The sequence below is a fragment of the Ornithodoros turicata genome, chromosome 1 (assembly GCF_037126465.1).
Source record: "Ornithodoros turicata isolate Travis chromosome 1, ASM3712646v1, whole genome shotgun sequence".
Lineage (NCBI taxonomy): Eukaryota > Metazoa > Arthropoda > Arachnida > Ixodida > Argasidae > Ornithodoros > Ornithodoros turicata.
Window position 1 is genome coordinate 179,950,918 of NC_088201.1, and position 72,089 is coordinate 180,023,006.

Below are 72,089 nucleotides of genomic sequence, written 5' to 3' on the forward strand. Positions count from 1 at the left end.
TCTAATATGAGTGGTGACAATGATGAGTGATGACGATGAGAGATGACGGGAATGATCGAAGTGGCGATGACGATGCTGGACGTCGTGGTGGTGGGAATGTCCGAGGGCGCTGCTGGGGTCATAGTGAGTCCTTTGGGCCTGTCGCCTCAAAGAAGTCAACCACGTGACGTGAGGCCGCCCTGGAGTCGGCCGCGGTGTCCCAAGGGCCGAGAATGGTCGACAAGTTGAAGGGGCGGCAGCCAAGGGTGGCAAGCTGTGACTGCAGTGTACGCCTCTCGTTGACATAGGTCCGGCAGCGGAGGAGTATGTGCTCAACGTTGGCAAGTACGCCACACTCGTTGCACATAGGGCTAGCCTCACAGCCGAGCTGGTATCGATAGGAGTGAAGGCCACATTCAGACGTAGCCTGTGGATGAGTGACTTCAGAGGACGAGGAAGCTTTGCAGGCAGCCGGTATGACAGCGTTGGGTCTACATTTCCCAAAGAGGACATAGTTGGAATGTCGTGTTGCCACTGTAGGGTAGACCAGGAATCGGACAAATGCCTGAGGAGGGATCTTCTGTCTCCTCTCGAGAGTATAATGGGCATAGAAGGTCGTTGTTGGTGTGCAGCGGCAGCGTCGGCCTCGTGGTTCCCAGTTATTCCGCAATGCCGTGGAACCCACTGAAAGGCAACGTAGTGGGAGCGATCTTGTAGGGACTTCAGGGCGCACAGGATGTCTATCACCACTGAGGCAAGGGAACCGCGGATGCCCGTGTTTTTAATGCACAGGAGAGCTGCTTTGGAGTCTGTGTAAATTACCCAGTGCCGCGGTTCACAGTCTTCCGCATATGTCAAGAATAACAAGATAGCATAAAGTTCAGCGGATGTCGATGAGGTACGGTGAGATAGACGACACCCACGTGTAACAGACTCTGATGCAATGGCAAATGCAGAAGATGAAGTGTCCCTGGTCAACGATCCATCCGTGTATACAGCGGTACTGTTGCCGTATTGAGCCTCGATGAAGTCAAGGGTAAGTTGCCTAAGAATAAAATCAGGATAGTTCTTTTTGTTGTTCTTGAGGTCGGGGATGGAGACAGTGACAGGCGGCGATGGCAACGTCCATGGAGGCACTTTGGGTGCCGTCTGGTCGACTATGAATTTGGGGATATGAGGTCTGAATGATGTCACAGCAGTATGAACCGTCGCGTTCCGTCTAGCGTGAAGCTTGCGAATCAGAGTGTGACGGTTATGATGGGCACGTAGACGCAGATAGTGGCGTGCAGTTTCCCGAGTACGGAGAACCTCAATGGGGATGTCCCTGGCCTCAGCCACTACTAGACGGGTTTCAGCGCCTCGCGGGACCCCAAGACATACCCGAAGACTGCGCGATAGCATGGCTCGAATCCTTTGAATCAGTGTCTGAGGAAGTCCGTGCAGGACGGGAAGGCTGTACATCACTGAGCCACGAACCAGGGCATTGTGCAGCATGAGGAGATCCTTCTCGTCTCGCCCCCATCTCATACCTGCGAACTGACGTATCATGTTGACCGAGCGTTGGACTTTCTGTTCAATGACGTCTATGTGGCGCTTCCACGACAAATTCCATGATAGAGTCACGCCGAGGAACTTGTGATGTGTCACCTGCTCCAGTGGGCTTCCACCAATATACAGGCGATATCTATGCATGTCTTTGCGCGTGAATGCTAGAACTGCGCTTTTGTCTACGGATATCTCCATTCCTGCCTGGAGTAAGTAGAGGCGAATGGCATCTAACGTGCGCTGAAGACGCTGACGGAGTGCTGGACGGGAAGTGCCTGTAGTCCAAACACAGATGTCATCGGCATACAGGGACAAGTTGACTTTCCGCTGAATGCAGGTTCCAATGCCCGCCATAACGGCATTAAAGAGGAGCGGACTTAGGACGCTTCCTTGTGGTACCCCCTGAGAGATGGGGAATTGCTCTGTGTCGCCTTGTCTTGTCCGGACGAAAATACCTCGTTGACTGAGGAAATCGGCTATCCAAAGCAACGTTGTACGTGAGAGCGCAGCGCTGTATAGAGCATGTAAGATTGATGTATGGCTAACGGTGTCGTATGCTCTCTTAACATCAAGAAATACCGCCGCCGAGATCTTCCTGCCTCGTCGTGCGCTGTTCGCAAATTGGGGATACATCCCTATGAATTTGCTGATTATGGATTTATGTTGTGCGTGTTCATGACGGATAGTATGCTTTACAAACATGTAAGTGCTGAATCAAGTGTCTATCTTGATGTTTACTACGACTTGCTAGCAATTTTCAACTGTTTGGTGAATGGTAAGTATTCACACTCATACAAAGCACCTGAATAACTTTCACTTTCATATTTGCCACTTGTAATGTTTTCATATCTACCGTATTGTGATAAATTATTGCACATTCAAAAGCTGCTTTAACGACGGGAATTTCAACGTGACGTTTAATGGGGGGGAGGGGGGTCGAGGTAGCTTGCCGTTGTTGGCCGCACTCAAGTGGGCATCGTCACGACTATAGCCACAGAAGAAAAAAAAAGGAAAGGGGGAGAGGGGAGTTGACGATTTCAAAGTGATGCATAGGCAGGATGACCGATACTGATGGGACGGAGGCACACTGTAGATCAGAGGTGCACTAGAGTGGTCTTTCCGCGAGGCCCGTTTCTTGAAGAAAGCGCACGAGGCCGCGAGTTTTTGAAAGTAGTTCCGCATAAGAACTTTCGGGGAAAAGGACGTCCGTCAGTATGCCAGGCCTAGCGTGCGGAAGATGAGTGTCCCGCATAGTATGGTATGCACGGAATTCTGTCAGGATATGCGCGATAGTCTCCGGATGATTACAGTGACCGCAACTGGAGTCCTCCCTCGAGCCGATCTTGAACAGTTGCGAGTTCGTGAACGCAGATACCGTGCGTAATCGATGGAGCATTGTCTGGATAACACGGGGAAGATCTTTCTTGGGAAGAGAGGGTCGGTGATTCTGCATGATGTCCTGTATGCCAGGATGACGCACCTCAACTAGCTGTTTGACGACCATGTGCCTGTCAGTGTCGGCCGGAACTGGTAAGGACGGGCTGCAGCTGTGGTGTGCTGAGGATGCTAGCTGGTGCGCTCGTTCGTTGTCTCTGATGCCGACATGAGACGGTATCCATAGGAGAGTAAGCTCACCTCCGGCTAGCCTATGCTGCACGACCTCCTTATACAGCGGGCTAGGATGCTACCACACATGGGGTTCATCACGTTGTAGAGGGCACTTCTGGAGTCCGTAAGCAAAACGGCCTTAGTTATTCCCGTGACTTGAACCGCAGCAGCTGCGTGTAACAAGGCAAGGAGTTCGGCCTCTTAGATGAGATAGGGTAACAAACTGATTTCCCTTGCCAGGCCATGTTCATTGACGGGATGTAGTACGCACTGGTATAGCGCTCGCAGAACGGTGGTCAATGGAGCCATCCGTGACCACCAGAGTATGCGTGTGATAGACGTCGCTTAACAGGTTCTCAGCCGCCATCCTGGCCACCAGGGGGCTGGACTCGCTCTCCTTCCGTAGGCCCGGGATGTGAAGCGTTGTTGCGGGCACGAACTCCCGTCATGGCGGCGTAGGTGGACTTGCTGGGAGTCGAGGAAGACCCCCCCCCCCCCTGTTGGCTAGAGAGCTGGTGGCACTAGCCAGGCGTCCAAGGGATGTGTGTGTTCTTTGTTCGAGGTCTGTGAAGCGGGAATGCTTGTTGATAGATTACGACGCATTATCCAGAAACTGGAGTCCTTTGAGCTCAGAGTGGACACTGACAGGCTTTTCCTTAGCTTCCAGCTACGTTTGGGTGACGCTAGAAAAGGTTCGGAGACCAAGCGCAGTTCTTATTCCGGCGCGATGAAGGCGCTCAAGGGCCTGCCACTGTGTAGGCGCGAGGTCTACGTACGGCGCCAAGTAGAGAATACGTGACAAGATGAGGGCTTTGTGATGGGTGAGCAATGACCGCGCATTGCAGCCCCATGATTTACTGCTGATGCTGCGAAGCAGGTTGAGCGTTTTCTTTCCTTTGCAGATTGTCTCGTTCACTTGCTTAGACCAGCGTAATGCGCTATCGATGGTGACACCAAGATGTTTACATGACGCGCATCTTGGGATGGGAGTGTTGTTAATGCTGAGGCTTGGGAAGTCTTTGCCCACGTACTTTCCACAGGGAACGCGGAATATGCATTTTGACTTCTCTGGCGACGCTTCGAGCCCTCTCACAAGCAGCGCTGAGCCCGTTGAAGGCAATATCAGCTATGTCACGAACTTTCTGCTTGTCCGCTCCCACGATGCGGAGACAGATGTCGTCAGCGTAGATGGTGAGATGAAGGGCGTACGGTGTAGGGCGGATTCCTCGGTGAACCCCTGCCATAATTAGGTTGAACAGTATAGGTGATAGAACACTGCCTTGTGGGACTCCTCGCTCAAACTTCTTCACGGAGCTAATACACCCGCGGACTGAGACGTCAAATCTTCTGTTGGATAGAAAGTCACAGAGGTATCCCAGCAGGCGGCCAGTGACTCGAGCTGCTTCGAGAGCAGCGAAACATGCCGAGTGCGTTACCGAGTCGTATGCCTTCTTCACATCAATGAAGAAAGCGAGAGCAAACACATTGGACTGTCTCGCTTGCTTCAGGCTAGTAGCCACTTCAGCGATTGCGTCAGACGCGCTCCAGCCCTTCCGAAATGCTGTAATGTGATCTGGTAAGCAATTGCCTCGCTCCAGGACCCAAGCCAGCCTTCTCTGAATTATACGCTCCAATAATTTGCCAACGCAAGAGGTTAGAGCAATGGGGCGGTAGGAGGACAGTTGGTTCGGTGGCCTCCCCGGCTTTAGGACGTCGGGCGGCTCAAGACGAACGGCGTTCGAACTGTAAGCAGATACGAGGAGCTGCTACAATGCTGAGGCGCGCGTGACGGTGCTAATGAAATGTCGACTATCTCTGAAATTAAGACGTCGGCCTTCTCACATAAATGGGTAATAAGAGATTTCAACACGGTGCTGTCAGAATATAAAGGACTTCATGGAAAGTACCAACTTTCATTACCCAGGTTATTCCGGCACATCTTGGAAGTTACAGTTCTACCAGAAGGGAGACAACACGAGACAGGACGATGAAATGGCTAAGGGATACCTGCAGCATGTCACTTTCGTGTTGGAATGATGGAGTTCCTCTTCTCCTAAACGGTGGACAGCGCAATGCAAAAGCGAGTCCGAGAATTTTCGATGAGAGAGCCAACCTAGTGCTATGCAGAGTTCACAGACAAGGAACAGCGGTAGAGGATGCCTCGTCGTTGCTTTCACGCAATATGCTCACGATATTCTGTGACATTACTGTGCCCGGACATGTCTCTCACACTTTATTCCTAAATGCGGAAGTAGTTATGGCAAAGAGGCGCGACCTCAGAGGTGACTTGCCGTCGTGCGACCGAAAAGAATGGAAAGGCAGCAACAGCTCGTAATTCCTGCGCAGTTTAATCTCAATGTGCATAAAATCGTATCTTGTACTTAGCGCCTTAGTCAAATTACGTTTTTACGTCTTTACTGCGTTCGTGTCTGTGTGAGTTCCTCTTTCGATTGATACGAAACATCACAGGCTTTACTCGAGGCATGAAATGGTTGCTTACGCCATGAAAGATGAAAGATGGGAGTAACTGAAAAGGTTAGCCAGCTGTAGGGCTCGAACCCACATCTTCTGGATATCCGGTCCAAGGGCTCTACCAATTGAGCTAAGCTAACAGACATCCCCAGCGACTTATGAATCAATAATATTAATGAATCAATGTCCCCGTGATGGAGACTGCCATACACATTGAGCTCTACGAGTCATCTCGTCAGCAAAAGCCCCCTAAGCTGAACCGGAACGGCAAGAGGCACATTTGGAAAAGAAATTGGGTACGTCTTGTGCACATAAAATGTACGCATTATTTTACAGAAACTGCTTTATTGTAACATGTAAAAAAGAGATATCGCGATACACTTGGATGGAAAGCACCGTAATTCACAAAAAGAGAAACGAAACTACAAGGAAACGAAACTACACCAATTCTTCATCAGTAGACATGTTGGCATAAAAAAATCATATTATGATCCATACACATCATACTTGGGTTAACAATATTTGAGCATAACTCGTCATTCATATCTCATACCAAAGTGAAGTGACGAGGGAAGAAAGACTCCTAGTGCCATAGTACTAGCACCATAGTACCCTACGTTCAAGTTGGCCAAAGGAGCTCCTATTGGTACACTGCTCCCTGCTTGTGAATCTGCGTACGGTGACATACCTAATATTGCAGAAGCAGTCGATAGCTGTGTTGATACCTGCATTTTAGCTGCAACACAAGAAAGTATACTTGCAATAGTGAGAACACACTTGAGTGCTGCAGCTATTCTCCAATGCCACTTTTCGATTTCAGCAAGCATCAAATTTCCAGCAGTATCCAGGTTGGCCTAATATATCTCTACACCAATGAAGTCTAAACACAGGAAATGTCATTCCCGGCGCAACCGCAGTTGATCACCGCTGTTCCATGTCGTGTTCACCAAACGTTATCGAAAATCTACATATAGGTTCTTGTACACAGCACGATCCAGTGCAGGTCCTTGGTCCAACGTCCTTCCCGCATCTTCTGCGTGTCCAGACGCATGTTTGGCGGGAATACAACCTCAATATATCCGGCAATACGTCTCTTTAACTTTGACTGTGGCATAGGCAAATATATATTCCCCTGCGGCATCTTTCCCCTCCGTCACCTCACTCGCTAAAGGGAGTGAGGAGACTCCTTTTTTGAGAGTAATTGTACTCTCCAAAAGGGAGTAATACATATGGCAAGAAAGAGGAATTAAAGTACACCCTTTTTTTAAGGGTCTACGTATGCAAAGGTGATAGCGTACGATGTACGGATAGTCTCTTAAGAAATCGTGATTGTGCGCTCCACGGTATACTGCCGTCAGTGACGTCAACCTCTTGGTAGCACAGGTAGATATATTCACCGCTCGCTCCTTCATTGAGGTCGTAAGACATCTTCCTGGCTGTGATTCAATGTCCCGATGGTCGTTCCGGATAATATCCACGGCATCAACAACCAGTTTTGCCGACGCTACAATTCATCCATATATTTTGTAATATTGTTGGCCATGGATAAAGCAGCAGCCTGATCATCAACGACGTTATCGAGGTAAATAACATTCGGGTAATGTCCGCGGACAATTTCGGGGTAGATTCTTTCGGACAGCGCCTTGTTTGCGTGGTCCGCGAGGAAAATGATAGAACCTATGTCCGACCACACGTCTGAAGATCCGCAAGAGACCGCGTCGACCGCGCTTTGCGTTAACGTCCACGACAGTAGGAACAATTTCTCGCCAGAAGACTCGCGCCGCAGTTTTTGAATCTGATCGTCCGCCATCCTATCCAGCGAGTCTGTATCCGCGTACTTATCATAAACAAGGAGCGCAGATGCAGGATAAACCCCCTCAGACTTCCACTTCCCAACGTCATTGTTTTCTGAAACAATGACAACGCTAGACCGCTCGCTTATTAACTCACCGATTTTCAGTTTGGTAACGTCATCGTAATTTCCGATAACACGGGACTTCAAGTTGATCAGTTGATCAAACAGACCGTCCCATTCACTTTTATCAAATTTCCTGTAACTAGAATTACCGACGTCCGTGTTCAATGAATGCCATAACTTAACGATAATTAATTCGTTACGCGAAGATGTAAAATCGTTGATGTCATTCACGATGTCTTCTATGGACACTCCACTTGCTCCTTGCCACGAATTTATCGCGTCGACTCTCGTGTAGTGGCCGGTATAGTACTTCCCTCCGCTAATAACGGGACGAATATCAAGGTAGCGGACGCCCAGTTCAAGCTGTTGCTTAACACTTTTACTTTGCGTCACAGTATTGCACTCTTCTCCAAACATCGTTCCACTTGACCTTAAGGACATACCCGCATTGTGAGAACCGGGAATGCAAATGTCCTTTAAAGTCTTATTTCCAATGAGAGCAAGGTTTCGCTGCATCCAATTACCGGCATCCATCCCCGTTCCCGTGTAATTCCCCCCAGTACCGGCAAGAATAAAATTCGTGTTACTATTATGATTCCAGCCTAAGCAAATCTTGCTGCCTTTCAGGTTATCCCGGGTTTCAATGTTCCTCAACTCAACCTGCAAGTGTTGCCAGCGGGCCTGCACTTCGAATTCCTCGCCCGTTTTTTCCAGTCTATATCTTACTTCGCCAGCGTCGTCGGAGTGGAATTTAAATATCCCCTGGTCCATTCGACGTACACTTTGGCCACGCTCCTTTTTTTGATACGTGCCGGGAATTTATCATTCCAATGCCACATCTAGTATGCATGCTGATGTGTACGTACCCAATCAGAATCCGTGCTGTTTATCAGTAGGATAAAGCCACCTTGACCCATATCTAATCTCAGTCGATCGATTTTTCTGTCGCAAATAAATATTTCGCGCACAAACCCGATGACTCACACTTCACTGTCGCACCGCATCAACCTCACTAAGTGTACCCTTATTCTGATTACACATGTTTCACGTTTAGTTATCACTTTGTCGGGTCAGGTCACGAGTTCAGGGATAAGCGGTAGTGAGCTGTCGTCGAGCTGCGTCGCCGGGAAGCGCGCGGGGCTGACTGGCAGGTGTCTTCTCGGTGTACGCACGTCCAGGCTTCCGCCCCGGCTACCCTCTTTTCTGACCCGAGCGAAGATTGACTTGCAGAGTCCTAATACCGCCTGCTATGACGGTGTCTCGAGCGATTTCGGGGTATCCTGAAAAATAGTCGACGACGATCAGCCATCAGTGGCTGTTGAAGTACACGAGGCTTACATCACAAGGAGCATATGATGTACCGAAAGTCGAGTGCAATAGGGCTGGACGGATAGGGGAAAGCCATGAACCGGCTCGTGAAACTGAAGAACATTGATATGAAACATACCGTCCAACCCTATTGCACTCGAGTTTCAGTGCATTGTGCTGCTTGGGAATGCACTGTCGAGCGCAATGGGGGTGGACGGGTAGGTGGAAGACCTTGAAAAGACTCGTAAAACTAAAGAGCATTGATCAGAAACACACCGTCCACCCTTATTGCACTCGACTTGCAGTACACTGTGCTACTTGGGATGCTTCCGTACTCACAACTCCTAGGGGTGCGGCTGCGGTGTCTGTCGGGAATGGACGGACATAAAGCTCCTGGTATGCCACAATCGCTGAGCCGTGCACGAGGACGTTTACTCCGAGAACAACCAGGTGCCGCTGAGGTCCCTTCGAGAGCGACCAGTCTCGGAGAATAAGTCGAGCGAAGTACTGGCTACAGTCATTATGTACAAGCTTATATAGTGACCGTAGCTCTGTCCTACCTTATCAGATAATCTGTGCCAGGCGTGTTTTGATGTCACACACAAGACTATCGGGCACAAAGGTAGGGTGTCCTTGTGACAGGGAGTGCCGATTACAACACAAAGCTATCTCGCCCGCGATGTCGCCTGTTTTGATATCTAGAACCTACACAAGGACCACAATGTACTGAAAGTCGAGTGCAGTAGGGGTGGACGGGTAGGTGGAAGACCTTGAACGAACTGGTGAAACTAAAAAACATTGATAAGGCACATACCGTCCACCCCTATTGCACTCGACTTTCGGTACATTGTGCTGCTTGGGATAAGCTGGACCTAACACATGACGTGCTATCACGTGCTTATCACGTTTAATGCCAGGTCGATGTAGCGTAAGAGGTTGCATCTACGTACAGTAAGTTCAGGCGTATTATTAGCCGCAGCTTATGCGCGATTTTTTTTTTCTCACGGGCGCTCTGTGGCTTATCCACCGGTGCGGCTTATCTGATGACTATTTTTTCCTGGCATTTTCCCGATACGCCGGTTTTAACGAGGGGGCCGACAGTGTCTGTGGAACAGCGCTGCCCTGCCGATGCACGACCAGTCTGTAACAGGGACGGGTCCATATTCGAGTAGATTGATCTTCCTGGTGCATTGCCCCAAGCAGCTTTAACGAAAGTGGTGACAGTGATTCACGTCTTCTGGAAGGCCACTGACCCATCAATACATGAAAAACGCCCAGCAAGGGCACAATCCGATATTACTCTAGAGCTGACCCCCTTTGTTGTACACTATGCCGACCCCGGAGTATGGACCATAGGGTTTATGGCCTTGTCTATGGTCTCCTTTGCCGCACAAATCAGTCGTCTCGTATTGCCTGCGACTTATCTGCCAGAAAATTTTCAAAACGTTCCTCAAAAAGCGTCCTGCGGCTTATCTGGGGTGCGGCTTATAGGCGTGAAATTACGGTAGTGAGAGAGAAACGGCGACACGTCATTTACGTCATTTGGTCCAGCTCCGGAGGTCACGTGAATTATCCGCTAAAATAGATTTCTACTACAGCTTCGCGCCCCTGGCACCGCTACGGTTGAGATTAATCTTTACGGTGACGTTTATGTTTGTGGTAATAATTCCTTGTATTTGCTTTCGTGATGAGGATTATGACGAATACAGACGTGTGGCTTGCTGGAACTGATCTTTGAAAATGGTGGGAAGGCAAATTTCCGTTGATACCCTGTCCTCCATGTTGGCTGTGCGTGGGCCGGCCTAGCTTGTGAGGTACAGGCCAGAGCAAGATGGCGAATAAGGTATGCAGCCGATTCCTACATTCGAATTACTTAAATGTGACATTATGTACTCTTGTTTAAATGAGTAATAATTTGGACGTTCTGCACTACGACTCAACGCGAGTACGTGCCTAAGTGAGACAGCGTTTGGTTGAAAGGACATGATTCCTGGAATATGTAAACGCATGAATTGGGTGTGGATTTGGCATATACTTAGTGTATGTTTGCTTTGTTTCCAGGCCATTTGACAGGAAGTCATCAGGGTGCTTCTTCAATGATGCCACCCTTGAAGTTCAGCACGCGACAGTGTCATGGTTGCGCCACGCACGACAAGTTACCAGGGGGGAATGCAACACACAGTGAATCGGAAGGAGGACAGTGATGTCTTTTGTGTGCATATTTTTTCGTATTTCTTCCTGATAGGCGTTTAGTGATGGAATATTCATTGTATAAAGTAGTGATCTGTGATGAATTAGGCCAATAGCAAGCTACGCACTTGATGCAGCCCTGGTTTTATACTCTGGTAAGTGCATTGACGGATCTGGGGGGGCTGGGCTATCATACCCCCCTCAAAAAACAACACCCTTCGTTTATGCATTTGGGTTTCTATTTCTCCCCTCCCCTCTACGTGCTTCGACAAAGAAGTCGCCCACCCCACTAACCAATGGTCTGGACCCGATACTGGCTTCAAGCTTCCCCACGAAACGTCGTCCACCGAAGCGGAGCTTGTAGCCGTTCACGAAGCACTGACGCTTGTATCCGCTCGTCCACCTGGAAGCTGGACAGTCCTCAGAGACAGCAAGTCGGCGCTGGAGGCACTGTCTTCGCCTCGCTCGCAAGTTGTTTCTGACATCCGGTCACTGATCCTGATTGTGCACAACCTCCTCGTCACCTCCGGCCACTCCGTGTGGTTTCAGTGGGTGCCAAGCCACATTGGCTTGCCGGGAAACACACGTGCCGACACAGTAGCGAAGCGTGCTCATGGCGCAGCTGAGTGCAACACTGTCATCCCGTTATCACCATCCGTCTGCCGCATACACATCCGCCGACGCCTTTCCTTCGACACCTGCCTTTTCATGGAAAACACTGTCGCAGCCAACACCTTCCTCCACCGCATTGACCCGAAGATGGCCTTCAGTGTGTCGCTACGGCTGTCTCGAAAGGAAGAGTCGGCTCTCCATTGTCTTCGCCTGAATGTTGCCCGTACTCCATCGTTCCTGTTCAAGATCAAGCAGCGTCCCTCTTCGGCGTGCCCCTCCTGCTCCACCGACGCCGACGACCATCATTTACTCTTGACCAGCCCAAGATATGCCGCTTATCGGACCGCACTTACGCACCGCCTATCTGCCTTGGGCACAGAGACCTCTCTTTGGCCACCCTACTGGGCCCCGTAGGGCATAAGCAATGGGCTGTTACCAGAGCGCTAATATGCTTCCTGGGTGACTCTGGACTCCTGGACTGCCTCTGAGCGATCGTGTAGTCATGCCCTCCTGCTGCCCATGTGCCGCTTGCGTCTTTCTCCCTTCTGTTTGTTTTTTTCTGTTTTTTTTTACAAGGAATAGCAAGTCGACTTCTGTCTGGCTGACCTTTCCTTTTTTCCTGCCTCTTTTTTTGCAATAAACATACCCCCCCCCCCCCCCGCCACTGGTTTAGCTATTGAATTTCTCACGGTTTCTCACTTCTCACAATTTCTCACCTGAGGAAGCGTGGACCTCCACGCGAAAGCTTGTACAAATTAAACTTAAACAAAAATCTTCAGTGTATTATGTTTATGTTATTATACATGTAAACTAGCTTGGGGTACTAATAAGGGACGAGCGTTTATTATGTCGGAGCAAATGAGCATTTTCTGTTGTTTGATGACAGTAATCTCTTCAACAAGGCTCCTCTCAAACAGCATCGATCAGCACATGTCCTGATCGATGCTGTTTGAAAACCTCTACCACGTTGAACGCGGTAGCATCAATAAGGCTAGCACCTCTGCGGAGCTGACATGTTGTGCAGGGAAGCCCGCTTCCAATGAGTGCATAACGTCCCAATAAGGATTCCTAGAAGTCCAATAGAGATCCCGATGGACGTCCCTATAACATCAAAAACTACATCCGTCGGAGTTTCGTATAGGCGCGTTTTGGATTTGTATTGAACCAAACTCGCACATCGCTCGAACGTCCACAACATCTGCAGAAGAACGTCCCAGAGACATTCCTCGGATCATTTTGTGTTATCTGGATCCTACGCGGAGAGCAGCGACACGCCATCCGCTAGCCTTGCTTAGACGGTACAGGAAAACGCAGATTTGCTCTCCAGCAAAGTCACCGCCTTGTTTTTGATCATCGCAGGGAAGGATTCGAAGCTCTTATCGTATATAGAGGACTTGGATAGTGCGTTTGATGACTCATGAGGCATATCTGGCTGGTTTTCGCGTGAGTCATTGCTGGAACAATCGACAAAGCCTGCAGTTGTAACCATAATTTGCAAATCATTGTACTTTTGACGAGAACAAAAGCAGAAAAAGGAAGAAACACGCTACCGCTCACTTACTTCTATAAATTTGTCTTACCGCATTTATTGAAAGCATCAACAAGTATTGCAGTTTCTGCTGCTCTAATGCCAATTTCTTTATCGCCTCAAGGTAATCAAGAACGCGAGATGGTGTTCCCTATCTGCGTTACAACCTCCACCGTTCATCGGATTACTTGGACGACTAATTTCTAATGAGTTCGTCATTGGCTTCCATTTTTATATCTGTCGCACTTCTCAATCTAGAACTTCATATACGGTAGTGCTCTCCTCTAGATTAGGTTAGGTTGGGTTAGGTTAGACGTTAGGGTACGTTTGTTATACGCTGGGTGTGCCCGTCACGGGACACACAAACTTCACGTTGTGGTTAACTGTTGCGTACTGCAGATTCATGTGTGTCCCGTTGGTCTCGCGCAGGTATAGCTTATGCACCTGCAGACCCGTCATTCGTCTGTCGCTGCTTTCGTGCCCGGTGCGACGCTCTGCCGAATGAGTGGGCCAGTTGAAAGAAATTAAGAGGCCATACTCGAATATCGTCAAAATGGTTGGTTTGACCATTATCAGAGCATTCGCTTGTCCTCGTGCTTGTCTTGTGCATACATGTTCTGTGTTTATCTGTTGTATGTTCTAACCCCTCGTGAATGAATTACTTTGCCCTACACTGAAGAAAAGTCACACGGACTTTTTTTTGTTGTTGTTGTTTGCGGTATTTTGGTACTCTACTCAATACTTTTTGTTTTGTGTATTTGTACTCTATTTAAAATACATTTTATGGTATTTTTTACTCAATACTCTAATTACATATTTTGGATCTCCCTCTCAAACTTTCTATGTGTCGTCTTTCCATTATCTTGCTTGGTCAGTGGAAATTTCCTGAATTCTTCGGACTTGACCCGGACATTGCCCTTTCTTGCAAGTCTCCATTTATAGATCTTAGCCTGTGTGTAGTAATCCTTTGCGAGTCAGGGTTCTATTGTGTGTGCCCTGACGCGGTAACGCCGAATTCTCACCTCGCCGAGCAGGGACCTGCTAGGAGTTTGCTTTGTTCTGGGTCACATATACTTAGTGGAGTTATGTGGTGTCCCTTTGTCATCTTTTTGGGACTTTGTGTTTAGATGACTCCTACCACACGGGGACGGCTTGCGTAGTACGCGGGGTTTAGGTGATCCATGTCACATAGCGGCGACATGCCGCATTCACCAGTGACTGGTGACTTTTTGCGTTCAAGGATAAATAGTATCTTAATTGTATTTCAAATACTTTTTGAAGTATTTCGTACTCTATCTTAATTACTTTAATTTTCATGTATTTATACTATATCTTAATTACATTCGAACCTCAGTATTTATTATCTTATCTTAAATACATTTTTGAGTATCTTGTACATGTCTGGCCTAGATAAACTGCTGGTTTGTATCGAAGATAAAAGAAATAAGAACAGTGTCGGGAAGCTGAAGTAAATGTTACAGGACGTATTATGCCCTTGGACGCGATCGCTCATTGAGGTCGTTCGTCTCATCGGTGACACGTAGGCGGCGGCGCTAATCTCCGTGGATAAGTTGTTCCGCGATAAGAAATTCGGGGCAAAAACTTCGCAATAACCGAGGATGCGATGAAAATAGAGGAGATTATTTCGTTGTAGAAAAAAAATCCCCATGGAATCAAAGCATGACCAACCAAGTAAAGAAAAAATTTCGTAATAACCGAAAATTCGCTATAACCGACTTCGTTTTAACGAGGTTCGACTGTACTGACATTTGGTCTGTTTCTCTGTGGATAAATCGTGAAAAATAGAAAACCGCCGCTGCCTAATCGGCTATCCCTGTGTTTCAGATCCTTTCCGTCAGATGGCGAAACGGTCGAACGCGGCGTTGCAGACGACACCGAAAGCAAGTGAACAAGTAGAACCATAGAGTTAATATAGGAAGATTCTAGAGAACGTACTTGGCGCGCCCTCAATGGGATTCTCCTATCCCCGAGCGTGACGGCCCGGGCGCAGCCATCCGTTGGTCATGGACAGTGTTAGTGGACGAATTTCAGCCCCCTAACTACAGCGGAGCTGCTCCGTTTGTTGCCGACCCTGTGCAGTCACGTGGGATGACAGACGGGGGAACGAGCCGATGGAGGCAACGGCGTCCACCGTAGGAAGCGAGGCCAGCCGTGTAATTGCGTTGAGTACGCACGAATCTTCGGGATACATGCAGAATTGAGTAGTGCTATCGGAATCACAAGGTGAACGTTGCCATATCAAGCGTGAATCATATGTTATCTATGAGATTACCTGCGACACCGCCAATCCTTTGCTTTCCACCGGCACGTATGAAGATGTTTACCGCCTATGACGTGTTGAAGTGGCGTTTGTATGCTTTGCGAGCGAAATCAATAAATCGTTACCCATTGTAACAAATGTAGGCATGTATTTCCGAAGGCAACATAATTCCAAAGATGAATACACACAGTAAACCGCCATTTTCATGCTGCTCTGCGAACCAACGGGAACCGGAAATGGCAAAAACGAAACCACCCGCCATTCCATGCTCTGGTCTATCGAGTTTCGTAATAATAAAGTGATGAATGAACAGCAGCACACAAGCAAGTGTTGTAGTGGGAAAATATTCACTGCTTATTTGTTTAACGAATACATATGAGATACGCACATAGTACGCCGAATTTAGATAGCAAGTAATGAATTTAGGAAAACGAGCACGTCAAGTTTAGCGGAATGAAGCAGCCAACGGAAGGCAACACCTTCCATGACCAACGGATGGCGGCTCCCGCGTGGTCACGCTTTTTTGAGCGAGTCCGACACCCCTGAGTGGAACTGAATGCAGAGTCGTACTCTGCAACGCCGCGTTCGACCGTTTCGCAATCTGACGGAAAGAAGCTGAAACATAGGCATAGCCGTTTAGGCAGCGGCGTTTTATTTTTTTCACGGCTTATCCGCAGAGAAACAAACCAAGCAGCATTATCGACATAAAATTTTGGGGCATAATACGTCCTCTATCACCTACTTTAGCTTTCCGACACTGTTCTTATTCCTTTTATCTTCGTTACAAACCCCGAAGTTTATCGTGGCGAACCCTGTACATTTGGCTCTCTATATAGGTACTCATTTGGCATTTTGGTGGCAAACCAGGTGCCGCAAATAGTGCGGGAAGTGGTGGCAGCGGCGGAAGAGCCCAACACAAGGCCTAGTACCAGCTATAATGGAAGCTGGGAAGCAGCGAAGGAGGAAACAGAGGCGATATAGTGATGGCGGAGAAGTAGTAAAACGGTGGACACGCTAGGAGCCCATGGTGTCGGACGAGGAGGATATGGAGACGCATACGGAAGCTCTAATTTCATGAAATGTTTTCGCTTCGGTGTCTTATTTCGCTTCCAATAAAGCGATTGCACAATACAGTGTGTAGACCGGGTATTTAAGGCGGAATCACTTCTTCAGAAATATATGGGCGATTTTTGTTCGCACAAGACACGAGAACGCTCTAAGCGATCATCATAAGAGTGGTACAGGCGTGTTCGCTTAGATTTTCCTAGTCAGTGACGTATTTTTTAGAGGACAAGGTTGAGCCGTCGATTTTTAATAAATCAAAGTTTGGTGCGACTCGAACATGTGCTGCCATCTCGACACAGTGTCCCGCACTAAAATATTTGCGAATTCGGGCTCAATACAAATCAACGGATAGTCCTGGAATGCTACATAATGTGTCATTGGCAAGGGTAATACAAGGAGAACACGCCAGTGCATCTGTTTTGACGATATTTCACGTCGTTTCTGAGCGCTGTGCGAACAAACTTTCTCTATTGTCTTTCGAAGAAGTGATTCACCATTAACAGAACAATAAACCCACAACAGGACTCGCGCAGTGCTGCAAGGATAGCTATAGATGAGGCAATGGTTCTTGGAGCTTGGGGTGGACCCGATTAAAATTTTTAAGACAGTTTGATTCTCATCTCATTGTCTCGCACGCGATAACCTAAAATGCTTTCGCAATATTTTTGAGAGGTGTTTTTTAGGCGACAGGTTGAATGTTGCAAGGTTGCCGAAGCGCGCGGAAAGGAGGGGCACGTCTTCCGCCCTCACCAAAGCTTTTCATGGAAGGGCAATGCTTTCACAAATTTTGGAGAAGGTCAGATTTCCAGAAAATTTCATTTCTACATATTTCTCATACACGTACTCAATTCGGCAAAAGACCCAGATAAACGCGAAATGTTCCTCTGCGACTGGAGCTAGGCAGAAGTGATTGCCAACAGTTGCGATACTCTATTTTATTATGATCATGCGTTTAACGTTTTTTTTAATATTTTCACGATAAAACTCGCGACAGAAAATGCGTTCCTGTTAATTCGACTTAGCTGGTCTAAACACGACGTCGACACCGCGTCTGCTCCCGAGTGTAGACGAGTTAAATAACACAAGAAGACAAAGACACATGCGCGACACCTGTAGTAGAGAGGACATTCCCATTAACTGAGACGAAAGAGGTTCATTTTGGGTTGGAATCAGAAAATTGCTCGTTAAGACGAATAACACATTGTGTTGTCTAGAACGAACATTTTAAGACGAGATATATATCTTCATCCGAGTTGTTTTATCATCTCATCTGTTACTGTTGTTCGCAACATGTAATGCATTATTTGAACAATGTATTCGTCGCGAAAACAAAAGGCGTATTATTCACAGGTGTATTGTAAATTTATAGACGGTCAAAGCCCACGAAGTGGCACTGTATATGACGGAGTGGAGTGCTTAAGCTTGACAGCGATCGAAGCATCACTGTACCAGAGTGATGTAACGGGTTTGACGCAGTAACATGTAGACTATACAGTTAAATGCGCGCTTATTGTGACTGCGCTCTGCGGCAGCTGAGCAAATATTTCGTTACATAGTGTTCCAAGGCGGACTCAGTAAGTAACTTGTGTTGTCTTCTTATGGCGTAAGGAAAAGCTTTTGTTGTCTATTGCAACGTTGTGGGTAACTCCCACGCGGACTCTCAGCTCCCAGTGCTCGAGGTTTTACATAGTTTCACGGTTCTTGGATGCATCGTCAACCCTATCACATTTTAACGCATTTTCGCAAAGTTGCTCATCAAACCTGAGCCTGCTACACATGTATATAGGAAAAGGATTCCGTTCTTATGTTGGTCTTTCTTTTACTTCTGATATATTACGTAGCTACTTAAATATAGATATCCCTCAATAACTACGGCATGAATGAAATTGATAGATTTACATGGAAACAAAAGAGTCGCACACTGTACTAGGACTGCATGGTTGTGAAAGACTCAAATTCGTGCAGTCTCTGCAAATGTTGTAAAACCAATCTCACAGAAGCAGACATGGATATCTCGGCTGAAAAAAAAAAGACATCAGCTCTAGCCTTTACTAAGAAGGATATACACCAGTGCCAGCTTTCGATTGGTAATACGCCGATCAGACAAGTTCAACACCACAGATTTCTGGGCGTCATCCTGGACTGCAGCCTGTCCTGGACGAAGCATATCGACCACTTAGATACCAAGGCCCACCTGTGGATATCTGTCATCCGTCACTTTGCCGCAGCTAAGTGGGGAATGGATGGGAAGTCCCTTCTAGGCCTCCATCACGCTTTAGTTCGTGGCACACTTGTGTACAGCCTCCCAGTCCTGCATGGCGTCTCCCAGACTCAAGAACAGCGACTTCCGTGTATACTTACGCGAAGCTTGAGGATATGCCTTGGTGTTCCGAGAGCCCCGGAAACTCGAATGCTGATAGCCGAAGCCCGTGAGCTACCGATAGAAATCCTACGGCTGGTGGAAACCATTCGCCATTACATGCGCCTCACAACGCACCACCGTCGTCATCCCCTTCTAGCAAAAATTTATCGGCGAAGCGAAAGTGCAGTCTTCAAGTGTCTAATGAAAATGAGGCCCAAGCTTCCTCCGTTCACAATCCATCCAACAGTTCCCACAACCCCTCCGTGGTCGCTTGCGCTCGCCCCACTTTCCCTATCTGTCCCTGGACTCAAGGTCCCCCCCCCCCAAGTGCCACGTTTAGTTCTTCAGCAGTTGGCAGCGGACATGATGTACCTCAAATATCATGTACACACTGCCGTCTTCACTGATGGGGCTTCCACACGGCCGTATGGAAGACCCATCAGTGGACCCGTGATGGTTCGTCGTCTGCTTTTGTTGTCCCATCTAATGCAGTCGCACGTGGAGACCGTCTGTCACATCGTACGTCATCAACATCGGCGGAGCTGTATGCCATATTACTGTTTCTGCAAGCTCTCCTTCATGTTTATAATACGTCTTAGCTACAGGAATTCGTACCATCTACTTGGAAGGAGGCTTTAGTTGTTCCAATCCTGAAACCAGGCAAACCCCAAATGCCCTTTCCTCCTTTCGCCCCGTGAGCCTGACAAGCTGTATGGGAAAACTGACGGAGAGAATGGTCTTGCATCGCTTCAACTCGTGGCTCGAAAAACAAGGTGCGTTTCCTCAGTAAATGGCTGGATTTCGCCACCACCGAAGACCCAGTCTATGGATTCAGTTCTCGATCTGGTCTCTATACACTCCAACATGCTCGTGCTCATCGTTGTATCGGTCTTCCTGGACATTAAGCGCGCCTATCATATCGCCTCGGACATCTGTGTGCTGCACTGGTGGCGGTCTTTTGGAGTATCTGGTCGACTTTTCAGCTGGCTTCACGATTTCCTTACGGACCCAACTGTCGCTGTCCGCACATCCCACGGCCAAAGCCCCAAGCACCCTGTTCATCAAGGTGTACCCCAAGGAAGCATTCTTGGTCCTGCACTTTTTAATGTGGTAATGGCAGAACTAAAATCGATAGTTCCACGCTAGGCAGCATTCTCCGTGTATGCCGATGACGTTGCCCTTTGGACAGTAGGCAAGTCACGACCAGCAATTAATCGCCGTTTACGACAAGCCTTAAACAACTTTCTTCTCTACCTTACGCGACTTGGAATGGACCTTTCGCCCCTAAAAGTGCGTCGAACTCCCTTTCACCCACAAGGCTATGAGTAATTTCCCTCTTTGGGCTGGTGCACGGAAGCTCGACTCTCTGCGTTCCCATCGCTTCCTTGGTGTGGTCCTGGACAACCACCTGCGCAGGGCTCGCCACATTAAGCACTTTGAAACCAAAGTGCAGCGATGACTTCCTGCCATTCAACGTCTTTCTGGCTTCGGCTGGGGCTGTGATCAACGCTCCCTCTTAGCCGTTCACGCGGCTTTGGTGAGGGCGACTGTGCTTTACAGCCTTCCAGTCCTGCATAGGGTTTCAACAACATCGTTCAACACCCTTCGGACCCTGTTCGCCCGAAGCCTTCGTCGCTGCCTTCGCGTTCCAAGAATGGCTGAAACACGGCAAGTCCTTGCTGAAGCTGGAGAACTCCAGGTGAAGGTACTCCGTGAGCGAGAAACGGCTCGACACTTCCTACGTTTGCGTGCGCACGTTCCCCGTCACCCATTCTTCAGGAAAATTCGATACCGTCCTGAAAGTGATTTCCATCGCGTGGCGCAGAGGACACGCTACGGTCTCACCGGCTTCACACCTAGGACTGGCACAACGTCGAATGCCCCGTGGTCTGTGCCTGTGCCACCCACCTTCACGCGTCTTCCTGACCTTCAGGTCCACAGAGCTAAGGTTCCCCCTCAAGTCCTTTGAGCCCATTTTCATGCTCTCGTAGACGCGAAATTCTCCACCTCTACCGCCGCTTACACTGTCAGCGTCAGCATTCCGCGTCAGCATTTGTCATCCCCGACGAAGGCGTAGTTCAAGGACGTCGCCTTTGGCATTGTACACCATTCACAGCCGCGGAACTCTACGACATACTTTTCTTCTTGCAGAACATCGTTTCATCCCCCTCCCGGAATTGGGTGGTCTTTACTGACTCAGCGTCTGCGCTGCAAGCAATTGAAAATTCTGGCATAAGAGACTCCTCCGCACCGTTGGTTATGGATGTGTTTACCTCTCACAAACTTGTGTACGAAGCAGGACATGGGCTCGCTCTCCAATGGGTTCCCACCCATAGCGGTGTCGAAGGCAATGAACTGGCGGACGGCGTCGCCGAAGCAGCTCTCTCGACTCGGACACGGACGCGTGTTGCACTGCTGAGAGGCGATCGGCGCTCCATACTTCGAAGCCTTGTGACTCCTCTGGCTACCCGCCAACGGACCGCCGACATACAACCCCCCGCATTCGTTCATCGAATGCGCCTCGACGTGGCCTTCACAGCTCAGTGGCGCTACCGCTTGGGACACGTTAACTCTCCCCACTGCAGTCACTGCGGTGCTGTTGAAGATTTCGAGCACATTCTTCTCCACTGCCCACATTACCACCCATCACGCTCCGTACTCTCAGCCTCCCTGAACGAGCTCGTCTCCCGCCCCCGTCCCTTCTTCCTTACAAAATTGCTTGGCCCCTGGCCGCATTCTCTTCTGTTTACCGTTCTGACGCGATCGTAGAAACGTGTTACGCACATGGGAAACAAAGAAGCAAAAATATTCGTTTCGAGAAATAACGAGTGTTATCAATTGTGAACAGACTGTTCGATTCGATGGTTACATCGTCGGTGCTATCGAAGGACAATAGAAAGAAAGAAAATAAGAAAGATAAATTATGTTCGGTGGTAGGAAAGAGTCACTGCATTGGCCGAAAGAAAAGGAAGTGTAGAGGACGATGATATTCCTCTACATGAGTCCCAACCGGCGATGATGGTATGCCACGGAAAGGAGACGACGGTGTCCTATTTCCATGCCCGCACGGGTTAAAAAGCACTTTGGCTCGCAACCTCTCTCTGCCTGGTCATTTCTCTAGGCCTCTACAGAAGAAAAAAGGGCAGATATTTCTCTACTGACAACCACGAGGAGGCGTTACTTGCACCACCTAGCCATCAACTAGCGCCGCGAACCTTAACCTTCTAGGGTAAACTGGTAGACCCAACTCATCAAAAGCATAACCGTAGTCGTCTTGTAAGTGAAATTATGACTGGTTTGCAATTCTAACATTACAGTAGCTGTTTTTAAGAGACAACGAGGTAATAATAAACAGTAAGGTATTAATAAAATAATGCATTAATAATAATAATAATAATAATACCTTTAATAATGTGCCCAAGAACAGCCGAAGCCTTGGTGTTGGCGCACGCAGACAATGCAGTATTTACAAATATATACACACACATATATATACATACATATACAGGTTAGGCGAAACATGACATAACATATTCAGGAAGAGGAGCGTAACTGGAAGATATTCACAGTGATACATACAATACAGACTTGGAGATATACAGTACATAGTACTAAAAGGAAAAAAAAACTGTACAGCTTCACGTGTTAGAGAGTGAACGCAAGAGGAGAGTTTTAAAAACGTTTGAATGGGAGGTAAAGATATCAACAGTGGGGTAAATTGCGTTCGTCATTTGTTGAATACGTACGATCGGATTTGCAGGCATATGGTGGGATAAGTACAATATATTCGTGTGTCGGGTTACATTGACAGGTACGGCGATATGAAGCTGATGTAATAAAGATGGTGTATCGAGAAAACTGTGTAAGATCTTATAACAGAGCATATCATGAAAACGGCGTCGCGTTGAGAGTGGTTGGAGGTTAAGAAATGACATTATCTCTCTATAGATATACATTCTAAAGTGAGGGTTTTTTCTTAATAATACGCTATGTACAATGTGTAGAAATTTCTTCTGGACAGATTCAATCCGTGACGAGTCAGTGCAGGAAAGGCAGTTCCACACTGGAGACGCGTATTCCAGTCGCGGTAAAATTAAGGAACGATACAGGTGAAGAAATGCAGAGTGTGTGGAAAAGATTTTGCATGTATATGTGAGCAAGCCAAGAATTTTGAGAGCTGAAGAGCGTACGTAAGAGACGACGACGACGACGACGACGACGAGGAGGAGAAAGAGCTATCGTGTTGCACCGTCTTGCCCACTGATCTCGATTGTAAAAGGCTGGATCGCGGATAGGGAGCGCGAGCGTGAAGAAACCGGCCGCCATCTTACTGTACCCACAACAGTCGCCGAAGCGATCATGGCAACTTCTTGCAAATACGGTCGTACCAACCGTACTGGCAAGGTTACAGGGCCTATATTTATACAGGTGCGTCACTCTTCATCAAGGAATAAATAGGCGTCCATTCTGTATATTTACTTGACCATTATGAAGTGTTTTTTGCCCAAAACGAGCACTGGATGCAGGTTGCTTGATCGCTCTTCCGACGTTCAATCGAGCACACTTGCATTTTACCCGGCGGCAAATACAGTCTGAGTGCATAATATGCTTGAAAGAACATGTTACACTACACAGGTAGTGTTGTCATTAATATATGTGCAAGCACTCGAGCGCTTTTTTGCATGCATTGCTAGCATGGTACACGGTGTTCTCTGCGCAAGCAAGTGCCACATTCATTTCTTTGAATTACCTTCGCGCACAAGTTCGGTATTACCTCATAATGAGACCAAGATTGTCACCTTTTTTCATGTATTGGTATTGTTTTGTGCCTTGGTTTGATTTGTGACAAAGAATCCTACGTAACGGTGGTGTGGCGCGACTTGAATATCGCCTTTGTGTCTGAGCTGTATCGTCAGCTTGTTACGATAGTAGTAATTTGTAGCGTGTCGTCCCATTTGTAGCAGTTTTTAAGGCAAAAGTGGTCTCTCAATACAGGTTTCGTCATGAGGGCTACCCAGTGAATAATCTGTGCAGTGTGATACGGCTGGGTGTACAGGTAAGTATCACATTCCTCATCCACTGGTTTCTACTTTACAGGAAGGAACAACCTCAGTGCACGCACTGTGGTTAGCCTCTCTCAGTTTTGCATATTTTCTTACATGTTCACATCAGAAACACACCTTACACTTTAGGCTCCTTAACCCAGCAATATAATAATTAGAGATTATAATTCTTTTTAGAAGTGTTCCCCATATTCTTATTAGAATTGTTTTTAATCTTTTTAATTTTTAGAAGATACAGGGATTGTAAACCATGTTTTAAACTGATGTTTTACCATTTGTCCAATGCATTTATTAAACAACTTATTCATTTTTAACTGGTTGCACCCAAACCAATGTTCTGATGTATTATTTCCTTTGTTGTCGATGCACCATAAAAATTGGAATAATCATCATCAATGCAGGTTACTTCACAGCTGCCTCGACACACTCAAGAAATGGGTGCAGAACCTGCGTAATGCCCACAAACAGCACCTCCAGAAAGTAAAGGCATATGTGTCACATGGCATTTTTAAAGGCATTCACAGTATATAATACCTTGTATGAACTGTTGTAGATCTAAGCAGCCTCTACAGTGCACTCTCAGAAATTAAAACTTGTCAGGGAACTGTGATAATTGTTTCAGTTAATAGGAATGCACATATATACGCTATAATAAGAAAATTATTTATTGAAAATGCACTTTTCTGGCTACTCATGTTGTTTACATCTACTGTTGATCACATTCATTTATCACATATTATATTCTTATATATTATTATTATTATTATATTATCACATATTCGATCACATTAAATTTAAAATTTAGCATATATGAGAAAATGAGGGAAGTTGCTATTCATTGCTCATTCCAACCTAAAATTGAGAGAGCGTACCTGACCATTGTCATTCCTAAAATATATACTGCCATTGTAGCAAGGTCACAAAACAATAAATGTAGTCTTTTGCGACCTCCCTGCACGTTCATTGTATCCTGAAACGCATAAGTGCAAGAAATAAATCTTGAATTTGAATAAACTTGATGTTGTATAAACTTGACATAAAATGTTGAATAATATAATGAATGATATAAAATATTGAATGAACTTGAACTCGTATATTCTCTTTACTCATCATCAGTGATCTTCATTACAAAAGCATATCGTGTTAGACTTTTTCGTTGGCGTTTCACAGACTGGGTACACGAGGGCCAAAATGACAAAATCACAACTGTTTCAAGCTCCAAATAGTCCTGTTGCAATTTGAAGACGTGGAGCTGCATTTTTTGGAACATGCTCCATATAATAAGCATGACAAAGTCAGCACTGGATAGCAAGACCCCATCCCCAAGCAGCTTTTCTCACGCTGCAGTCGTATTCAACAAAAGCATGTGAGTGCTGGAGAAGGACATTCAGTTTGGCACAACCGCGCCTGCAAATAATCAGAACAAATAAAGGAAGAAGCAAACAAACATAGAAGGGCTGTACTTCAAAGAGAGATAAGTCCTGTGTCTCAAGGAGGTGTTACCACTTTCTAAGTAACTTAATTGATTAAGCTTACATCACTACCTGATTAACTGTCCTAACGAGTGTGATCTAAGTGCGTGAAGTAATTATTTGCGCTGCTTCGGTGTGTCCATATTTGAGAGGCAAAGCACCGCTGTCGTTCACTAAAAGACTCTTTCTGCGGCGATACTTGATATAAATCATACTAAACGCATACACGGCAAAAACAACGGCTGTGATTCTACAGAACGATCTCTTTCTGCCATGGGAGTATATCTTTTCCCGGACCGTTCTTTATGGAACAATTTTTGTCCAGAACGCACTACGGGATATTATATACATGGTTGTTGTTAACCTCAAGTCGTTTCTTATTGAAATATTGGCTGGGAAACGTGCTGTAGTACAATCCCCAGCGCTGCACTGCAGTGACGGTCTAGTTTCGGAATGCAAAACATAACGTAATTAAGAATCGAACGGCAGGACACCTGTGAAACACTGTTAGGATACATCAGTATACTGGCACCTTACAAAATTGTGTGATGACAAACAACGACCAATGCTTGCAGCGGAATAAATACTCACAATCTCTGTTGCCTCCCATCGTTTTCTATGGGCACACACAGCACTTTAGGGCCCACCAACATGGCGACCCGAAGGCACGCCTCTCCCCCACGAGCCCCTCTCCCATGCGCCATCCAGCCTTTATACATAGAGATCAGTGGTCTTGCCAGTGCGAGCGCCGATCAACTTACTCATCCCCGTTGGCTTCGTTAAAACGAAGCTTACGGGACCCTGATGTTCGCCCTGTGGCCCAAGATACGGATTACTCCGTTAACCAACGAGCGTGGTCACTGACTAATGCCTGATTTACACCTCCGCCGGAGCCAAGCAGTAGAACAGTCTCAAACAGAAGGAAAGATCGTTGAACAGCGAAAAAAAAAAGAAAAAAGCGAACCTCGTAAAAAAGAAACATAGATTATTGGCTGGGGATGCTAACCTTACACGGTGGTGCAAAGTTAGCATCTTTTGCCGGCTTTAGAGCCGAGTGAGTTCGGAGCTCGCTGAATGCCATTGGCGGGTCTTTTCGTTAACTAGCGTCTCGAACAGAGAGTTCTATCAAGATCGGAGGATTTTACTTGTGTGCCACGTGGTAGTTGAAAGACAACGCATTCATTCTTTCTCCTTCACATTCTGTGTGTCTTATACATCACCAGCACTAATAAGCACTATGTGTACCTTTCTCGTTAGGTATTCGGCTGTTCGAAGAAAAATGGGATCAATGTAAGTGCAGAATACTCTTACTCAAAACAAATTCCTGCAAAGCTCGTACTTTCGTCTGGTTTCTGTTAGTTGCTCCATGACTAGCTGTGTGGACAAAAATTCTGACAGTATCTCTCCGAACTCCGTAGCACGACGATTTTGATAGTCGTAGCGGTCTCCGTACTGGTCCGAGCTTCGAATGAGCGATGCCGGCCGGAGTACAAGATAGGTGATGTAACACACACCGCTTGTAAGCCTCCAAATGACAGCGGTTCCTGTAAGAAGCGAAAGGTTGGAGTGTCCGAGGAGGAGAAAGAGACCATTCTACGTGTTCATAACGAACTGCGAAGCAATATCGCTCGAGGACAGCTTGGACATTTTCGCCAGGCAGCGAATATGATAAAGCTGGTGGGTATTGCTTAGAACATGTCGCTGTTGATGGCGTGTACTTTTTTTCTTTTAAGGAGGAATCACTTCTTCAGAAATCTATGGGCTACTTTTGTTCGCACAAGACACGTGAGAGCTCTAAACTAGCATCTTAAGATTGGCACTGGCGTGTTCTCTTAGCTTTACTCTAGTGAATGACGTATGTTTCAGGGGACAAGGTTCAGGTGTTGATTTTTAATAAATTAAAGTTTGGTGCGTCTCGAACATGCGCTGCGATCTCGATAGAGTGTCGCGCACTAAAATATTTGCGAATTCGGGCTCAATACAAATCAACGGATAGTCCTATAATTCTATAAAATGTGTCATTGACAAGGGCAGAGCAAGGAGAACACGCCAGTACTTCTGATTTTATTACATTCTTTACGCCGTTTCTGAGTGGTGTGCGAACAAACTTTCTCTCTTGTCTTGCGCAGAAGTGATTCCCCCTTAAGTATCAATCAGTCAACGTTGTAAGGACTCTGGCGTTACCGTACATCCGCTTGGATGTTTTTGTCCTTGCATCTCATCTTTGAAAGAAAAACGTATAGAATAAATCGTTGCACACAACGTTTATTCACGTCATATTTACGCATGATAGATACGATTTTCATGTATAAGTATAAGGTAGGACCAGGTACCGCTCTTAGGTTGAATGCAACTATATTGGCGACCAGTATTCGCACACATACCTGCGGCATGGCCGAATGGATACACTATTATCAGTCTAAAAAAAAAAACGAAGAAAAAACAAAACAAACAACAACATCCGCTCGTGGGTGCTACAACTTGCAAGGTTATACTGAAGACTGGGGGGTGCTGGGTTTCAGGGGCGGATCTAGGATTTTCCAGAGGGGGAGGGGTCCGCTATGGAGAAGTGCCATGTGCACAGCTGGGATTTGTCCATTGAACCCTATGTTCAAGTCTGGAATTGAGGGGGGTCCGGACCCCTGGATGGACCCCCCCCCCCTAGATTCGCGCCTGCTGGGTTCGTCTGTGCTGTTTCAGGTTTTCCCTGTTTTCCGGCAGACCTTCCAAAAAGCAGACGTTGCCCATGATGTTGGCCCCGAATCACATACTAACACCCCTGTCCCTGTCTCTCACCCCTTCCTGCGGTCTTCTGTCCACGTTTTACCGGCGCTCATAGCCACAGTTGCTTCGCGGAGTTTAACTAAAAAAGAAAAAGAAAAGCACGGAAGATGCTCGAGACGTGCCAACCATGCGCTCCGTGCGTACAGTGACGTGTATTCGTCTATAGAGAAGAAGAGAGGCCTGCCTATCGTCAGCGGAATGTCTTTCCTAGCACATATATTCTAGGGGGTGTACACTGTAAAAAAAAGGGTGGCGTCACGACTCCCTTAAGGGAGTAAATGGCTTGTCCCAAGGAACACCCCCTTTTGGAGTAAAAGTTACACCACGTAAGCGGTCTAACATGCTACTCCATTTGTGGGGTGTAACCGTGACACCCATTGCAGTATCTGTACCAACACCACCAAGGGGTGTCAGGCCAGCACCTGCCGATGTTGTCCTGACGACCTCATTCGGTATGGTCCAAAAGGAGTTCCCTTAATACCGGGTAAGGTATGAACACTGCCTCCGCTGTGGGAGCACACTCTGAGAAACAATGGTGTCGTCACAACTGCTTTAGGGGAATAAATGGTTTGTCCCGTAGAACACTTCCTTTTGGAGTAAAACTTTCACCCTCCAGCTGCTTTGGAATCATCTGTGAAATTTCTGATTTCGGAATATCTGTGCATCCGCTTATAAGAAACTCGCATACTCGATGGGGATGGGAAAAGTTGTGCATAAAAGAGGAAGGGAAGGGTTATGACAGTCTACAAAAGGTAGGGGGTGTGATATCTCCATGTAAATTCGGTAGTCCCACGGAACAACTCACTAAAAAAAACATCCGAGCTTCCCTCAGTAACCTTCATTGGGAAATACTCTCGAACGCGATAAACTCCGGGATAAGTATTCGACGTAATTAGTGTGTCAGAAGGTCACATTTCACGATGTGCTCCCACGTAACGGTGAGAACTTCACCAACTGAGAGCCTTAGTGCAAAATCATGAAATATATATATGAATATCATATATGGATGGCTGCGCTGTAGTACACATGTTTATAAGTCGAAAGTCACTGTACGAGGAGGAGGGTGATGTCACACATCACTTGTCCATTAAAATTTGGTCGGCAAGAAGGAGTACCTATTTGCAGTGATGGAGTTACATGGTGAATGCAAATGCAGGAAGAAAGAGGGAGTAAGCGACTGACAGGTGGAGTGTAAATTGAGTAAATTTATTATTTTTATGTGTGTATATATTTGTATGTAAATTTATTATTTATAAATGTGGGAAGTTACTCCCCCGTTACAGCTTTTTTTTCTGAGAGTGCAGTAGTGACACTACCCCATGGATCCCCATTAATGCTGTGAAATGGAATAACAGTAACGCCCACTAGAGGTGTTGATAAAATTCCCTATGGGGATATAACCGTCATGCCATGCAGAGCTTCTGGCTTACGTTTCGGCAATGTTTGCGGACTAGTTTCTGCAAACTTCCGTCATTACATCTGTGCTCATTTAAAAATTAAACTGATATCAGGCGAAAGGTCTAATTAATTGCTCTTAATGGAATTTGCTGCCTACAGGGACTGTTCATTTCATTTAGTTTATTTATTTCGTTCATATGTAACATGAACGCCGAGTGTCCGGCAAAAAGCAGCCTATCTGCTTGACAAAGCCCGGGCACCCGGTTGCAGTGCAGCAGTTCCAATAAGCTAAGAAAGAAAAACATATAAGGAACAGAATGTTGTACACATCAGGTCATTCATAATACATTGGCGTCAACAACTTCAAAAACAAAAACTAAACGAAACAGGTCATGTAACAACCAGTAACAATCGATGTGAGCGTGCCATTCATTTACACACTGGGTTCAGGGGTATCCTTCCAGAGAAAATGGTTTATTACTTGCTAACGAGTTATGTGTTGTGTAAACAGATCCATGCCAGCATCCAAGAAGTCGTTTAACAAACGCGGGAGCGTCACTGTGAGCGACCATATGACGTGCGAGAAAAAGGTACCATCCATTTGTTTGGGTCACGGGAAGGGTAGGCGTTCCTCCTTTCATTAAAATTTGCGAGACCCAGGAAGTATGTATTATTGTACTTAACAGCTTTTAAAAAAGATTTACTAAGTAGGAGCAAATGTAACTCTTTGATTGTGATCATGGCATACCGCCTGAAAGTTTCTCTAGTATGAGTATCAAAGCTAACGTCTAACTTCAATCAGTCAAGTCAATCAGTCAGTCAACGTCAATCTAAGTCTTTAACTTTGACTGTGGCATAGGCAAATATATATTCCCCTGCGGCATCTTTCCCCTCCGTCACCTCACTCGCTAAAGGGAGTGAGGAGACTCCTTTTTTGAGAGTAATTGTACTCTCCAAAAGGGAGTAATACATATGGCAAGAAAGAGGAATTAAAGTACACCCTTTTTTTAAGGGTCTACGTATGCAAAGGTGATAGCGTACGATGTACGGATAGTCTCTTAAGAAATCGTGATTGTGCGCTCCACGGTATACTGCCGTCAGTGACGTCAACCTCTTGGTAGCACAGGTAGATATATTCACCGCTCGCTCCTTCATTGAGGTCGTAAGACATCTTCCTGGCTGTGATTCAATGTCCCGATGGTCGTTCCGGATAATATCCACGGCATCAACAACCAGTTTTGCCGACGCTACAATTCATCCATATATTTTGTAATATTGTTGGCCATGGATAAAGCAGCAGCCTGATCATCAACGACGTTATCGAGGTAAATAACATTCGGGTAATGTCCGCGGACAATTTCGGGGTAGATTCTTTCGGACAGCGCCTTGTTTGCGTGGTCCGCGAGGAAAATGATAGAACCTATGTCCGACCACACGTCTGAAGATCCGCAAGAGACCGCGTCGACCGCGCTTTGCGTTAACGTCCACGACAGTAGGAACAATTTCTCGCCAGAAGACTCGCGCCGCAGTTTTTGAATCTGATCGTCCGCCATCCTATCCAGCGAGTCTGTATCCGCGTACTTATCATAAACAAGGAGCGCAGATGCAGGATAAACCCCCTCAGACTTCCACTTCCCAACGTCATTGTTTTCTGAAACAATGACAACGCTAGACCGCTCGCTTATTAACTCACCGATTTTCAGTTTGGTAACGTCATCGTAATTTCCGATAACACGGGACTTCAAGTTGATCAGTTGATCAAACAGACCGTCCCATTCACTTTTATCAAATTTCCTGTAACTAGAATTACCGACGTCCGTGTTCAATGAATGCCATAACTTAACGATAATTAATTCGTTACGCGAAGATGTAAAATCGTTGATGTCATTCACGATGTCTTCTATGGACACTCCACTTGCTCCTTGCCACGAATTTATCGCGTCGACTCTCGTGTAGTGGCCGGTATAGTACTTCCCTCCGCTAATAACGGGACGAATATCAAGGTAGCGGACGCCCAGTTCAAGCTGTTGCTTAACACTTTTACTTTGCGTCACAGTATTGCACTCTTCTCCAAACATCGTTCCACTTGACCTTAAGGACATACCCGCATTGTGAGAACCGGGAATGTAAATGTCCTTTAAAGTCTTATTTCCAATGAGAGCAAGGTTTCGCTGCATCCAATTACCGGCATCCATCCCCGTTCCCGTGTAATTCCCGCCAGTACCGGCAAGAATAAAATTCGTGTTACTATTATGATTCCAGCCTAAGCAAATCTTGCTGCCTTTCAGGTTATCCCGGGTTTCAATGTTCCTCAACTCAACCTGCAAGTGTTGCCAGCGGGCCTGCACTTCGAATTCCTCGCCCGTTTTTTCCAGTCTATATCTTACTCGACTTGCGTCGTCGAAGTGGGATTTAAATATTCCGTCGTTCCATTCGACGTACACTTTGGCAACGCTCCTTTTTCCGATACGTGCAGGGAATTCACCACTCCAATGCGCCATCTGGTATTCATGCTGATGTGTACGTACCCAATCAGAATCCGTGCTGTTTATCAGTAGGATAAAGCCACCTTGACCCATATCTACTCTCAGTCGATCGATTTTTCTGTGGCAAATAAATATTTCGCGCGCAAACCCGATGACTCACACTTCACTGTCGCACCGCATCAACCTCACTAAGTGTGCCCCTTATTCTGATAACACATGTTTCACGTTTAGTTATCACCTTGTCGGGTCAGGTCATGAGTTCAGGGATAAGCGGTCATCGAGCTGCGTCGCCGGGAGACGCGCGGGGCTGACTGGCAGGTGTCTTCTCGGCGAACGCACGTCCACGCTTCCGCCCCGGCTTCCCTCTTTTCTGACCCGAGCGAAGATTCACTTGCAGAGCCCTAATACCGCCTGCTAAGACGGGGTCTCGAGCGATTTCGGGGTATCCTGAAAAATAGTCGACGGCGATCAGCCATCAGTGGCTGTTGAAGTACAAGAGGCTTACATCACAAGGAGCATATGGTGTACCGTAAGTCGAGTGCAATAGGAGTGGACGGGTAGGGGAAAGCCATGAACCGGCCGGTGAAACTGAAGAACATTGATATGAAACATACCGTCCAACCCTATTGCACTCGAGTTTCAGTGCATTGTGCTGCTTGGGAATGTACTGTCGAACGCAATAGGGGTGGACGGGTAGGTGGAAGGCCTTTAAAAGACTCGTGAAACTAAAGAACATTGATCAGAATCACACCGTCCACCCCTATTGAACTCGACTTGCAGTACACTGTGCTGCTTGGGATGCTTTCGTACTCACAACTCCTAGGGGTGCGGCTGCGGTGTCTGTCGGGAATGGACGGACATAAAGCTCATGGTATATCACAATCGGTGAGCCGTGCACGAGGACGTGTACTCCGAGAACAACCAGGTGCCGCTGAGGTCCCTTCGAGAGCGACCAGCCTCGGAGAATAAGCCGAGTGAAGTACTGGCTACAGTCATGTACAAGCTTATATAGTGACCGTAGCTCTGTCCTACCTTATCAGACAATCTGTGCCAGGCGTGTTTTGATGTCACAAAGAAGGCTATCGCGCACAAAAGTAGCGTGTCCTTGTGACAGGGAGTGCCGATTACGACACAAAGTTTTCTCGTCCTCGATCTCGCCTGTTTTGATATCTAGAACCTATAAGCTGGACCTAACACATGACGTGCTATCACGTGCTTATCACGTTTATTGCCAGGTCGATGTAGCGTAAGAGGTTGCATCTACGTACCGTAATTTCAGCACGCGACAATGTCATGGTTGTATCACGCACGACAAGTTACCAGGGGAGAATGCAACACACAGTGAATCGGAAGGAGGACAGTGATGTCTTTTGTGTGCATATTTTTTCGTATTTCTTCCTGATAGGCATTTAGTGATGGGATATTCATTGTATAAAGTAGTGATCTGTGATGAATTAGGCCAATAGCAAGCTACGCACTTGATGCAGGCCTGGTTTTATAATCTGGTAAGTGCATTGACGGATCTGGGGGCGGCTGGGCTATCGTACCCCCTCCCAAAAAAACACCCTTCGTTTATGCATTGGGTTTCTATTTCTCCCCTCCCCACTACGCGCTTCGACAAAGAAGCCGCCCACCCCACTAACCAATGGTGTGGACCCGCCACTGGTTTAGCTATTGAATTTCTCACTGTTATTATACACGTAAACTAGCTTGATGAACTAATAAAGGACGAGCGTTTATTATGTCGGAGCAAATGAGCATTTTCTGTTGTTTGATGACAGTAATCTCTTCAACAAGGATCCTCTCAAACGATCAGCACATGTCCTGACCTCTACCAATTGAACGCGGTAATATCAATAATGCTAGCACCTATGCGGAGCTGATATGTTGTGCAGGGAAGCCCGCTTCCAGTGAATGCATAACGTCCCAATAAGGATTCCTAGAAGTCCAATAGAGATCCCGATGGACGTCCCTACAAAACTACATCCGTCGGAGTTTCGTAGAGACGCGTTTTGGACTTGTATTGAACCAAACTTCTACATCGCTCGAACGTCCACAACATCCGCAGAAGGACGTCATAGAGACATTCCTCGGATCATTTTGTGTTATCTGGATCTACGCGGAGACCAGCGACACGCCATCCGCTAGCTTTGCTTAGACGGTACATGAAAACGCAGATTTGCTCTCCAGCAAAGTCACCGCCTTGTTTTTGATCATCGCAAGGAAGCATTCGAAAGCGCATATCGTATATAGAGGACTTGGATAGTGCGTTTGATGACTCGTGAGGCATATCTGGCTGGTTTTCGCGTGAGTCATTGTTGGAACAATCGACAAAGCCTGCAGTTGTAACGATAATTTACAAATCACGAGAACAAAAGCAGAAAAAGGAAGAAACACGCTACCGCTCACTTACTTCTATAAATTTGTTTTACCGCATTTATTGAAAGCATCAACAAGTATTTCAGTTTCTGCTGCTCTAATGCCAATTTCTTTATCGCCTCAAGGTAATCAAGAACGCGAGACAAATCTATCTCGACCAATTTTAGCTGATTGTCGCTTTTTGTAACGTGCTTGCTTGTGCTCCTGCATAGTTTCAAAAGTTACTTCAATCGCAACGTTGTGAGCCACGCATTCTGCGGTAAGGTGGTGCAAACATGTGTTACTTGCAGGTGTATGCGGTATTGCGTATGTATGTATGTCATGCACAGCGAGAACTGTGTACACAAGTATAAAATGCAAATATGGTTTCATAAATAAATTTTACTCTTTCTCTCATGAATATTACCCGACTAGTGCAAACACATTTCACTGTGGGGACAATGACTTCATACAGCACAGTGGTCCAAGTAGCTGAGGAATATGTCAGTTTGTAAGCAAAGCACATACTTTTGCCAGAACAGGCACAATGTGTTTAATATATACTTCCTTGAGATGTGAAAGCATACGCCACGTGTACTCCGGATCAAAAGCAACGTTGGATCTATTGATGGTAATGTCGTACCAAGCGTAAATAACGAAGTCACAGCTCATGATGTTCAGTAGGGCCCGAAGTGCTGCACTTGGGCGTAATATGTGTGGCGTGTCTTTAGGAGAAGTGTGTGTCCCACATCAACAATGAGCTTGCAGTCCCTTGCCACAACGTCAGCAGTGTTGGTCTTCCCACTGATGGGACAGTTGATCTCCAAAAGTTGAGGTTGGAAATTCTCATCAACAACAATGCCATAAGGGTGTACCCCAGCCAGGGGTTGCGTTCCCCTATTACTAGTCCATATTGCAGAACTGTAGCTCCAGTATCTGCAATATACTTCTTTCTTGCAGCTGACTCCATCACGGCACCATACGTTGTGTTGGCATTTCCACGGAACTGCGAGAGAAGTGTGGCAGACACCTTCTCCCAGTCATGTAGCTTGTACGTAAACAGGTTGTAGCAAGTAATACCTAAATGGAAATTCACAGGCCTCGAAAGGATTACCATGGATACTTAAAAAGAAACATATTCAATACACCTGTAATCTTCGGTGTTTACGCCAGAGCACTTTATCACATTCGGACATCTGCAGCACATGTTCTATTTGTGTGCGACTGATGCCAACTTCACTGTCATTCGCTGCCACAGCCAATTCCTGCAGCTTAACCATGATCTCGCTGTCCTTTGCACCATCTAACAAGGGGCAAAAAATGCCAGGAAGCGAAGTAGCAGAAGGCGGATCACTATAATAAAGCAAACAAATTATCACCACTAATGCTTTCAACAATGAGGCAGTAAGACATACCATGTGTATGCTTCTCTGCGCTTTCTTTTCCTGATAAGAACACATCCAACATTAGTGTTCATATATCTCGCACTGGAAAGCACACTGACATGGTAAATCATGAAAAGTCGTACCTGCGCTTTCTCATGATGCACTCAGTGACACCATTCATAAGCTGCACGCCAATGACAACCTGCTCCTCGTTGTCGAGTTCCAAGCAAACACGGGCCGCTTTGATATTGCACAACTTCCGTAGCAACATTTGGTCGTCATATCGACGGGCAGCTGGTGATTTCTTCCAGCTGCAGTCAAGATCTGTGAAGCTAAGAACTGGCATGTCGTGGAGGCCCTTCCTGAAAAAGGTTATTGGCAACTGAGTAACCTTTAGAGTACGTATATGCTGTAGGCCAAACAAACGCTGCTGCGCGCTTACCTGTTTACGTGCAATAACACCGCAATTATGTGTTTACAGCACTCTGATGCTCCTGCCTTGCACGAACAGCACGTAGAGAGCACAGTGCATGGTAAATCGTCGATGTTCAATACAACAGAAACCGTGTGCGGCGGGCCCTTCACAGAGCTAGTAGCAAGACACAAGGCCGATAAAGCACATGTTGAAGCTGGCTCGGAGTCTGCCAATCTGCCACAGACTATCACATGGCCTGCATCGAGCGCACGTTCACCCTCCACAAAATTAGGCGACGTAATAGAGCTTCTGCTACAAGCAGAAATCGCTCTCAGAGTGAGACGAGTACTACTTTGGGCTTCTTCACTGTAGGAAGTTTCGAAATCGGTCATAGCGTCATCCGTCATCTTGTTCGCGACTAGACGCCACCTACAGGTCGATGACGGTTCGAATAATTAATGAATGTCAGGAAAATGTTTTAGTGCGCAAATATTGTATGCAATCTTGTACAAGAGCAGTCACTCCAGAGGGTAGCAATCCTTAATTCTCTTCATTTGTGAAGTCATCGTTTACCAGTTTACGAAGCGCAGAACTATCACCACAAGACGAAAGTTAATTATGCTTACCGAGCACACATGCCATCAATCGAGAACTTTGATGCCTTTGGCGCAAAGTGGACGATGACCGAGTGGAAGGCCTCCAGTCCAAATGTTTGCTTATGTGGTGAGAGCTTCGGGACGTCTTTGAGCAGGTAGGGAGATGCAATAACTTTCTCCAACTTTTTGAAAGTCTCTGTTCCTGTTGTATCGAATCAGAAAATTGAGTACTGTTGTACATCGTATCCACCAAGAAGCTTCACCTCGTACCTTCGTGCAGCCAAAGCCTTTCACCAATGTCCCCGTGTGCGCACCTTTTATGTAGGCTGCCTGGGTATTCATGAATGTCAATGACATAGCGGAGGATAGTCTGCCACTTTGCCAGAACTACCTCGCCGTCGTCGTCACTCGTTCGCGCATACCAGTACAGGTGATTGATTATGGTTGGGGACCACTTTTGAAGAACCTGATGCTGATTTTAGTGGGATGCAGCAATGATCTTTTTTCGGATACCTGGATGTATACAAAGAAACATGGAATAACTCCCACTGGATGCCACAAAATGTGATACACCAGTGAAAAGTAGCATAATAGTGGCACCTTTTGCTACATGCCACACATCGAAACGGTGCTGCACGTCTGGGTGTGACGTCTTCATGAAGGCATTGATTTCCGTATGCCTGTCGGCGATCAGGGTCTTCACCTTCATGCCTTCATCTGCAAGTGCATTTAGTGCCCGCTCCATTCCCTCCTTCTCCATTTTGTTGCTGGAGGACAATTCAGTAGACTGAAATAACAAAAGCAAGACTACATTTACTGTAAAAAATTGCCACTGGAGCACTGACAAAAGAAAATGGAACTTGGATTTGTAGTTGCTATTTGTAATTAATATAAGTTTCATGCACCTTTTTATTCGTATAACGCAAATGTACACAAATCTATACGTGTACACCTTATGCTGCAATTTATGTGGGGAATGTAGGGTCTGGACAACCGCGGGGTTAAACAGTGATCACAATTATCAAGCGAAGACAGAAACTGGGAAAGAACTAAAAAAAAAAGAATTGTATGAGATTTGGAGCGACCAATTGGGAGCCATTGAGTTAACGAGGTTCCACTTTGCTAGCGTGCATAGAAAATTTCTTTCCTGCGTTATGTTATTTTGGATTATCTATTTATTATGCTATTTTGGCTAAAAATCAATTGTTTTAGGAGGATCACGTTGTGTGAAAAAGTATAGAATTACCAGCTCCATATGGATGATGCGGTTTATTCCGGTCTCCATCAGGGAATATGTGCCGAAATCTGCTGAGTGGCCTGGTGAGTCCGCAGGGCCATCTCCAGCAAGGCACAGTTCTCTGTCTTTCAGCTGCTGCAACAGCAGTTGCCGCTCATTGTTCCACACCTATCAAGAATTAGCAATATTGTCACCATCGATTCCTTTACCACACTGTACAATAATTACGCACCTCAGTGACAGCAGGAAACATGTAGAGCCTCTGGAACTTGAAGTACTGCGTGGCCTTTACTGTCTGGACACCAAGGAAGCTGAGTAGCCGCAGTGTCTGCGTTGGGCTGCTTCCAGAAAACAGTATGGCGCTGCACAGTAAGTTGTTCCCCAGTGGCTTCCCGTGGTGTGTTGGCTGGCTAGACCATTTTGTTATTTGCGATTTGGGACAGGTGATGGTGGCCTTTACCATTGTCCCAACGCAGAAGAGTTGCACATTGCAGTCTGGGGTCAGACACTGCGGGCACCGCTGGAGAAGCTGGTTGAGGCATGATTCGAACACAATATACTTGGGCTCTTGTGCAGTGCCCACTTGCGGCTCCTCTAGTATACTGACATCGCTGAAAATTTGCTATATGTTAAGTTCAGCCTCGTAAAAGAATTGCGATATTGCACATGTACAACAACTAGAAGTTCAGAAATAACTCACCAATCGCCTTCGCTGCACAGTTCAGGACGATACGATTCATCACTGGGGTCCACACTGTTCACAAAGAAAAATAAGAGCACATGGTACATGTACATCTGAAGATGTAGCAGAACATCATGCTCATCTCATTGCACGCAATTCATTAGAACACTGGGAAACAAAGTGGGAACACAGCTTTGATGAACACTTCATGGGCGATGGCGTCTGTTCCATAACTAGAGCCACTATTCCATTTGAGTCTTCTGAACACATGAGCCTGAATTAGGTAATGGGGAACCAGCTGAATTGGTGTGATTGTGCCCATAAATGCCTATTACTGTATTAGTGGCTATTCTGACACAACACCCATCAAAAGTGTGAGGTATCTTCATTGAATAGTGTTGTAAATAACACCCCAGTTCCTCCATATGTGCCATATTTAGTTCTTTTTCTTCAATACAGTGTTGAACAGTGTAATATTGTGCTTGTCAGCATGATTTATTTCACAGTGGGATCTCTATCATTATTTTCAGCAATAAATTATTATTATACTGTCTGTAATGCCATTTTTAGTACACAAATTTTTCCTCTGCCTCTTACAGTTGCCTGAACAGTTTTTGTGCTCAACCTGGAATTTACTTGCAAGACCGGAATGACTTTGCAATTTTGACTTTTTTTGTGTGTGTGTCACCATGCGTGAATGGCACTCCGGCCACTTTTGGTAAACAGCGTGAAAGGAGTGCAATGATTAATTGAAATATAGCTTACCATTAATCACCCTCTGAATTTTCATCAGAAGATGAGGGTTCATCATCCCAGAGCGACTCCCTTTCTTCCATGACTTGTGATGGGTGTTCAGCACTGCCAATAGTGTTGTTGCGTGAATGACGAGCAGCCGTCTCGTACAAAACCAAAACAGGAAGAAACTTTATTTCCGTAGCCAGTGTCTTTAAATACTATTATCGCTAGTGTGGCGATAACAACGCCACCGGGGATAGAACACAGCAGGTAAGTATAAAGATACGGGACGCGCGTAACAACATGAGATAAGGGAACAGTCTCGCATTATCTATCGCACGATCTATAACCAAGACCGCTACACCTCCTCCCTGAGATGGAAGTCACCTCGTAATGTCACATCACCGTATCAAAGATTCAGTCGTTTAGGCGGACGCACCTTGCGCCCGTATCGTGTCACTATCGGATAATGTTCGGGGGCCTGTTGTCCAGCATCCGGTTGATGAGTTGTGAACATTGCCGGGGAAGTAGGATCTTGCCTCGTGAATGTTGCAGGAGAAGCAACATCCGAAGTATTAGTAGCCGAAGTTTCCCCAGAAGGCAGTTCGACCCTCGAAGGCGTCACGGGAACAAGATAATGGCGGTTGCGCTGCACCGTGCCGGTCGGTACCTCAACAACAAACGATCTTGGCCGCTGTGCTGGGCTGAGCACACGTCCCCAGCATTTCAAGTCTGATACCCATACCTCTCCCCCAAGAGTCAGAGAGGTTAAGGGAGCTGCACGATGACGTCGATTGTAGTAGGTGGTCTGCTTTACCTTCAACGAGGCGTCTTTGGCTTTAAACGCACGATGGTCTGGCTGGGCAGGATCAAGAGTGTCCGGTAGAACGGGGAGGCGTCTATTTAAACGACGCCCCATAAGCAATTGTGCTGGCGATACGCCTGTTGGTCCTGGAGAGTTTCTGTAGGACAGCAAAGCTAAGAAGACGTCGTCGGATTTCTTCATGATGTCCTTTACTGTTCGAACCATTCGTTCAGCTTCTCCATTACTCCTAGGGTACCGCGGACTGCTGGTCTCGTGGCGGAAACCATAGGAGCGTGCAAAGCTAGCGAACTCGCTTGAACAAAACTGAGGTCCGTTATCAGTCCTTAGAACATCTGGGATCCCGAAACGGGCAAGGCAGCTTTTCAAGGCGGTGATGACCTGGCCTGACGTTGTAGAAGGAAGGCTGATTACCTCAGGATAACGGGAATAATAGTCGACCAAGAGAAGATGTTCTTTTCCCTTGAAGTGAAAAAGGTCGGCTCCAAGACGTTGCCATGGTCTAGTTGGCGTAGGTGTCACAAGTAGGGGCTCTCGATGTTGACTTTTAGTCTCTGCACAATTCCGGCAACCCGCGATGAAATGCTTGAGCTCCATTACACACTGAGGCCACCAGACAGATTCTCTGGCCTTTTCTCTGCATCGACGTAATCCGAGATGACCCTCGTGTAGGAGACTCAGGATGTCTCTGCGAAGTGATACCGGAATCACCAGTTGTTGGTTGTGGATCAGTAAACCATTGTAGACGCTCACATGTGCTCTCTCGCTCCAATATGATAGGAGACCTAGTGGCACTTTTCGCCGGTCAGGCCATCCCTTTTTACAGAACGAAATGACCGTCGAGCATTCCGAGTCCTGGAGCTGATGCTGACGAACAACGTCGACGGTTATTGCAGAGGGTAAGTGAACGCTGCTCATCACCTCGCTTATAAAAAGTTCGATAGAATCTGCAGCCGGCTTGTCCGCAGAATCGCATGGTGCCCGCGATAAAGTGTCAGCCGTTGCGAGAAGTTTGCCGGCAACATGCTTTACGTCAAACTGATAGCGCATTATCTTTATGCGCATTCTTTGAATGCGAGGCGGGAGCATTTCCAAATCCTTAGACCCAAGAAGTGGTATCAGGGGTAAATGATCTGTTTCAACCAAAAAAGAAAGTCCTCGTAGATACTGGTCGAAGCGTTGGATGGCCCACACGATTGCTAGGCATTCTTTTTCTGTTTGACTGTATCTTTCTTCAGTTTGAGTTAGGGAACGAGACGCAAAAGCCACCGCTCTCAGTTCACCTTCTGGTTGCCGCTGAAGTAAAACGGAACCAAGACCAAAGGAGCTGGCGTCTGCCGATACGATAGTGGGGTATTCTGGATGGTATTTGGCCATACAAGTGTCCGAGCTGAGGACGTCTTTGAGGCGGTTGAACGCTATCATTTGATCTGGTCCCCACATCCAGGTAGTGTTCTTGCGTAGAAGTAAACAGATTGGAGCGGTGATGGTCGACAAGTCGGGAAGGAAACGTCCTATGTGATTAAGCATGCCTAACAAACGGCGATTTCCGCTGACATCCTGTGGGGGTGGTAACGCTCTGATGGCCTTGATCTTCTCAGGATCTGGCATTATCCCGGTGCTACTGACGATAACCCCAAGAAAATGCACGGACGGCACGCCAAACTTGCATTTGTTGAAGTTTACCTTGACGCCTGCGTCGTTTAGCCTCTTGATGACACTCTTCAGACGAGCGTCATGCTCCGCTTTATCGACGCCAAAGACCAAGACATCATCGATCATGCACACGACTCCTGGAAGTCCTTCGACGATTCGTGACAGTGCACGCTGAAAAAATTCAGGGGCTGAAGCTATCCCGAAAGGAAGACGCCGATAACAATAACGCCCAAACGGCGTAATGAATGTTGTGAATTCTTCGCTTTCAGGTGCCAGTCTTACTTGGTGGAAACTTAGCGTAGCGTCGAGTTTCGAGAAGACCTTTGCACCGCTCAGTTGTCCCAAAATTTGTTCCACGGTCGGGAGCGTGTACCTCTCACGCTGCACCGCCTTGTTTAGTTTGGTTAGGTCGACGCACAAACGGTAGCCTCCAGTTTTCTTCGGGACCACGACTAAGCCAGAACACCATTCAGTTGGGTTGTCGACTTTCCTGATGACTCCCTGCTGCTCCAAGTTGAGGAGTTCTTGCTTCACAGTATTGAACAGAGGCAAAGGCAAACGTCGCGAGGTACTCAAACAGAATGGCTGCGCGTCAGAACGTAGTCTGATGCGATACTGTTCTTGCAGCTCACCTAGACCCTTAAATAGGCTGTCTTCCGGCGTGAGGCGGAGTCCTTGAGCTGTCCTCGTCGAGGTTGCGCCAACAAATTGTACGACGTCAAGACTTTCGATCGCCGTAAATCCTAGCAATGGCGTTAGTTGATTTTGTACCACGTAGACAGTTTCTGTAACGGAGCGACCCCTCCAAGATAACGTCGCACGAAATGTTCCTTTCACGTTCAGGAAGTAACTTCCGGCTGCTGTGAGTTCACTTTTCGGCGCGTCGAGGACGTCCGGGCAACCAGGAAAAGAAGGAGGAACTACTGTGACCGCTGTCTACTTTGAAGTGCACGGAGTATCCATTCACGTCGACATCGATGAACCATGCTTTACGGGTGCTGATTGTAGAAAACTCGACAGAGTCCGACTTCTGTCCTCGGCGCCGGGAAAGTCTTTTGCAGCACACCTCGGCAAAATGTCCTTGTTTGCCACAAAAGTCACATGTTGCTTTGCGTGCTGGACAATCATTTCGCTGATGCTTGGCCCGTCCACAAAACGCGCATGAAGGACTATCTTCACGTTCGACGCTGGCTCGACGACCCTGGGCACTTTTGTCGCGACGTCGCATCCGAAATTTATCTCGGCGCTTCAGAAGCGTACCACTGACGTCGAATGTAGGCGCAGCACATGAACGTTCTTTTTCAGCATCCTCGTGCAGACGTGCCTGGAGCAAGGCTTCTTCTGAAGTCAGATTCGCTGAACGGCACAGCATGTCGGATAGACGATCGTCCCGTAGTCCCACGACAAATCTGTCCCTAACTAGGCGGTCTTCCGTAGCGTCGCTTCCATATCCGCAACGCTTCACCACAGTTCGCAATCTGGTGTAGAATGCATCGACCGACTCACCAGGCTGTTGCACTTCACGGTGGAACCGTCGGCCCTCGTAGAATTCGTTTGCCAGGTGGACGAAGTGACCCTCTAGTTTATTTATTACGTCGTCATACTTCTCGGCGCCCAGTGACGAGAGGAGCGGGCCAGCTTGAGGCCCCATGCAGTAGAGGAGTGTTCGCATGCGTGTTTCATCTTGCGCGCGGACGATACCTGAAGCGAAGGCATAGTCTTCGAAGACTGCTCGCCACGACGGCCACTCTGCCGGATTCGCAAAGTCGAACTTAGAAGGCACTGGCAGACTAACGCCACTGACACCGCTGAATTGTAGCGGCTGAGGCTTCGTTAACGCTGACGCTCCACTTGCCGCGGTTTCTGCAGCTTGCGGGGGATCCGGCATGATGGAATGAAGGGGGCGTTTCCCGCATTATCCCACTTCTGACACCATGTTGTTGCGTGAATGACGAGCAGCCGTCTCGTACAAAACAAAAACAGGGAGAAACTTTATTTCCGTAGCCAGTGTCTTTAAATACTATTATCGCTAGTGTGGCGGTAACAACGCCACCGGGGATAGAACACAGCAGGTAAGTATAAAGATACGGGACGCGCGTAACAACATGAGATAAGGGAACAGTCTCTCATTATCTATCGCACGATGTATAACCAAGACCGCTACAAATAGAAAACCGTTCCATAGTCAACAAAGATATATTCAAGTTGAATGCAATAGCTCAGCAACACAAATCCACCAATGGAGTACTTGACAATAAAAAGCATTACTGGTGGCGTTGATCAAGTGGCCTTGACAAGGAGAATGCACATGACCGGCTCAAGATATTTGTGCTGATGTTTGGTCACCAGCCTCTTAAAGCATGCTAAGTCAAGCTTAATAAGTTACGAAGCATAAGGCATAAGGATTCTCTGCCAAATATATGTGAACAAAGATGGAGGATACTCAACATGGAACACCTTACCACCAGCATACAATTACAACAACAGTAACAGAACAATGCTTCCATTTGTTAGGTGCCATGAAATACAACACTATTTATAGGAAAAAAACAGACAGGTAATTTACCTTTCCAGCACTTCTTCAATGAAGCATTCAGTGATAGGGACTACATCCTCCACAACGGGAGTTGATGACCGTAGAATGTGTGAGGGATCTGTAGCATCCTCAGGATCTGCGAGTAAAAGTATGGTTGCTCTAGCTAGCGAGAAACAGCATGGGTATACAAATAACAAGAGTGCAACACAAGTAATGCAACCCACCTGATCCACCTGCAATTGAAACATCTGAAGTGCCGGCTGCAGGTGTCACTGGCTTGTAAGGCAAAGTAGACAAACTTGGAGGGAGCAGCTGACCACAGTGGTGGCAGTACTCTCCACATTGAAGCAGAGGAGGACGAAGTTCAGATGTGGATGGCAAATTTTCCATCGGTGCCAATGTGCTTGCACAGTCATTTAACAAATGAGAGAGACACTAAATCAGTTATAACATCCAAATATACCTGTTGTGGTCTCAACGTCACTTTCTTTCTGCAAAGGAGGCATTCCAGCTTCACTCCCATCTTCAGCTTGTGTCTGTAACCATTGAACAAATGGATTATCATTGCTTCGGTAATCAAGACGAGTCTATAAAGTAAAGCAGCAACTGACACATTTCTTCTTTTCTATCGATGCGATGGCATTTGCACAGCATGAGTGCAAGGGAACACTACTGTGACTTCGACTTACCTCCATGCGCTGTCTTTTCCTGCCTCCGCAATTTGCAGCTGCAGATATCGTCGACACAGCATCCCGGTTGAGATACCTTTGTCTGGAGACTCCAAGTTGCGCTTGTATTTCCGCGTTGCTTCCGTAGCATTCAGGGGCGAAATGATCGAAGCAAATCGTTGATCTCGAAGGTGGCACCCAATCGGAGCTATAACTGATCGCTGCAATCCACAAGCTTCTCCTTTCGTCTTGCGGAAACTTATGGAACGAGACATCGGAATTGCATGCCGAATTGTTCTTGCAGCCGGTAGCGAAACACTCACGCATTTTCAGTTCGCAGCACGAAACACGAAGTGCGCCACAGGAAGACCTTTGTGCTGCCGACCAAGCAAATGCTTTCACCCAGCCACTGACTCCGATGAGAAAACCAGGAGGAAAGGTGATAGCACTGCCTGTCACTAGTAGAAGCCTAAACCTTCTTGTTCTACCGTTGTTTTGTTCGCCCACGGTGCTCTCAGACGCAAGGCGATGTCTCCTTTGGATCTTAAAACCAGCAAGGTCAGAGCAAGACATTTCGCTCTGTAGAGAAATATTCAAAGGGATAGTACGCTCACAATAGGTGTATCCGTAAGTCGCTCTACAAGGTGAAGGTCCTGAAACGCACTTGCATCTATAGCCTTGACACGCATTTGTCGGAACCGAAATATCCACTTCTCCGTGGGAACAAATACACAGCAGACGTCTGGCGTCGAATCGCAATTTCCGTTCTTGTTCTCAACTGAGCGGCCGAATCGTAGGAAGCTAAAATTGCTTTCCTTGTTGGTTCAATAAAGCCACATAAATATAATTGCTCACGAATCCCACATCACTGTTACATCATTGCTTCGGTCTCCGGAGCAGACATCACGGCTCGGCGGAAGAAACCAAACCAAATGTCATGCCAAGCCAAAACATCCCGGACTTCGAGTGTGACGTCCACCCAGGGTTTGCGAGCCTCAAGCCGGAATCTCAGTGGAACTAAAAATTCACTTTTCTGAAAAACCGCGAAGAGTTTGGGGTAACTATTTTGCACACATAATCAGTGTTCCCTAATGAACACGTCGTGTGAGTACCATTCCGTTCTGTAACAGTCGAAAATCGGCGTAGCTGAGCTTTGAGGTAATCGACGCCAACGTGCCGAACATGACAGAAAACGACAAACCCATTATTTTCATTGGCAGGGACCTGAAAAACTGCAGTAAGCTTGTCAAATTTGTTCATTGCAATAAATTCCCCGACTGTTACTGTAGGGAATGACATAATTTTGGCCCAAATATGGCGGGCGTGTGTGCCGAGAGAAGCGCTTTGGCTGCATCTCCCATAGACTCCCATGTATTGAAACTTCGACAAACTTTAATTAGCCAAAAATAATGGATTGCGTCAGTCCTTCCAAAATATGTCATTCCCTAGATAAACTCGGGGGGAACACGCCTATACCTGTTTCGTGTAGAAACCTAGCGAGGCTTACGAGAACACTGCGAACAAAAATTCCCCATAGACTTCTCAAGGAGTGAGTCCGCCTTAATATCTTTTGACCTCCGCTCACACTGGCATGCTGTTCTTCCGGTACCTTCTCGAAATTATTTCTCTAACCTTACGCTCGTACGGCGTGGCTGTCATAGGGGCGTTAGCATTTGTCAGCAGTTGGTCACAACAGAATCTTTCCGATGTTGGATGGCATTAATTTTCACGCAAAAAAGGAGAGCTGGACGGGGCATGGCGAATCTCCTACGAAGTACACAAGATCATGATCGGCGTCGCATTCAGTGCTTCAAGTATATATATATATATTTTTTTTTTATTGGCGCTGTTCGCAACAACAACAACATATATATTGTGATGATGGAGTGGGGAGGTTTTCCACTCTAGGAGTGGAACGCTACCCCATAGCTAGGGGTCTAATATGAGTGGTGACAATGATGAGTGATGACGATGAGAGATGACGGGAATGATCGAAGTGGCGATGACGATGCTGGACGTCGTGGTGGTGGGAATGTCCGAGGGCGCTGCTGGGGTCATAGTGAGTCCTTTAGGCCTGTCGCCTCAAAGAAGTCAACCACGTGACGTGAGGCCGCCCTGGAGTCGGCCGCGGTGTCCCAAGGGCCGAGAATGGTCGACAAGTTGAAGGGGCGGCAGCCAAGGGTGGCAAGCTGTGACTGCAGTGTACGCCTCTCGTTGACATAGGTCCGGCATGGATGGAGTATGTCCGGAGTATGTGCTCAACTTTGGCAAGTACGCCACACTCGTTGCACATAGGGCTAGCCTCACAGCCTAGCTACAGAACCAGTAACCGCCCCTGGACAGCCGACAAGGGTCCGAGCATCTGCAGTCTAAAGTGAGCATCCATTGAACGCCTCCTGGACGCGTCAGTTAGGATGCTCCAATGAGCATACATCAGCAGACGTCCCACATATATCACCCTGTGGACACCGTGCGCACCCTATCGCACTGTGCGCACTGTGTCCACAAAGAGCCATTTGAGCACCCCTTTTCGCTCCTCACCCTCCATCTCGTTCTTCTCTCCCGCTCTGTCGTATGGCTGCGTTGCCGCCAAAGGAGAAATCTGCGCATAAAGCTTTTTTTTCGCAACGCGCAGAAGAGAGAGTCACGTGATGTCATAGCCCGTTGTGCGGATGATTTCAAACGGCGCTGGAGAGGCTGGAGAAACATGGTGGCGTCTATGATGGCTTGCAGGAATACGGTAATTTTCAACGCGAACAGCACCGGTACAGCTTGAATTTTGTGACGACGTAGGTGCATATGCCTTGGAGGTAACGGATTCTAAATCAGGGGCGACTATCTATGACTGAAATGCAGGTAAGCGGCCGTGGTGCCTTTGTTTGTTAGCGCTCGCGTTTTACACCCTTTTGTTCTTCAAGTCGTAGGGACTTGAGGGACTTGTAGGGACTTCAGGGCGCACAGGATGTCTATGACCACTGAAGCAAGGGAACCGCGGATGCCCGTGTTTTTAATGCACAGGAGAGCTGCTTTGGAGTCTGTGTAAATTACCCAGTGCCGCGATTCACAGTCTTCCGCATATGTCAAGAATAACAAGATAGCATAAAGTTCAGCGGATGTCGATGAGGTACGGTGAGATAGACGACACCCACGTGTAACAGACTCTGATGGAATGGCAAATGCAGAAGATGAAGTGTCCCAGGTCAACGATCCATCCGTGTATACAGCGGTACTGTTGCGGTATTGAGCCCCGATGATGTCAAGGGGAAGTTGCCTAAGAATAAAATCAGGATAATTCTTTTTGTTGTTCTTGAGGCCGGGGATGGAGACAGTGACAGGCGGCGATGGCAACGTCCATGGAGGCACTTTGGGTGCCGTCTGGTCGACTATGAATTTGGGGATATGAGGTCTGAATGATGTCACAGCAGCAAACCGTCGCGTTCCGTCTAGCGTGAAGCTTGCGAATCAGAGTGTGACGGTCATGATGGGCACGTAGACGCAGATAGTGGCGTGCAGTTTCCCGAGTACGGAGAACCTCAATGGGGATGTCCCTGGCCTCAGCCACTACTAGACGGGTTTCAGCGCCTCGCGGGACCCCAAGACATACCCGAAGACTGCGCGCTAGCATGGCTCGAATCCTTTGAATCAGTGTCTGAGGAAGTCCGTGCAGGACGGGAAGGCTGTACATCACTGAGCCACGACCCAGGGCATTGTGCAGCATGAGGAGATCCTTCTCGTCTCGCCCCCATCTCATACCTGCGAAGTGACGAATCACGTTGACCCAGTTGGACTTTCTGTTCAATGACGTCTATGTGGCGCTTTCACGACAAATTCCATGATAGAGTCACGCCGAGGAACTTGTGATGTGTGACCTGCTCCAGTGGGCTTCCACCAATATACAGGCGATATTGTCTTTGGGCGTGAATGCTAGAACTGCGCTTTTCTCTACGGATATCTCCATTCCTCCCTGGAGTAAGTAGAGGCGAATGGCATCTAACGTGCGCTGAAGACGCTGACGGAGTGCTGGACGGGAAGTGCCTGTAGTCCAAACACAGATGTCATCGGCATACAGGGACAGGTTGACTTTCCGCTGAATGCAGGTTCCAATGCCCGCCATAACGGCATTAAAGAGGAGCGGACTTAGGACGCTTCCTTGTGGTACCCCCAGAGAGATGGGGAATTGCTCTGTGTCGCCTTGTCTTGTCCGGACGAAAATACCTCGTTGACTGAGGAAATCGGCTATCCAAAGCAACGTTGTACGTGAGAGCGCAGCGCTGTATAGAGCATGTAAGATTGATGGATGGCTAACGGTGTCGTATGCTCTCTTAACATGAAGAAATACCGCCGCCGAGATCTTCCTGCCTCGTCGTGCGCTGGTCGCAAATTGGGGATACATCCCTATGAATTTGCTGATTATGGATTTATGTTGTGCGTGTTCATGACGGATAGTATGCTTTACAAACATGTAAGTGCTGAATCAAGTGTCTATCTTGATGCTTACTACGACTTGCTAGCAATTTTCAACTGTTTGGAGAATGGTGAGTATTCACACTCATACAAAGCACCTGAATAACTTTCACTTTCATATTTGCCACTTGTAATGTTTTCATATCTACCGTATTGTGATAAATTATTGCACATTCAAAAGCTGCTTTAACGACGCGAATTTCAACGTGACGTTAATGGGGGGATGGGGGGGTCGAGGTAGCTTGCCGTTGTTGGCCGCACTCAAGTGGGCATCGTCACGACTATAGCCACAGAAGAAAAAAAAAACGAAAGAGGGAGAGGGGAGTTGACGATTTCAAAGTGATGCATAGGCAGGATGACCGATACTGATGGGACGGAGGCACACTGTAGATCAGAGGTGCACTAGAGTGGTCTTTCCGCGAGGCCCGTTTCTTGAAGAAAGCGCACGAGGCCGCGAGTTTTTGAAAGTCGTTCCGCATAAGAACCTTCGGGGAAAAGGACGTCCGTCAGTATGCCAGGCCTAGCGTGGGGAAGATGAGCGTCCCGCATAGTATGGTATGCACGGAATTCTGTCAGGATATGCGCGATAGTCTCCGGATGATTACAGTGACCGCAACTGGAGTCCTCCCTGGAGCCGATCTTGAACAGTTGCGAGTTCGTGAACGCAGATCCCGTGCGTAATCGATGGAGCATTGTCTGGATAACACGGGGAAGATCTTTCTTGGGAAGAGAGGGTCGGTCATTCTGCATGATGTCCTGTATGCCAGGATGACGCACCTCAACTAGCTGTTTGACGACCATGTACCTGTCAGTGTCGGCCGGAACTGGTAAGGACGGGCTGCAGCTGTGGTGTGATGAGGATGCTAGCTGGTGCGCTCGTTCGTTGCCTCTGATGCCGACATGAGACGGTATCCATAGGAGAGTAAGCTCACCTCCGGCTAGCCTATGCTGCACGACCTCCTTATACAGCGGGCTAGGATGCTACCACACATGGGGTTCATCACGTTGTAGAGGGCACTTCTGGAGTCCGTAAGCAAAACGGCCTTAGTTATTCCCGTGACTTGAACCGCAGCAGCTGCGTGTAACAAGGCAAGGAGTTCGGCCGTCTTAGATGAGATAGGGTAACAAACTGATTTCCCTTGCCAGGCCATGTTGATTGACGGTATGTAGTACGCACTGGTATAGCGCTCGCAGAACGGTGGTCAATGGAGCCATCCGTGAACACCAGAGTATGCGTGTGATAGACGTCGCTTAACAGGTTCTCAGCCGCCATCCTGGCCACCAGGGGGCTGGACTCGCTCTCCTTCCATAGACCCGGGATGTGAAGCGTTGTTGCGGGCACGAACTCCCGTCATGGCGGCGTAGGTGGACTTGCTGGGAGCCGAGGAAGACCCCCCCCCCCCCCCATGTTGGCTAGACAGCTGGTGGCACTGGCCAGGCGTCCAAGGGATGTGTGTGTTCTTTGTTCGAGGTCTGTGAAGAGGGAATGCTTGTCGATAGATGTCGACGCATTATCCAGAAACTGGAGTCCTTTGAGCTCAGAGTGGACACTGACAGGCTTTTCCTTAGCTTCCAAGTACGTTTGGGTGACGCTAGAAAAGGTTCGGAGACCAAGCGCAGTTCTTATTCCGGCGCGATGAAGGCGCTCAAGGGCCTGCCACTGTGTAGGCGCGAGGTCTACGTACGGCGCCAAGTAGAGAATACGTGACAAGATGAGGGCTTTGTGATGGGTGAGCAATGACCGCGCATTGCAGCCCCATGATTTGCTGCTGATGCTGCGAAGCAGGTTGAGCGTTTTCTTTCCTTTGCAGATTGTCTCGTTCACTTGCTTAGACCAGCGTAATGCGCTATCGATGGTGACACCAAGATGTTTACATGACGCGCATCTTGGGATGGGAGTGTTGTTAATGCTGAGGCTTGGGAAGTCTTTGCCCACGTACTTTCCACAGGGAATGCAGACCATGCATTTTGACTTCTCTGGCGACGCTTCAAGCCCTCTCGCAAGCAGCGCTTCATTGTGCCCGTTGAAGGCAATATCAGCTATGTCACGAACTTTCTCCTTGTCCGTTCCCACGATGCGGAGACAGATGTCGTCAGCGTAAATGGTGAGATGAAGGGCGTACGGTGTAGGGCGGATTCCTCGGTGAACCCCTGCCATAATTAGGTTGAACAGTATAGGTGATAGAACACTGCCTTGTGGGACTCCTCGCTCAAACTTCTTCACGGAGCTAATACACCCGCGGACTGAGACGTCAAATCTTCTGTTGGATAGAAAGTCACAGAGATATCCCAGCAGGCGGCCAGTGACTCGAGCTGCTTCGAGAGCAGCGAAACATGCCGAGTGCGTTACCGAGTCGTATGCCTCCTTCACATCAATGAAGAAAGTGAGAGCAAACGCATCGGACTGTCTCGCTTGCTTCAGGCTAGTAGCCACTTCAGCGATTGCGTCAGACGCGCTCCAGCCCTTCCGAAATGCTGTAATGTGATCTGGGAAGCAATTGCCTCGCTCCAGGACCCAAGCCAGCCTTCTCTGAATGATACGCTCCAATAATTTGCCAATGCAAGAGGTTAGAGCAATGGGGCGGTAGGAGGACAGTTGGCTCGGTGGCCTCCCCGGCTTTAGGAAGTCGGGCGGCTCAAGACGAACGGCGTTCGAACTGTAAGCAGATACGAGGAGCTGCTACAATGCTGAAGCGTGCGTGACGGTGCTAATGAAATGTCGACTATCTCTGAAATTAAGACGTCGGCCTTCTCACATAAATGGGTAATAAGAGATTTCAACACGGTGCTGTCAGAATATAAAGGACTTCATGGAAAGTACCAACTTTCATTACCCAGGTTATTCCGGCACATCTTGGAAGTTACAGTTCTACCAGAAGGGAGACAACACGAGACAGGACGATGAAGTGGCTAAGCGATACCTGCAGCATGTCACTTTCGTGTTGAAATGATGGACTTCCTCTTCTCCTAAACGATGGACAGCGCAATGCAAAAGCGAGTCCGGAAAGAGAATATTCGATGAGAGAGCCAACCTAGTGCTATGCAGAGTTCACAGACAAGGAACAGCGGTAGAGGATGCCTCGTCGTTGTTTCCACGCAATATGCTCACGATAATCTGTGACATTACTGTGCCCGGACATGTCTCTCACACGTTATTCCTAAATGCGGAAGTAGTTATGGCAAAGAGGCGCGACCTCAGAGGTGACTTGCCGTCGTGCGACCGAAAAGAATGGAAAGGCAGCAACAGCTCGTAATTCCTGTGCAGTTTAATCTCAATGTGCATAAAATCGTATCTTGTACGTAGCGCCTTAGTCAAATTACGTTTTTACGTCTTTACTGCGTTCGTGTCTGTGTGAGTTCCTCTTTCGATTGATACGAAACATCACAGGCTTTACTCGAGGCATGAAATGGTTGCTTACGCCATGAAAGATGAAAGATGGAAGTCACTGAAAAGGTTAGCCAGCTGTAGGACTCGAACCCACATCTTCTGGATATCCAGTCCAAGGGCTCTACCAATTGAGCTAAGCTAACAGACATCCCCAGCGACTTATGAATCAATAATATTAATGAATCAATGTCCCCGTGATGGAGACTGCCATACACATTGAGCTTTACATGTCATCTCGTCAGCAAAAGCCCCCTAAGCTGAACCGGAACGGCAAGAGGCACATTTGGAAAATAAATTGGGTACGTCTTGTGCACATAAAATGTACGCATTATTTTACAGAAACTGCTTTATTGTAACATGTAAAAAAGAGATCTCGAGATACACATGGATGGAAAGCACCGTAATTCACAAAAAGAGAAACGAAACTACAAGGAAACGAAACTACACCAATTCTTCATCAGTAGACATGTTGGCATAAAAAATTCATATTATGATCCATACACATCATACTTGGGTTAACAATATTTGAGCATAACTCGTCATTCATATCTCATACCAAAGTGAAGTGACGAGGGAAGAAAGACCCCTAGTGCCATAGTACTAGCACCATAGTACCCTACGTTCAAGTTGACCAAAGGAGCTCTTATTGTTACACTGCTCCCTGCTTGTGAATCTGCGTACGGTGACATACCTAATATTGCAGAAGCAGTCGATAGCTGTGTTGATACCTGCATTTTAGCTGCAACACAAGAAAGTATAGTTGCAATAGTGAGAACACACTTGAGTGCTGCAGCTATTCTCCAATGCCACTTTTCGATTTCAGCAAGCATCAGATTTCCAGCAGTATCCAGGTTGGCCTAATATATCTCTACACCAATGAAGTGTAAACACAGGAAATGTCATTCCCGGCGCAACCGCAGTTGATCACCGCTGTTCCATGTCGTGCTCACCAAACGTTATCGAAAATCTACATATAGGTTCTTGTACACAGCACGATCCAGTGCAGGTCCTTGGTCCAACGTCCTTCCCGCATCTTCTGCGAGTCCAGACGCGTGTTTGGCGGGAATACAACCTCAATATATCCGGCAATACGTCTCTTTAACTTTGACTGTGGCATAGGCAAATATATATTCCCCATCGGCATCTTTCCCCTCCGTCACCTCACTCGATAAAGGGAGTGAGGAGACTCCTTTTTTTAGAGTAACTGTACTCTCCGAAATGAGTAATGTATGTGGCAAGAAAAAGGAATTAAAGTACACCCTTTTTTTTAAGAGTGTACGTATGCAAAGGTGATAGCGTACGATGTACGGAAAGTCTCTTAAGAAATCGTGACTGTGCGCTCCACGGTATACTGCCGTCAGTGACGTCAACCTCTTGGTAGCACAGGTAGATATATTCACCGCTCGCTCCTTCATTGAGGTCGTAAGACATCTTCCTGGCTGTGATTCAATGTCCCGATGGTCGTTCCGGATAATATCCACGGCATCAACAACCAGTTTTGCCGACGCTACAATTAATCCATATATTTTGTAATATTGTTTGCCATGGATAAAGCAGCAGCCTGATCATCAACGACGTTATCGAGGTAAATAACATTCGGGTAATGTCCGCTGACAATTTCGGGGTAGATTCTTTCGGACAGCGCCTTGTTTGCGCGGACCGCGCTGAAAATGATAGAACTTAGGTGCGACGACGCGTCTGAAGATCCGCAAGAGACCGCGTCGACCGCGCTTTGCGTTAACGTCCACGACAGTAGGAACAATTTCTCGCCAGAAGACTTGCGCCGCAGTTTTTGAATCTGATCGTCCGCCATCCTATCCAGCGAGTCTGTATCCGCGTACTTATCATAAACAAGTAGCGCAGATGCAGGATAAACCCCCTCAGACTTCCACTTCCCAACGCTAGACCGCTCGCTTATTAACTCACCGATTTTCAGTTTGGTAACGTCATCGTAATTTCCGATAACACGGGACTTCAACTTGATCAGTTGATCAAACAGACCGTCCCATTCACTTTTATTGAATTTCCTGTAACTAGAATTACCGACGTCCGTGTTCAATGAATGCCATAACTTAACGATAATTAATTCCTTACGCGAAGATGTAAAATCGTTTATGTCATTCACGATGTCTTCTATGGACACTCCACTTGCTCCTTGCCACGAATTTATCGCGTCGACTCTCGTGTAGTGGCCGGTATAGTACTTCCCTCCGCTAATAACGGGACGAATATCAAGGTAGCGGACGCCCAGTTCAAGCTGTTGCTTAACACTTTTACTTTGCGTCACAGTATTGCACTCTTCTCCAAACATCGTTCCACTTGACCTTAAGGACATACCCGCATTGTGAGAACCGGGAATGCAAATGTCCTTTAAAGTCTTATTTCCAATGAGAGCAAGGTTTCGCTGCATCCAATTACCGGCATCCATCCCCGTTCCCGTGTAATTCCCGCCAGTACCGGCAAGAATAAAATTCGTGTTACTATTATGATTCCAGCCTAAGCAAATCTTGCTGCCTTTCAGGTTATCGCGGGTTTCAATGTTCCTCAACTCAACCTGCAAGTGTTGCCAGCGGGCCTGCACTTCGAATTCCTCGCCCGTTTTTTCCAGTCTATATCTTACTTCGCCAGCGTCGTCGGAGTGGAATTTAAATATTCCCTGGTCCCATTGGACGTACACTTTGGCCACGCTCCTTTTTTTGATACGTGCCGGGAATTTACCATTCCAATGGCACATCTGGTATGCATGCTGATGTGTACGTACCCAATCAGAATCCGTGCTGTTTATCAGTAGGATAAAGCCACCTTGACCCATATCTAATCTCAGTCGATCGATTTTTCTGTCGCAAATAAATATTTCGCGCACAAACCCGATGACTCACACTTCACTGTCGCACCGCATCAACCTCACTAAGTGTGCCCTTATTCTGATTACACATGTTTCACGTTTAGTTATCACTTTGTCGGGTCAGGTCACGAGTTCAGGGATAAGCGGTAGTGAGCAGTCGTCGAGCTGCGTCGCCGGGAAGCGCGCGGGGCTGACTGGCAGGTGTCTTCTCGGTGTACGCACGTCCAGGCTTCCGCCCCGGCTACCCTCTTTTCTGACCCGAGCGAAGATTGACTTGCAGAGTCCTAATACCGCCTGCTATGACGGGGTCTCGAGCGATTTCGGGGTATCCTGAAAAATAGTCGACGACGATCAGCCATCAGTGGCTGTTGAAGTACACGAGGCTTACATCACAAGGAGCATATGATGTACCGAAAGTCGAGTGCAATAGGGCTGGACGGATAGGGGAAAGCCATGAACCGGCTCGTGAAACTGAAGAACATTGATATGAAACATACCGTCCAACCCTATTGCACTCGAGTTTCAGTGCATTGTGCTGCTTGGGAATGCACTGTCGAGCGCAATGGGGGTGGACGGGTAGGTGGAAGACCTTGAAAAGACTCGTAAAACTAAAGAGCATTGATCAGAAACACACCGTCCACCCTTATTGCACTCGACTTGCAGTACACTGTGCTACTTGTGATGCTTCCGTACTCACAACTCCTAGGGGTGCGGCTGCGGTGTCTGTCGGGAATGGACGGACATAAAGCTCCTGGTATGCCACAATCGCTGAGCCGTGCACGAGGACGTTTACTCCGAGAACAACCAGGTGCCGCTGAGGTCCCTTCGAGAGCGACCAGTCTCGGAGAATAAGTCGAGCGAAGTACTGGCTACAGTCATTATGTACAAGCTTATATAGTGACCGTAGCTCTGTCCTACCTTATCAGATAATCTGTGCCAGGCGTGTTTTGATGTCACACACAAGACTATCGCGCACAAAGGTAGGGTGTCCTTGTGACAGGGAGTGCCGATTACAACACAAAGCTATCTCGCCCGCGATGTCGCCTGTTTTGATATCTAGAACCTACACAAGGACCACAATGTACTGAAAGTCGAGTGCAGTAGGGGTGGACGGGTAGGAGGAAGACCTTGAACGAACTGGTGAAACTAAAAAACATTGATAAGGCACATACCGTCCACCCCTATTGCACTCGACTTTCGGTACATTGTGCTGCTTGGGATAAGCTGGACCTAACACATGACGTGCTATCACGTGCTTATCACGTTTAATGCCAGGTCGATGTAGCGTAAGAGGTTGCATCTACGTACAGTAAGTTCAGGCGTATTATTAGCCGCGGCTTATGCGCGATTTTTTTTTCTCACGGGCGCTCTGTGGCTTATCCACCGGTGCGGCTTATCTGATGACTATTTTTTCCTGGCATTTTCCCGATACGCCGGTTTTAACGAGGGAGCCGACAGTGTCTGTGGAACAGCGCTGCCCTGCCGATGCACGACCAGTCTGTAACAGGGACGGGTCCATATTCGAGTAGATTGATCTTCCTGGTGCATTCCCCCAAGCAGCTTTAACGAAAGTGGTGACAGTGATTCACGTCTTCTGGAAGGCCACTGACCCATCAATACATGAAAAACGCCCAGCAAGGGCACAATCCGATATTACTCTAGAGCTGACCCCCTTTGTTGTACACTATGCCGACCCCGGAGTATGGACCATAGGGTTTATGGCCTTGTCTATGGTCTCCTTTGCCGCACAAATCAGTCGTCTCGTATTGCCTGCGACTTATCTGCCAGAAAATTTTCAAAACGTTCCTCAAAAAGCGTCCTGCGGCTTATCTGGGGTGCGGCTTCTAGGCGTGAAATTACGGTAGTGAGAGAGAAACGGCGACACGTCATTTACGTCATTTACATCATTTGGTCCAGCTCCGGAGGTCACGTGAATTATCCGCTAAAATAGATTTCTACTACAGCTTCGCGCCCCTGGCACCGCTACGGTTGAGATTAATCTTTATGGTGACGTTTATGTTTGTGGTAATAATTCCTTGTATTTGCTTTCGTGATGAGGATTATGACGAATACAGACGTGTGGCTTGCTGGAACTGATCTTTGAAAATGGTGGGAAGGCAAATTTCCGTTGATACCCTGTCCTCCATGTTGGCTGTGCGTGGGCCGGCCTAGCTTGTGAGGTACAGGCCAGAGCAAGATGGCGAATAAGGTATGCAGCCGATTCCTACATTCGAATTACTTAAATGTGACATTATGTACTCTTGTTTAAATGAGTAATAATTTGGACGTTCTGCACTACGACTCAACGCGAGTACGTGCCTAAGTGAGACAGCGTTTGGTTGAAAGGACATGATTCCTGGAATATGTAAACGCATGAATTGGGTGTGGATTTGGCATATACTTAGTGTATGTTTGCTTTGTTTCCAGGCCATTTGACAGGAAGTCATCAGGGTGCTTCTTCAATGATGCCACCCTTGAAGTTCAGCACGCGACAGTGTCATGGTTGCGCCACGCACGACAAGTTACCAGGGGGGAATGCAACACACAGTGAATCGGAAGGAGGACAGTGATGTCTTTTGTGTGCATATTTTTTCGTATTTCTTCCTGATAGGCGTTTAGTGATGGAATATTCATTGTATAAAGTAGTGATCTGTGATGAATTAGGCCAATAGCAAGCTACGCACTTGATGCAGCCCTGGTTTTATACTCTGGTAAGTGCATTGACGGATCTGGGGGGGCTGGGCTATCATACCCCCCCTCAAAAAACAACACCCTTCGTTTATGCATTTGGGTTTCTATTTCTCCCCTCCCCTCTACGTGCTTCGACAAAGAAGTCGCCCACCCCACTAACCAATGGTCTGGACCCGATACTGGCTTCAAGCTTCCCCACGAAACGTCGTCCACCGAAGCGGAGCTTGTAGCCATTCACGAAGCACTGACGCTTGTATCCGCTCGTCCACCTGGAAGCTGGACAGTCCTCACAGACAGCAAGTCGGCGCTGGAGGCACTGTCTTCGCCTCGCTCGCAAGTTGTTTCTGACATCCGGTCACTGATCCTGATTGTGCACAACCTCCTCGTCACCTCCGGCCACTCCGTGTGGTTTCAGTGGGTGCCAAGCCACATTGGCTTGCCGGGAAACACACGTGCCGACACAGTAGCGAAGCGTGCTCATGGCGCAGCTGAGTGCAACACTGTCATCCCGTTATCACCATCCGTCTGCCGCATACACATCCGCCGACGCCTTTCCTTCGACACCTGCCTTTTCATGGAAAACACTGTCGCAGCCAACACCTTCCTCCACCGCATTGACCCGAAGATGGCCTTCAGTGTGTCGCTACGGCTGTCTCGAAAGGAAGAGTCGGCTCTCCATTGTCTTCGCCTGAATGTTGCCCGTACTCCACCGTTCCTGTTCAAGATCAAGCAGCGTCCCTCTTCGGCGTGCCCCTCCTGCTCCACCGACGCCGACGACCATCATTTACTCTTGACCAGCCCAAGATATGCCGCTTATCGGACCGCACTTACGCACCGCCTATCTGCCTTGGGCACAGAGACCTCTCTTTGGCCACCCTACTGGGCCCCGTAGGGCATAAGCAATGGGCTGTTACCAGAGCGCTAATATGCTTCCTGGGTGACTCTGGACTCCTGGACTGCCTCTGAGCGATCGTGTAGTCATGCCCTCCTGCTGCCCATGTGCCGCTTGCGTCTTTCTCCCTTCTGTTTGTTTTTTTCTGTTTTTTTTACAAGGAATAGCAAGTCGACTTCTGTCTGGCTGACCTTTCCTTTTTTCCTGCCTCTTTTTTTGCAATAAACATACCCCCCCCCCCCCCGCCACTGGTTTAGCTATTGAATTTCTCACGGTTTCTCACTTCTCACAATTTCTCACCTGAGGAAGCGTGGACCTCCACGCGAAAGCTTGTACAAATTAAACTTAAACAAAAATCTTCAGTGTATTATGTTTATGTTATTATACATGTAAACTAGCTTGGGGTACTAATAAGGGACGAGCGTTTATTATGTCGGAGCAAATGAGCATTTTCTGTTGTTTGATGACAGTAATCTCTTCAACAAGGCTCCTCTCAAACAGCATCGATCAGCACATGTCCTGATCGATGCTGTTTGAAAACCTCTACCACGTTGAACGCGGTAGTATCAATAAGGCTAGCACCTCTGCGGAGCTGACATGTTGTGCAGGGAAGCCCGCTTCCAGTGAATGCATAACGTCCCAATAAGGATTCCTAGAAGTCCAATAGAGATCCCGATGGACGTCCCTATAACATCAAAAACTACATCCGTCGGAGTTTCGTATAGACGCGTTTTGGATTTGTATTGAACCACACTCGCACATCGCTCGAACGTCCACAACATCTGCAGAAGAACGTCCCAGAGACATTCCTCGGATCATTTTGTGTTATCTGGATCCTACGCGGAGAGCAGCGACACGCCATCCGCTAGCCTTGCTTAGACGGTACAGGAAAACGCAGATTTGCTCTCCAGCAAAGTCACCGCCTTGTTTTTGATCATCGCAGGGAAGGATTCGAAGCTCTTATCGTATATAGAGGACTTGGATAGTGCGTTTGATGACTCATGAGGCATATCTGGCTGGTTTTCGCGTGAGTCATTGCTGGAACAATCGACAAAGCCTGCAGTTGTAACCATAATTTGCAAATCATTGTACTTTTGACGAGAACAAAAGCAGAAAAAGGAAGAAACACGCTACCGCTCACTTACTTCTATAAATTTGTCTTACCGCATTTATTGAAAGCATCAACAAGTATTTCAGTTTCTGCTGCTCTAATGCCAATTTCTTTATCGCCTCAAGGTAATCAAGAACGCGAGATGGTGTTCCCTATCTGCGTTACAACCTCCACCGTTCATCGGATTACTTGGACGACTAATTTCTAATGAGTTCGTCATTGGCTTCCATTTTTATATCTGTCGCACTTCTCAATCTAGAACTTCATATACGGTAGTGCTCTCCTCTAGATTAGGTTAGGTTGGGTTAGGTTAGACGTTAGGGTACGTTTGTTATACGCTGGGTGTGCCCGTCACGGGACACACAAACTTCACGTTGTGGTTAACTGTTGCGTACTGCAGATTCATGTGTGTCCCGTTGGTCTCGCGCAGGTATAGCTTATGCACCTGCAGACCCGTCATTCGTCTGTCGCTGCTTTCGTGCCCGGTGCGACGCTCTGCCGAATGAGTGGGCCAGTTGAAAGAAATTAAGAGGCCATACTCGAATATCGTCAAAATGGTTGGTTTGACCATTATCAGAGCATTCGCTTGTCCTCGTGCTTGTCTTGTGCATACATGTTCTGTGTTTATCTGTTGTATGTTCTAACCCCTCGTGAATGAATTACTTTGCCCTACACTGAAGAAAAGTCACACGGACTTTTTTTTGTTGTTGTTGTTTGCGGTATTTTGGTACTCTACTCAATACTTTTTGTTTTGTGTATTTGTACTCTATTTAAAATACATTTTATGGTATTTTTTACTCAATACTCTAATTACATATTTTGGATCTCCCTCTCAAACTTTCTATGTGTCGTCTTTCCATTATCTTGCTTGGTCAGTGGAAATTTCCTGAATTCTTCGGACTTGACCCGGACATTGCCCTTTCTTGCAAGTCTCCATTTATAGATCTTAGCCTGTGTGTAGTAATCCTTTGCGAGTCAGGGTTCTATTGTGTGTGCCCTGACGCGGTAACGCCGAATTCTCACCTCGCCGAGCAGGGACCTGCTAGGAGTTTGCTTTGTTCTGGGTCACATATACTTAGTGGAGTTATGTGGTGTCCCTTTGTCATCTTTTTGGGACTTTGTGTTTAGATGACTCCTACCACACGGGGACGGCTTGCGTAGTACGCGGGGTTTAGGTGATCCATGTCACATAGCGGCGACATGCCGCATTCACCAGTGACTGGTGACTTTTTGCGTTCAAGGATAAATAGTATCTTAATTGTATTTCAAATACTTTTTGAAGTATTTCGTACTCTATCTTAATTACTTTAATTTTCATGTATTTATACTATATCTTAATTACATTCGAACCTCAGTATTTATTATCTTATCTTAAATACATTTTTGAGTATCTTGTACATGTCTGGCCTAGATAAACTGCTGGTTTGTATCGAAGATAAAAGAAATAAGAACAGTGTCGGGAAGCTGAAGTAAATGTTACAGGACGTATTATGCCCTTGGACGCGATCGCTCATTGAGGTCGTTCGTCTCATCGGTGACACGTAGGCGGCGGCGCTAATCTCCGTGGATAAGTTGTTCCGCGATAAGAAATTCGGGGCAAAAACTTCGCAATAACCGAGGATGCGATGAAAATAGAGGAGATTACTTCGTTGTAGAAAAAAAATCCCCATGGAATCAAAGCATGACCAACCAAGTAAAGAAAAAATTTCGTAATAACCGAAAATTCGCTATAACCGATTTCGTTTTAACGAGGTTCGACTGTACTGACATTTGGTCTGTTTCTCTGTGGATAAATCGTGAAAAATAGAAAACCGCCGCTGCCTAATCGGCTATCCCTGTGTTTCAGATCCTTTCCGTCAGATGGCGAAACGGTCGAACGCGGCGTTGCAGACGACACCGAAAGCAAGTGAACAAGTAGAACCATAGAGTTAATATAGGAAGATTCTAGAGAACGTACTTGGCGCGCCCTCAATGGGATTCTCCTATCCCCGAGCGTGACGGCCCGGGCGCAGCCATCCGTTGGTCATGGACAGTGTTAGTGGACGAATTTCAGCCCCCTAACTACAGCGGAGCTGCTCCGTTTGTTGCCGACCCTGTGCAGTCACGTGGGATGACAGACGGGGGAACGAGCCGATGGAGGCAACGGCGTCCACCGTAGGAAGCGAGGCCAGCCGTGTAATTGCGTTGAGTACGCACGAATCTTCGGGATACATGCAGAATTGAGTAGTGCTATCGGAATCACAAGGTGAACGTTGCCATATCAAGCGTGAATCATATGTTATCTATGAGATTACCTGCGACACCGCCAATCCTTTGCTTTCCACCGGCACGTATGAAGATGTTTACCGCCTATGACGTGTTGAAGTGGCGTTTGTATGCTTTGCGAGCGAAATCAATAAATCGTTACCCATTGTAACAAATGTAGGCATGTATTTCCGAAGGCAACATAATTCCAAAGATGAATACACACAGTAAACCGCCATTTTCATGCTGCTCTGCGAACCAACGGGAACCGGATATGGCAAAAACGAAACCACCCGCCATTCCATGCTCTGGTCTATCGAGTTTCGTAATAATAAAGTGATGAATGAACAGCAGCACACAAGCAAGTGTTGTAGTGGGAAAATATTCACTGCTTATTTGTTTAACGAATACATATGAGATACGCACATAGTACGCCGAATTTAGATAGCAAGTAATGAATTTAGGAAAACGAGCACGTCAAGTTTAGCGGAATGAAGCAGCCAACGGAAGGCAACACCTTCCATGACCAACGGATGGCGGCTCCCGCGTGGTCACGCTTTTTTGAGCGAGTCCGACACCCCTGAGTGGAACTGAATGCAGAGTCGTACTCTGCAACGCCGCGTTCGACCGTTTCGCAATCTGACGGAAAGAAGCTGAAACATAGGCATAGCCGTTTAGGCAGCGGCGTTTTATTTTTTTCACGGCTTATCCGCAGAGAAACAAACCAAGCAGCATTATCGACATAAAATTTTGGGGCATAATACGTCCTCTATCACCTACTTTAGCTTTCCGACACTGTTCTTATTTCTTTTATCTTCGTTACAAACCCCGAAGTTTATCGTGGCGAACCCTGTACATTTGGCTCTCTATATAGGTACTCATTTGGCATTTTGGTGGCAAACCAGGTGCCGCAAATAGTGCGGGAAGTGGTGGCAGCGGCGGAAGAGCCCAACACAAGGCCTAGTACCAGCTATAATGGAAGCTGGGAAGCAGCGAAGGAGGAAACAGAGGCGATATAGTGATGGCGGAGAAGTAGTAAAACGGTGGACACGCTAGGAGCCCATGGTGTCGGACGAGGAGGATATGGAGACGCATACGGAAGCTCTAATTTCATGAAATGTTTTCGCTTCGGTGTCTTATTTCGCTTCCAATAAAGCGATTGCACAATACAGTGTGTAGACCGGGTATTTAAGGCGGAATCACTTCTTCAGAAATATATGGGCGATTTTTGTTCGCACAAGACACGAGAACGCTCTAAGCGATCATCATAAGAGTGGTACAGGCGTGTTCGCTTAGATTTTCCTAGTCAGTGACGTATTTTTTAGAGGACAAGGTTGAGCCGTCGATTTTTAATAAATCAAAGTTTGGTGCGACTCGAACATGTGCTGCCATCTCGACACAGTGTCCCGCACTAAAATATTTGCGAATTCGGGCTCAATACAAATCAACGGATAGTCCTGGAATGCTACATAATGTGTCATTGGCAAGGGTAATACAAGGAGAACACGCCAGTGCATCTGTTTTGACGATATTTCACGTCGTTTCTGAGCGCTGTGCGAACAAACTTTCTCTATTGTCTTTCGAAGAAGTGATTCACCATTAACAGAACAATAAACCCACAACAGGACTCGCGCAGTGCTGCAAGGATAGCTATAGATGAGGCAATGGTTCTTGGAGCTTGGGGTGGACCCGATTAAAATTTTTAAGACAGTTTGATCCTCATCTCATTGTCTCGCACGCGATAAGCAAAAAGGCTTTCGCAATATATTTGAGAGGTGTTTTTTAGGCGACAGGTTGAATGTTGCAAGGTTGCCGAAGCGCGCGGAAAGGAGGGGCACGTCTTCCGCCCTCACCAAAGCTTTTCATGGAAGGGCAATGCTTTCACAAATTTTGGAGAAGGTCAGATTTCCAGAAAATTTCATTTCTACATATTTCTCATACACGTACTCAATTCGGCAAAAGACCCAGATAAACGCGAAATGTTCCTCTGCGACTGGAGCTAGGCAGAAGTGATTGCCAACAGTTGCGATACTCTATTTTATTATGATCATGCGTTTAACGTTTTTTTTATATTTTCACGATAAAACTCGCGACAAAAAAAATAGTTCCCGTTAATTCGCCTTAGCTGGTCTAAACACGACGTCGACACCGCGTCTGCTCCCGAGTGTAGACGAGTTAAATAACACAAGAAGACAAAGACACATGCGCGACACCTGTAGTAGAGAGGACATTCCCATTAACTGAGACGAAAGAGGTTCATTTTGGGTTGGAATCAGAAAATTGCTCGTTAAGACGAATAACACATTGTGTTGTCTAGAACAAACATTTTAAGACGAGATATATATCTTCATCCGAGTTGTTTTATCATCTCATCTGTTACTGTTGTTCGCAACATGTAATGCATTATTTGAACAATGTATTCGTCGCGAAAACAAAAGGCGTATGATTCACAGGTGTATTGTAGATTTATAGACGGTCAAAGCCCACCCAGTGGCACTGTATACGACGGAGTGGAGTGCTTAAGCTTGACAGCGATCGAAGCATCACTGTAACACAGTGATGTGACGGGTTTGACGCAGTAACATGTAGACTATACAGTTAAATGTGCGCTTATTGTGACTGTGCTCTGCGGCAGCTGAGCAAATATTTCGTTACATGGTGTTCCAAGGCGGACTCAGTAAGTAACTTGTGTTGTCTTCTTATGGCGTAAGCAAAAGCTTTTGTTGTCTATTGCAACGTTGTGGGTAACTCCCACGCGGACTCCCAGCTCCCAGTGCTCGGGGTTTTACATAGTTTCACGGTTCTTGGATGCATCGTCAACCCTATCACATTTTAACGCATTTCCGCAGAGTTGCTCATCAAACCTGAGCCTGCTACACATGTATATAGGAAAAGGATTCCGTTCTTATGTTGGTCTTTCTTTTACTTCTGATATATTACGTGGCTACTTAAATACAGATATCCCTCAATAACTACGGCATGAATGAAATTGATAGATTTACCTGGAAACAAAAGAGTCGCACAGGGTACTAGGACTGCATGGTTGTGAAAGACTCAAATTCGTGCAGTCTCTGCAAATGTTGTAAAACCAATCTCACAGAAGCAGACATGGATATCTCGGCTGAAAAAAAGAAAAAGACATCAGCTCTATCCTTTACTAAGAAGGATATACACCAGTGCCAGCTTTCGATTGGTAATACGCCGATCAGCCAAGTTCAACACCACAGATTTCTGGGCGTCATCCTGGACTGCAGCCTGTCCTGGAAGAAGCATGTCGACCACTTAGATACCAAGGCCCACCTGTGGATATCTGTCATCCGTCACTTTGCCGGAGCTAAGTGGGGAATGGATGAGAAGTCCCTTCTAGCCCTCCATCACGCTTTAGTTCGATGCACACTTGTGTACAGCCTCCCTGTCCTGCATGGCGTCTCCCAGACTCAAGAACAGCGACTTCAGTGTATACTTACGCCTTGGTGTTCCGAGAGCCCCGGAAACTCGAATGCTGATAGCCGAAGCCCGTGAGCTACCGATAGAAATCCTACGGCTGATGGAAACCATTCGCCATTACATGCGCCTCAGAACGCACCACCGTCGTCATCCCCTTCTAGCAAAAATTTATCGGTGAAGCAAAAGTGCAGTCTTCAAGTGCCTAATGAAAATGAGGCACAAGCTTCCTCCGTTCATAATCCATCCAACAGTTCCCACAACGCCTCCGTGGTCGCTCGCCCCACTTTCCCTATCTGTCCCTGGACTCAAGGTCCCCCCCAAAGTGCCACGTTTAGTTCTTCAGCAGTTGGCAGCGGACATGATGTACCTCAAATATCCTGACCACACTGCCGTCTTCACTGATGGGGCTTCCACACGGCCGTATGGAATACCCATCAGTGGACCCATGATGGTTCGTCGTCTGCTTTTGTTGTCCCATCTAATGCAGTCGCACGTGGATACCGTCTGTCACATCGTACGTCATCAACATCGGCGGAGCTGTATGCCATATTACTGTTTCTGTAAGCTCTCCTTCATGTTTATAATACGTCTTAGCTACAGGAATTCGTACCATCTACTTGGAAGGAGGCTTTAGTTGTTCCAATCCTGAAACCAGGCAAACCCCAAATGCCCTATCCTCCTTTCGCCCCGTGAGCCTGACAAGCTGTATGGGAAAACTGACGGAGAGAATGGTCTTGCATCGCTTCGACTCGTGGCTCGAAAAACAAGGTGCGTTTCCTCAGTAAATGGCTGGATTTCGCCACCACCGAAGACCCAGTCTATGGATTCAGTTCTCGATCTGGTCTCTATACACTCCACAATGCTCGTGCTCATCGTTGGATCGTTGGATCGGTCTTCCTGGACATTAAGCGCGCCTATCATACCGCCTCGGACATCTGTGTGCTGCACTGGTGGCCGTCTTTTGGAGTATCTGGTCGACTTTTCAGGTGGCTTCACGATTTCCTTACGGACCGAACTGTCGCTGTCCGCACATCCCACGGCCAAAGCCCCAAGCACCCTGTTCATCAAGGTGTACCCCAAGGAAGCATTCTTAGTCCTGCACTTTTTAATGTGGTAATGGCAGAACTAAAATCGATAGTTCCACGCTAGGCAGCATTCTCCGTGTATGCCGATGACGTTGCCCTTTGGACAGTAGGCAAGTCACGACCAGCAATTCATCGCCGTTTACGACAAGCCTTAAACAACTTTCTTCTCTACCTTACGCGACTTGGAATGGACCTTTCGCCAGAAAAGTGCGTCGAACTCCCTTTCACCCACAAGGCTACGAGTAATTTCCCTCTTTGGGCTGGTGCACGGAAGCTCGACTCTCTGCGTTCCTATCGCTTCCTTGGTGTGGTCCTGGACTCCCACCTGCGCAGGGCTCGCCACATTAAGCCCTTTGAAACCAAAGTGCAGCGATGACTTCCTGCCATTCAACGTCTTTCTGGCTTCGGCTGGGGCTGTGGCCAACGCTCCCTCTTAGCCGTTCACGCGGCTTTGGTGAGGGCGACTGTGCTTTACAGCCTTCCAGTCCTGCATAGGGTTTCAACAACATCGTTCAATACCCTTCGGGCCCTGTTCGCCCGAAGCCTTCGTCGCTGCCTTTGCGTTCCAAGAATGGCTGAAACACGGCAAGTCCTTGCTGAAGCTGGAGAACTCCAGGTGAAGGTACTCCGTGAGCGAGAAACGGCTCGGCACTTCCTACGTTTGCGTGCGCACGTTCCCCGTCACCCATTCTTCAGGAAAATTCGATACTGTCCTGAAAGTGATTTCCATCGCGTGGCGCAGAGGACACGCTACGCTCTCACCGGCTTCACACCTAGGACTGTCACACCGTCGAACGCCCCGTGGTCTGTGCCTGTGCCACCCACGTTCACGCGTCTTCCTGACCTTCAGGTCCACAGAGCTCAGGTTCCCCCCCAATCCTTCGAGCCCATTTTTATGCTCTCGTAGACGCGAAATTCTCCACCTCTACCGCCGCTTACACTGTCAGCGTCAGCATTCCGCGTCAGCATTTGTCATCCCCGACGAAGGCGTAGTTCAAGGACGTCGCCTTTGGCATTGTACACCATCCACAGCCGCGGAACTCTACGGCATACTTTTCTTCTTGCAGAACATCGTTTCATCCCCCTCCCGGAATTGGGTGGTCTTTACTGACTCAGCGTCTGCGCTGCAAGCAATTGAAAATTCTGGCATACGAGACTCCTCCGCACCGTTGGTTATGGATGTGTTTACCTCTCACAAACTTGTGTACGAAGCAGGACATGGGCTCGCTCTCCAATGGGTTCCCACTCATAGCGGTGTCGAAGGCAATGAACTGGCGGACGGCGTCGCCGAAGCAGCTCTCTCGACTCGGACACGGACGCGTGTTGCACTGCTGAGAGGCGATCGGCGGTCCATACTTCGAAGCCTTGTGACTCCTCTGGCTACCCGCCAACGGACCGCCGACATACTACCCCCCGCATTCGTTCATCGAATGCGCCTCGACGTGGCCTTCACAGCTCAGTGGCGCTACCGCTTGGGACACGTTAACTCTCCCCACTGCAGTCACTGCGGTGCTGTTGAAGATCTCGAGCACATTCTTCTCCACTGCCCACATTACCACCCATCACGCTCCGTACTCTCAGCCTCCCTGAACGAGCTCGTCTCCCGCCCCCGTCCTTCTTCCTCACAAAATTGCTTGGCCCCTGGCCGCATCCTGCTCACCAACGCTCTGCCCTCAAGGCTCTCTTCGCCTTTTTGGACGCCACAGCACTTCGATCCTCATTGTAACGGGACCCATTACTCAATTCCCCGCTTCACCTCCAGCAATGGGGCAGAGTATCACCCCCGACGATTAAACTCCCCCCCATCATCCTGAAATAAAGTTGTTGTGTTGTTTTACTGTTTCTGCAGCAGATCTCCCAACTTCCTCCGCGTGCCTGGGTGGTCTACACCGATTCGCGGGCTGCTCTGCAATGCGTGCCAAGCATTGGGCTCCGTGGGTCTCTAGCCTCCATCGTAGTAGACATTCTCCACCAAGTTTAGCGTCTATATGATGAAGGTTATCATATATCCTTGCCATGGATTCCAGGTCACTCCGGTCTAAGAGGCAATGAGGAGGCTGACGGAGGAGCAGCGGCTGCCCGCGAGTCCCCGACAGCCGTGCCCATTGTGCTGTCGAGAGGTGACAGAAGGGCCTTACTAAATGCATGGTTTCAACCCTTGGCTCTGCAGTAATGGCACCGGGAGATCACGGCTCAATCTCTGATGCATTCGGTAGACCCCAATTTGTCGTTTTCTTTCCCTGCCCGTCTATTACGCTATTTTACCTCCCCCCGGCGTAGACTACGGCTCAATGTGGCTTTCACCTCGCAATTCAAATGCATGATCAGATGCTGTGACACGGGCCTCTGTTCCACCTGCGGTGCCGTGGCGACCGCCCAGCACATTCTTTTGGGAACGTCCACTCTACTGCCCGCGAAGGCGGATATTGTGTGATGAGCTTGCCCGTATCAGCAAGAGGCCGCTCCCATTAGCTGCTCTCATTGGCCCTTATGAAGATCAGGTGCTACATCGTCGGGTTCTACACCTGCTCATTGACTTCCTGTCGTCCACTGGATTGGTCCAGACGCTTGAGTTCTTTTTTCTGCTTTCATCCTTCCTTCATCATCTTCACATATGTTCCACATGCAGGAGTGTCGGGTACCGCACCACCGCGGTGAAATACCCTATCTCATCGTCATCATTTATTGTTGTTGTTGTACAACAAAGCCTCTTTGCAAGGCCCCTTGCTCAGTCGAGCGGGGAGTCATTCCAGTGTTGCGTAATCGGTAAAACCTTTTCGGCGAGTGTCTTATTTAAGTCTTTCAATGTTCTCAGGCGTTGAAGACATTGTGTGCCAGCATCAGCTCGACTGATTACCTTTGAGGGAGCCCCCTTCTTTCCTTGCCATCCATGTTTGTTGGGGTGAGTGTTCCTCTTCGTCTCCAAACGAAATCCATATCTGTGTTAGTATTTTCCCTTCGTAGCCCGGCGCATTCTTTTCTGTTTACCGTTTTGACGCGGTCGTACAAACGTGTTACGCACAAGGGAAACAAAGAAGCAAAAATATTCGTTTCGAGAAATAGCGAGCGTTATCAATTGTGAACAGACTGTTCGATTCGATGGTTACTTCGTCGGTGCTATCGAAGGACAATAGAAAGAAAGAAAATAAGGAAGAGAAATTATGTTCGGTGATAGGAAAGAGTGACTGCATTGGCCGAAAGAAAAGGAAGTGTAGAGGACGATGGTATTCCTCTACATGAGTCCCAACCGGCGATGATGGTATGCCACGGAAAGGAGACGACGGTGGCCTATTTCCATGACCGCACGGGTTAAAAAGCACTTTGGCTCGCAACCTCTCTCTGCCTGGTCATTTCTCTAGGCCTCTACAGAAGAAAAAAGGGCAGAGATTTCTCAACTGACAACCGCGAGGAGGCGTTACTTGCACCACCTAGCCAGCAGCTAGCGCCGCGAACCTTAACCTTCTAGGGTAAACTGGTAGACCCAACTCATCAAAAGCATAACCGTAGTCGTCTTGTAAGTCAAATTATGACTGGTTTGCAATTCTAACATTACAGTAGCTGTTTTTAAGAGACAACGAGGTAATAATAAACAGTAAGGTATTAATACAATATTGCGTTAATAATAATAATAATAATAATAATAGTAATAATAATACCTTTATTAATGTGCCCAAGAACAGCCGAAGCCTTGGTGTTGGCGCACGCAGACAATGCAGTATTTACAAATATATACACACACATATATGTACATACATATACAGGTTAGGCGAAACTGACATAACATATTCAGGAAGAGGAGCGTAACTGGAAGATATGCACAGTGATACATACGATACAGACTTGGAGATATACAGTACATAGTACTAAAAGGAAAAAAAAAAACTGTACAGCTTCACGTGTTAGAGAGTGAACGCAAGAGGAGAGTTTTAAAAACGTTTGAATGGGAGGTAAAGATATCAACATTGGGGTGAATTGCGTTCGTCATTTGTTGAATACGTACGATCGGATTTGCAGGCATATGGTGGGATAAGTACAATATATTCGTGTGTCGGGACACATTGACAGGTACGGCGATATGAAGCTGATGTAATAAAGATGGTGTATCGAGAAAACTGTGTAAGATCTTATAACAGAGCATAATATCATGAAAACGGCGTCGCGTTGAAAGTGGTTGGAGGTTAAGAAATGACATTATCTCTCTATAGATATACATTCTAAAGTGAAGGCTTTTTCTTAAGAATACGCTATGTACAATGTGTAGAAATTTCTTCTGGACAGATTCAATCCGTGACGAGTCAGTGCAGGAAAGGGAGTTACACACTGGAGACGCGTATTCCAGTCGCGGTAAAATTAAGGAACGATACAGGTGAAGAAATACAGAGTGTGTGGAAAAGATTTGGCATGTATATGTGAGCAAGCCAAGAATTTTGAGAGCTGAAGAGCGTACGTAAGAGACAACGACGACGACGACGAGGAGGAGGAGAAAGAGCTATCGTGTTGCACTGTCTTGCCAGTGCGAGCGCCGATCAACTTACTCATCCCCGTTGGCTTCGTTAAAACGAAGCTTACGGGACCCTGATGTTCGCCCTGTGGCCCAAGATACCGATTACTCCGTTAACCAACGAGCGTGGTCACTGACTAATGCCTGATTTACACCGGAGCCTCCGCCGGAGCAAAGCAGTAGAACAGTCTCAAACAGAAGGAAAGATCGTCGAACAGCGAAAAAAAAGAAAAAGAAAAAGCGAACCTTGTAAAAAAGA

The 72,089-nt window shown here is 47.3% G+C and overlaps 1 protein-coding gene across 1 annotated transcript; it reads right to left on the reverse strand.

Moving 5' to 3' along the window:
- Positions 1 to 30,832: 30,832 nt before the first annotated feature.
- LOC135391152 (uncharacterized) lies at positions 30,833 to 32,086 on the reverse strand. Its single transcript, XM_064621278.1, has one exon. It carries the CDS (start codon positions 32,084 to 32,086, stop codon positions 30,833 to 30,835), a length of 1,254 nt encoding a protein of 417 aa, XP_064477348.1.
- Positions 32,087 to 72,089: the final 40,003 nt, after the last annotated feature.

What these genes read in the sequence shown, in the direction of transcription:
- LOC135391152 (XM_064621278.1), bottom strand. Translation starts at nt 32,086, where the DNA reads ATGGCGCATTGGAGTGGTGAATTCCCTGCACGTATCGGAAAAAGGAGC.